General features: G+C 48.7%; 1 protein-coding gene across 1 annotated transcript; it reads left to right on the top strand.

Moving 5' to 3' along the window:
- Window positions 1-19,280: 19,280 nt before the first annotated feature.
- LOC142470089 (chymotrypsinogen A-like) lies at window positions 19,281-48,911 on the top strand. Its single transcript, XM_075577026.1, has 7 exons — window positions 19,281-19,500; window positions 24,950-25,056; window positions 26,427-26,506; window positions 31,340-31,418; window positions 42,113-42,293; window positions 43,660-43,793; window positions 47,255-48,911. Exons 1-7 carry the CDS (start codon window positions 19,449-19,451, stop codon window positions 47,414-47,416), a joined length of 795 nt encoding a protein of 264 aa, XP_075433141.1. The 5' UTR covers window positions 19,281-19,448; the 3' UTR covers window positions 47,417-48,911.
- Window positions 48,912-67,500: the final 18,589 nt, after the last annotated feature.

Raw genomic sequence — 67,500 nt, forward strand, 5'->3', positions numbered from 1 at the left:
CTGACTGGGGTGACTGACTGGGGTGACGGGGTGACTGACTGGGGTGACTGACTGGGGTGACGGGGTGACTGACTGGGGTGACGGGGTGACTGACTGGGGTGACTGGGTGACTGGGTGGGGTGACGGGGTGACTGACTGGGGTGACGGGGTGACTGACTGGGGTGACGGGGTGACTGACTGGGGTGACGGGGTGACTGACTGGGGTGACGGGGTGACTGACTGGGGTGACGGGGTGACTGACTGGGGTGACGGGGTGACTGACTGGGGTGACGGGGTGACTGACTGGGGTGACGGGTGACTGACTGGGGTGACGGGGTGACTGACTGGGGTGACAGGGTGACTGACTGGGGTGACGGGGTGACTGACTGGGGTGACGGGGCACTGACTGGGGTGACGGGGTGACTGACTGACTGGGGTGACGGGGTGACTGACTGACTGGGGTGACGGGGTGACTGACTGGGGTGACGGGGTGACTGACTGGGGTAACGGGGTGACTGACTGGGGTGACGGGGTGACTGACTGGGGTGACGGGGTGACTGACTGGGTTGACTGGGTGACTGGGTGGGGTGACGGGGTGACTGACTGGGGTGACGGGGTGACTGACTGGGGTGACGGGGTGACTGACTGGGGTGACGGGGTGACTGACTGGGGTGACGGGGTGACTGACTGGGTTGACGGGGTGACTGACTGGGGTGACTGACTGGGTGACGGGGTGACTGACTGGGGTGACGGGGTGACTGACTGGGGTGACGGGGTGACTGACTGGGGTGACGGGGTGACTGACTGGGGTGACGGGTGACTGACTGGGGTGACGGGGTGACTGACTGACTGGGGTGACGGGGTGACTGACTGGGGTGACTGACTGGGGTGAAGGGGTGACTGACTGGGTTGACGGGGTGACTGACTGGGGTGACGGGGTGACTGACTGGGGTGACGGGGTGACTGACTGGGGTGACGGGGTGACTGACTGGGGTGACGGGGTGACTGACTGGGGTGACGGGGTGACTGACTGGGGTGACAGGGTGACTGACTGGGGTGACTGACTGGGGTGACGGGGTGACTGACTGGGGTGACTGGGTGACTGGGTGGGGTGACGGGGTGACTGGGTGGGGTGACTGGGTGGTGGGGTGGCGGGGTGATTGGGGGGTGGGGTGGCGGGACACTTCTGGTATCCTACCCACACACACACTCTCCCATGCATGCACACACACTCTCCCATGCATGCACGCACACTCTCCCATGCATGCACGCACTCTCCCATGCATACACACACACACTCTCCCATGCATGCATACACACACACTCTCCCATGTATGCATATATACACACACACACATACACACACTGTCCCATACACACACACACACACACACACACACACACACACACACACACACACACACACACACACACACACACACACACACACACACACACACACACACACACACTCTCCCATGTATGTATGCATACACATACTGTGATGGAACAGGAATACCCCTGTCTGCATTTCTGTCTCACCCCCCCCCCCTTGTCCTTGCAGCCCTGCTTGTCAGCATGCTTAGTGGCAGCTGTATGTATTTGGTTCTACATGCAACTCCAATGCTTGTGTGATAATACAGAGCCATTTCCCCCTTCCCAGCAGTTTGCTGCATTAAGATGCTACATTTTGCTACATGTTGCAGCTTCTCCAGGCACCCCTGTGAGTTGCCATGGCAGCCCCAGCCTTTCTCCCAAATGGGTTAGTCTGCTGTCTCCCCCTCTGTTCTGCCCACAGATGGTCTGTCCCCAGACTATCTTACACCCAGCATACACTGCTTCATCCTTTCCACCATTTCCCCTGGATTTGTGAGTACCTCTCTGTAAACCCTGTAATGGTGCTGAAGGAGAATCTTTTCACCTCCCTTGATCACTGAGCACACACAGAGACACCTACACCTCTACACAAGAGACTGTACCTTATCCTGTTTTCCCTCAATAAAACCAAGAAAAGAAACAGATCTTGTCGTGCTTAGGAAAGAGGGCGAGTTGGCACTATCTGAGCTAAGACATAACCACGTGATCCTCTAGCTTCCAGAATAGTGAAAAGATAATCGTGTGCCTTACAGACACTTACAGGAGCTGCTACTCCAGACTCCATTATACAGAGTGGCCTCTACAGCAGTACAAGCAAGCAGCTTACACAGCTATACAGAGCAACCTCTACACCACACAAAGGAAGCACCAGTAGCTCAAAACTGCAAGCAGCCCGCTGCTTACACAGCTAACACAAAGCAGCCTCTGCAACTGCACAGCAGCCTGCAACCTTACAGATAAGCAAGCAGCTTACACTGCACAAGCAACCCTGCACACAAGGCAGCAGCTTTGCAAACAGACTGTACACACAAACCTAACTGCCTTTTTCTCTGTCTGAGTCCACCCGCTGCTCAGCCCCACAGTGAGGAGCCACCTTCCGACCTACCCCTGCGCACGTTCCCACGGCCAGCGCCATCAAGGGCCACGCCGCCGGACACCCGCCAGGACACGGGTCCGAGCCAACAGACACCTGTGAGTACAGCTACCCCTACGCTGCAGGACACCGCTCAGCATCATCTGAGACAGACGCCCATCGCTGACAAGGTAAAAGATCGCACGCCAGATGCACTGGCAAAAGGCCTACACACACCTACAGTATGGCAGAACTCAGAGCCTCACCAGACATCACGCAGGAAAGCGATCACTCAGACACAGAGACCGCTGCGCAACTGCAACAGGCGCAGGCAGGCGCAAGGCCCAAACGGACATTCACACTGACACAAAAGGCCCGCGAAAAATATGAGACTGACATTGAAGCGCACCGCGCTAAATTAGAGTTGGCCTGGGAAACCATCACACTTGGGACATGCAATGTCGCCGGCACTGGTAACTATGTACAACAGCTCGAGCAGGCAATAACTCAATTGAAGATAGACCACTCGCGCTACCAAGCACTGTCACAGGCATATTTCACCTACCTAACAAGAGCTAACACGGAAGATAGCATACGAGAGCGCGACCTTCAAAAGGCGATTGACCTAGAGCGTAATGGCATTGCGCAAACCGCCATCACGGAAGCCGAGAGTAGGAGAAAAGACCTTTTGCTGGAAACCGCATCGCAGCGCTCAAGCACATCCAGACACTCATCAAGGTAAGCAAGATCAGTGCAATCTCACGCTTCTAGCGCAAGCGCGAGCGCTACCAAGGCGCGAGCCACCGCAGAGGCCGCACGTGCCAGGGCCGAATATGGTCGGAGAGAGGCAGCCGTAAGGGCAGAAAAGGCGCGCATAGAAGAGGAGGAGCAGGTCGCCGCCGCCGCCTCCGCTGCCAATGCCGCCGCCGCGGCTACCGCCGCCGCTGCCAATGCCGCCGCCGCTGCTACCACCGCTGCTGCCAATGTGCGTAGAAAGGCCGAATTAGACGCGGATCTAGAGGCTCTAAGCAAAGAAGAGGACGCCGCTGCCGCCATAGCCCAAGCCGAAGTCCTAGAAGCAGCTGCGAGACAGGACGGCGGGGAGCTACCGTACAGACGGATAGCCTCAGAGGATCCAGCCCAACGCACTGAAGACTACGTAAGGAGCCTCTTCAGTGTAAACACCAGCGCACCATCTCAACACGGAGGGAGTGACACCACGGACAACGAAGACTCGCTAGGACCACGAGGAGAAGACGCTGCTCCGTCAATAGCACACGCTGCCTGGGATAGCCACAGCCGCAACAGTGATCCACACGCCAGAGCGCACACGGATGCACCACAACAGGCTCGTAATCCAGGTACACCCACGCGGGAGAAAACAGCCCCTCACACTGGCCAGCAGCCATCACGCGTCCACGCCAAGGAAGAGGCGACCGCACAGACCCTCCCAGCAACTACCTCAGAATGGGGCAAACGCGCCGATGTCTCAGGTCTGACAGACATAGCCAAGTACATGATCCGGCGCGACTTGGTGCACGCAGGACTCATCAGCTTCGACGACCGCCCTGAGAACTACCGGACGTGGAAGTTCACGTTCAAAGACGCAATCGACAGCTTGGACTTCTCAGCAAGGGAAGAGCTCAACCTGTTAGTCAAGTTCCTGGGGAACGTATCCAGGGAGCAAGCGCAGAGACTTCGGACGGCAAACGCGCATCAACCCCAAGTAGGTCTTGACCTAGTGTGGGAAAGGCTAGAAGAGTCCTATGGCAGCCCCGAAGCAGTCGAAGATTCACTCTTCAAAAGAATCGAGAGCTTCCCCAAGATCACAACTAAAGACTACTCGAAGTTACGAGATCTTGGAGACCTGCTGCAAGAACTGGAGTTCGCAAGGAAAGACCATTCTTTAATAGGTCTCAACGCCCTAGATTCAGCTCGTGGAGTGAGACCCATCCTGAAGAAGCTACCCTTCAACCTCCAAGAAAGGTGGCTTTCACAAGGTTCCAAATACAAAAGGGAGAAGCAGGTTGTCTTCCCCCCATTCTCATTCTTCGTGAGCTTCATCCGCGAAGCGGCAAGGACAAGGTACGATCCCAGTTTCATCTTAGGTGCGCAAACCACATACAGTGCGAGCAGCCTGAAGAACGAGAGACCAGCGACGAGATATGGTAACCCCCAAACACCCGTCTCGGCCCGCAGGACGGACGTGCCTCCCACGACCCAAACTACTCCCGATCAGTCAGTCGCCGGAGACAAGGAACCAAGGGACCCAAACAGGGAATGTCCCATACACAAGAAGCCACACCCACTCAACAAGTGCTTTGGGTTCAGGATGAAGTCCCTAGAGGAACGCAAGAGGTTACTTGGAGAATTCGGAGTTTGCTTCAAGTGCTGCAGTTCCACGACTCACCTAGCCAGGGACTGTAAGGAAGAGATCAAATGCACAGTGTGCGAGAGTGACAAGCACGTGACAGCGTTACACCCAGAGGCGATGACACTCCACCAACTCAAGAACCCATCCTCCATAGCGGAGCATGGCGGGGAGAAAGAAGGAGAGTCAACATCCGTCACATCTCAGCGCACTGAAGTTTGCGGAAAAGAAGGTGACAAAATGTCCTGCTCCAAAATATGCCTTGTCGCAGTGCACCCCCAGGGACAACCTGAGAAGGCTATTCGGATGTACGCAATCCTCGACGACCAGAGCAACCGATCACTGGTCAGGTCAGAGTTCTTCGACATGTTTAACATACAAGATGGTGCTTCTCCTTACACTCTCAGAACGTGCGCAGGGCAAATGGAGACCACAGGGAGAAGAGTGAATGGCTACACCATATGTTCAATAGACGGCAAAGTGAACATGCCCCTTCCCACACTCATCGAGTGCAACCACATGGCCACAAACAGGGACGAGATACCCACACCAGACGTGGCACTCCATTACCCCCACCTCAAAGGAATAGCCAACCACATCCGGCCGGTGGAACAAGACACCAAGATCCTGCTGCTGCTCGGTAGGGACAGTATGAGAGCACATAAAGTCCGTAAACAGCACAACGGACCCCACAACGCGCCATACGCCCAAAGACTCGACCTAGGATGGGTGATAGTGGGCAACTCGTGCACTAACAAAGAGCACGGGCAAGACTACGTCGATGCCCGCAGAACGGAGGTGACAGAATGTGGACACACATCTTTCTCTGAACCATGTCTTGGCCATCTCCAAGTGACCGAAGGGCCAAGTGAAGAGAAAAGACAAGGTCATACCCCTGAGACCAACAAAGACACCCTCACGCCGATGGGATGCGACAATGGCTTAGGATGCTCAGCAGTCCAGACAGCTAAGGATGAGGAGTCGATTCCACCGAAGGAAGAAAGTAACCTCCCAAAGGTGACCGACAAAGGGATCGTCCAAAAAACAATAAACGATCAAACAGTTCTCTCGCGAGCAATGGCACGACAAAAGTGTACAGTTGTTTTTCTCCATAGAGTATCAAGCGACAAAGCAACCAGCCGCCACGGCTGGCATAGCCGCAAAAGATTGCGCCCCACAGGTGAAGCCGCAGTGTCAAAAAGACTGTCCTCTCACACGTCTAAAAAGAGACAGCCACAGAGACATTGCACAAAGGGATTTACTAGGGCAAAAGAGACTGTTTTTCGTTACATCCAGGGAGACAATAACCTCCCGATGGCAGTCGACAAAGAAACACAAAAGCGTTTCACCAAGCCGCGCAGAGATGTTCTCGTGCAAGAGAAATGTACCGATGAACTACGGTGCACAGCGTTCCAGACAACAAGGGACGATGACAAGCAAACACCATCGAGGGAAGATAGAGGATTCCCGAAGTTAACAGTCAAGGAGCTCTCTAAAGACGGACTAAGCAGTTGGGTGACTCCGCTACCAGTCCGTTCACCAAAAATATGCCTCCCGAACAATAGAGGACCTACCAATAGAGGACCTACCATCTCTAGGTTCACTTCGCTCCGCCACAACCCACAAAGGGAGTCGGAGATCAAAAGCAACTTTGTGGCCTTCACCCAAAAGATATTCCTTACCGGCCACGCAAAGCCAGCACTTCTAATGAAGAAAGATGGAGAATGTCGGTACCTCCAATCACCTGGGGCCTACCACCCTCAGGAACCCGATCAAATCCGGGTAGTGTTCAACCCTAGCGCTCAACTCCAGGGAGTCTCCCTGAACGATACCCTCCTCACTGGACAAGACTTGACGATCAGTCTTCCAGGGACATTAATCCGCTTCCGCAAGGAACCTAAAGCCATCTCCTCCCGCCAAACGCCAGGTGATGGGATGACAAACAACCATGACTGGCACATCCACAAGGTGATGCACTCTGTAGAGAAAGCTACAGAGTCAAAGGGACTGTTCTCTCACAAAGTCGAAAGGAAACAGTGCCAGAGACTTTCACAGAAAGACATTGTGGTGAAACCAGCAAACCTGGAGCGGTTCATCTATCCAATATCCTTTGCTAAAAGACTTTGCCAAGGGATTTCAACACCAGTGGTGCCGGCCGGTATCACCTCGTTATGTGGACATGGACTTTGCATTATTATGTTGTTATGTTGTATGCATTGCACATATGTTCCACATAGCCTACCATATAGTGGTATCTACAGATACCAGACGGGGAGTGTGATGGAACAGGAATACCCCTGTCTGCATTTCTGTCTCACCCCCCCCCCCCTTGTCCTTGCAGCCCTGCTTGTCAGCATGCTTAGTGGCAGCTGTATGTATTTGGTTCTACATGCAACTCCAATGCTTGTGTGATAATACAGAGCCATTTCCCCCTTCCCAGCAGTTTGCTGCATTAAGATGCTACATTTTGCTACATGTTGCAGCTTCTCCAGGCACTCCTGTGAGTTGCCATGGCAGCCCCAGCCTTTCTCCCAAATGGGTTAGTCTGCTGTCTCCCCCTCTGTTCTGCCCACAGATGGTCTGTCCCCAGACTATCTTACACCCAGCATACACTGCTTCATCCTTTCCACCATTTTCCCTGGATTTGTGAGTACCTCTCTGTAAACCCTGTAATGGTGCTGAAGGAGAATCTTTTCACCTCCCTTGATCACTGAGCACACACAGAGACACCTACACCATCTACAGAGCCTGAGGAAGTCCAGTACTTGGACGAAACTCGTTGCTCTTTCATCTGGAACACTTTGCAGTATAACACAGAGGAGACAGAGGTGTAGTTGTAGCTCCCCATCTGGACGCGGAAGGGGAGACCCCCTACCACCATACACCACACTGTCCCCCCCCTTGCTTTTACTGTCCCACAGAAACGCTTGGTTTCTGTTTTTTACCTATTTGTTGTTTTATTTTCATTAAAATTAGTTTTACCCTGAAGACCCTAGTGTCCTTTGTATGTGTTAACCCCATCTTTACTACTAGCTATATCAGGAACAGAAGAGAAAAGATACCGCTAGGAGTGTGTACTCACACTGGCCCGTGTGAGTATTGTGTTAAATTTTCACTATTTATACCCTTGTACCCCACCCTTTCATCACTTGCTTCTGATCGGGTAATACCCCTACATGAGCAAGATACCAAGATAAGAACACACTCACATTAGCCCGTGTGAGTGCTAGATTATAACATTGTCCAGTGGTTTATAGCCACGTCACCCTTCCCCCCATTGACGTATATATGCATATGTGTTAATCCTATCCCCCTTCTCTGTTTACACGAGAGGAAATCCCCCTGGAGCGTCACCCTGAACTAATGAAGATAGCGGCATAGACAACAAGAAGAAGTACCCACACCGCAAGGAGAAAAGCATCAACGGAAGAACACGGGATTCCCAAAGAAACCTTGATGTGACTGAGCTTACAAAAGGCCGTGTAAGTTATATATACTTTTATCTTACTAACTCATTAATACATACAAACCTATGTGTGTTTCCCCTTCCAATTAGACATTAGCCACCTGAGCTACCAAATTTGCTCAGGATACAACTGCTTCACCTTAAGAGCATTCATTAGACCCATACCATTGCCTGTTTCCAACTATTGTGCTCCCCCATCCCCCCTTTTTGTATTCATCACCTCTACACAAGAGACTGTACCTTATCCTGTTTTCCCTCAATAAAACCAAGAAAAGAAACAGATCTTGTCGTGCTTAGGAAAGAGGGCGAGTTGGCACTATCTGAGCTAAGACATAACCACGTGATCCTCTAGCTTCCAGAATACATACACACACACACACACGACAGGGGGAAAAAGAGGAAAGGCCGCGCGACCGAGCACCACCACCACTACCCCGCTCGCCCCCCCGCGACCATCTCCAGCCCCGCGTGGGGATCAGGAAGTGGCGCGGGAAGCCGGGGTAAGCGGGGAACACTCCCAACCAGCCCCGCGTGGGTATCGCGAGAAGGGGGGGACACCTCCGTCCCGCGCGGGAAGCCGGGGGGGGGGGAGAGGAGGGGGGGGGCACCTCCGTCCCGCGCGGGAAGCCGGGGAGGGAGAAGGGGGCGGGACACCTCCGTCCCGTGCGGGAAGCCGGGGTAAGCGGGGAACACCCCCAGTACCATCACCATTGGAACGGGGGAAGCGGGAAGTGGCGCGGGAAGCCGGGGGGGGTGAGAAGGGGGGGACACCTCCGTCCCGCGCGGGAAGCTGGGGGGGGGGGGAGAAGAGGGGGTCACCTCCGTCCCGTGCGGGAAGCCGGGGTAAGCGGGGAACACCCCCAGTACCATCACCAGGGGAACGGGGAAGCAGGAAGTGGCGCGGGAAGCCGGGGGGGGGGGGGGGAGAAGGGGGGGACACCTCCGTCCCGCGCGGGAAGCCGGGGGGGGAGAAGAGGGGGACACCTCTGTCCCGTGCGGGAAGCCGGGGTAAGCGGGTGCCGGGGAGAGAAGGGGGAACACCCACGCTACCATCTCCGGGGAGAAGCAGGGAGTAAGGGGGAACTGGAGGCAGGAAAGGAGCAGAGGGGATGGAGGATTGGAGAGTACTTACTCTCGTACTCTCCAACAGATCTCTGGCCAGAAAAAATGGCCGTTCGTTGGGGGCTGGCTCATATAGAGCCTGGCCGCGCGCCCACAAAGCCTGGGAGCGCGCGCCAATCAACTGGCAGGTAGGGGGAGTTTTTTTTTTGTTTGTTTCAGCGCGAGCGCGGGAAAAACAGCAGCGCGAGCGGGGGAAATTTAAAAAAACAAACACGTGTTCTGCATGGGCCAATATTTACTCGCCCGGGGATTAAATCCACCCGCCCCGGGCGTGTAAATGTATAGGATTGTCGAACACTGTATATATATATATATATATATATATATATATATATGTGTATATATGTGTATATATATATATATATATATGCAGCGTTCGACAAACCTATACATTTGCTCGCCCCGGGCGAGTGGATTTAACCCCCGGGCGAGTAAATATTGGCCCAAGCAGCACACATTTGGTACTAGGTGGCGAGTAGATTTTTTTGTGTGGCGAGTAGATTTTTTGGTGATTTGTCAACCACTGTATATATGTATATGTATATATATATATATATATATATATATATATATATATATATATATATATATATATATATATATATATATATATATATATATATATATATATATATATATATATATATACAGGCATACCCCGCATTAACGTACGCAATGGGACCGGAGCATGTATGTAAAGCGAAAATGTACTTAAAGTGAAGCACTACCTTTTCCCCACTTATCGATGCATGTACTGTACTGCAATCATCCTATATGTGCATAACTGATGTAAATAACACATGTGTAACAGGCTCTATAGTCTCCCCGCTTGCGCACAGCTTGGGTACAGGTAGGGAGCTGGTGTTGCTGTTCAGGACGTGATGACAGGCGCATGCGCGAGCTGCCGTTTGCCTATTGAGCGATATGTACTTACTTGCGAGTGTACTTAAAGTGAGTGTACTTAAAGCGGGGTATGCCTGTATATATATATATATATATATATATATATATATATATATATATATATATATATATATAGTAGGAGAGGGGAAAAGCCCCAAACAAAAGCACTCTAGTATACCAGTTCAAAGTACAAAATACATAATATCTTTATTAAACAACTGTGACAGAACAAGGATAAAAGAAAGCAAAGAGTGATTAAAACAAGGCATGGATCCCCTGTGTGTACAGAACTAAGCATGTATCCTCCAACAATAATATCCCAATCAGACAAAGTATCACTCTAGTGTACCTGACAAGGTGAGTAATAAATGCAGACAGGAGTAGAAGCAGAAATGGTGGTGACCAAGGTCTAATCACACAGAGTCAAAGCATGTATTCCCAATAACATCTCTGGGAAGGTCTCAAGTGACACAATGCAAGGTAATATGATAAGACCAAGGATAAACAGCCTGAAAGGCACAACACATTGCCAAAAGCTAATAGTCATACATCACCGGTATAGGCACACAGCAGGATCATGCAAGGAGCATAGAGCAAAAGTTCAGATCATGTGTACGTGTCCCTAGAGGGGGACAAACCAGGGGGTCCTGCCTACTGCACCTGCTCCTACGCGTTTCGGCCAAGAGCCTTCTACTGGGAGTGGTGAGGTAGGCAGGGTAACAAGCATGCTAAAAAAGGGAGTGTAATTATGCCCGTGAATGTAAACACCTGATTACAATGAGCCAAATATATTTTGCACAGGTGATGCACCAGGGTGTGTATGGTAAGTGTACTCACTGCGTAGATCTATGACATATCCTAGTGAGGGATCCAATAGTGTGGTGTTATCCCAGGGGCGCCCTCCCTCTCAAGAGAGGGCAGTACTGGCGACTTATCCTCACTCTGTAAAGTGCGCATGCGCGTGACGTCATTGCCAATTGCCCTCCAAATGGCGATTGGCTCTATGGTGAGTCTATATGGTGGGCGTGCCTAACAGTAGGGCACAGGAGGGAACTACTGGCAATTTACACCTCTCAGGCGTCACTGCGCATGACAAAAGCGCGATCGGGAATGATCCCGCATCTCACCGAGACTCTGCTCCTAGTCAAATCTAGGCATATGCGCGAGTCACAGAGTGCGTTACATTGCGCACGCGTGCCATGACGAGAGGGGATTCCATACAGCAAACTGCCGTCCGTGCGCGACGCGCATGCGCAGCAAACAGGCAGCGATCCTGTCTAAGGCAGTAGTGGTGCACATGAAATGCGTATAGCAGCATATATAGCCAATACAAATATGGACATAACAAATGCTAGTTGCTCAGCTGTTGACCGCTCCCTCTATGGAGGGTCCCAACTTTACCAACAAAGAGACGAGCATTGTTACCAGCCTAGTGGAAAGAGAGTGCAGTGCAACAAGGCACATCAAATATGTAATAGAAAGTGAAAAGTATATACAGATATCACATCAAAGAACACAAGTATGAGGGATACATATACAGTTCTCCTCTTATTAAATGGGGTCTCAATCGTCATCACAATAAATTGTCTCATAAAGCACATCTATTATATACTTGTAGGAATTCATATGTAAGGACAGCAGAAAAATAAACATGTCATCATAGTAATATGGTAGGAATGTGGCAAAATTAATATCACAGATATATATGAACATAGTTATTGATCAAATTTTGGTCTCAGCTATTATGCTTGGAAAGACTAGTGTCTTAAAAGTCATTCAGGGTAATTCCAGCTGTAAGAGAGATCCATTAGGAATGTCCTAGTTGTGTCAAGGTTAGGTATAGTGTTTTCATGAAGTAGTCAACATCAGCACAGGAATAAATGATGACGAGTCCCTCCGGGATAACATCACACAAACGGAGTAGATAGGTCCAGTAGGTTGAAGACCTAGGGTTGTACGTAGGTGTATTCCTGTCTTCTGACGGAATGGTTATGGACAAACCCAGGACCCTGTGGGTGAACAAGGGAAGGGGAGAAGGGGAGAGAGAAGGTGTATGAGATTCTCATCATACTACACAAGTTACTTATCTCTATCTGTCCCAAACGAACCACAAAAATGTAAAAGGTACATCTAGGTGTATTGCTGGGTGTAGATGAGGAGGGACCTACAAAAACATAGAGAAGCCCAGGTAGTCATTAAGACCGTGTGGGATCATGGAGTCCATCTGGACAATCCACCTGGACTCTCTACGCAGGAGCGCCTTCTCCAAATCGCCACCCCTCATCCCCAAACTCACTCTTTCTATCGCAAACGCTTGTAAAAGATTTAAATCAGACTCATGCACCAGACGGAAATGCCTAGCCACCAAAGTAATTTTCTTAAAGTTTTGAAGGTCTCTCAAAGCATTTTTGATATTCCTCACATGCTCGAGGACTCTGAACCTGAATTCTCGTGTGGTCATGCCTATCTAAGGGAGACCACAGGGACAGGTAATGCAATAGATAACACCCTTGGATTTGCACCCAAGGTGATCTTTAATTTTAAAGGTGTGTTTATTAGAAAGGTCGCCAAACACATCCGTCTGGCGCATGTATCTGCAAGCGGAGCAGTTTTTGCATTTAAAAAACCCCTCCTTCCTAGCAGTCGAAAGGAAAGTATCATGAGTGGTAGGGACAAAGTGGCTAGTCACTAGTTTGTCCCTAAGATTAGGGGATTTGCGACTAGTCATAGTGACCCTGTCGCCCAGTACCCTTTTGAGATCAGGGTCTGTCATGAGGATGTTCCAATGATTTTGAAGTGTTTGACGTAATAAGGGCCACTGTTTGTTATGTGTACCTATGAATCTAATTTTGTGATCTGAGGTGGTTTTGGCTTTCGGACATAATAGAGTCTATCTTTGGGTATTTAGTGCATTTTTATAGCCCCTCTCTACACACCGATGGCTATATCCTCTCTGGTGGAATCTCTCTCTCATCTCCCCTGCCCTTTCTATGAAGCCTTTCTCAGTAGACACATTGCGCTTAAGGCGCAGAAATTCACTCTTAGGGATGCCCTTAATTTGATGTTCCGGGTGAAAACTGGTGGCATGTAGTATGGCATTTGTGGCCGTTTATTTACGGAAAATATCCGTATGAAGAATGCCATCGGCTCCAGAATAATGTGTAGATCTAAAAATTCCACTTGTGTATGGCTGCAATTGCAGGTGAGTTTAATGTTCATGTTGCTGTGATTGAGGGCATCGACGAAATCCCTAAACCCCGTGGCAGTGCCCTGCCAACCTCCCTCTCCCACCAACCCAGGAAGAGGTTGGCATAGGAGGGACTTATGCACTTTATCCTGAAACTGTTGAGGTTTATCCTCACACATAACTACTTTATTTTCAGGAATAGGTACTATCTGCAGAGGAGAGGTACTGCGATGGGTGCAACATGTGCACCCTCCTATGCCAACCTCTTCCTGGGTTGGTGGGAGAGGGAGGTTGTGTTTTCTGAGGAGAATATTGGCTTTACCCAGCATGTGTCGCTGTGGCTGAGGTACATCGACAATATCCTTATCCTCTGGCAGGGCACTGCCACGGGGTTGGGGTTTAGGGATTTCGTCGATGCCCTCAATCACAGCAACATGAACATTAAACGCACCTTCAATTGCAGCCATACACAAGTGGAATTTTTAGATCTACACATTATTCTGGGGCCGGATGGCATTCTTCATACGGATATTTTCCGTAAAAAAACAGCCACAACTGCCATACTACAGTACATGCCACCAGTTTTCACCCGGAACATCAAATTAAGGGCATCCCTAAGAGTGAATTTCTGCGCCTTAAGCGCAATGTGTCTACTGAGAAAGGCTTCATAGAAAGGGCAGGGGAGATGAGAGAGAGATTCCACCAGAGAGGATATAGCCATCGGTGTGTAGAGAGGGGCTATAAAAATGCACTAAATACCCCAAGAGAGACTCTATTATGTCCGAAAGCCAAAACCACCTCAGATCACAAAATTAGATTCATAGGTACACATAACAAACAGTGGCCCTTATTACGTCAAACACTTCAAAATCATTGGAACATCCTCATGACAGACCCTGATCTCAAAAGGGTACTGGGCGACAGGGTCACTATGACTAGTCGCAAATCCCCTAATCTTAGGGACAAACTAGTGACTAGCCACTTTGTCCCTACCACTCATGATACTTTCCTTTCGACTGCTAGGAAGGAGGGTTTTTTTAAATGCAAAAACTGCTCCGCTTGCAGATACATGCGCCAGACGGATGTGTTTGGCGACCTTTCTAATAAACACACCTTTAAAATTAAAGATCACCTTGGGTGCAAATCGAAGGCTGTTATCTATTGCATTACCTGTCCCTGTGGTCTCCCTTACATAGGCATGACCACACGAGAATTCAGGTTCAGAGTCCTCGAGCATGTGAGGAATATCAAAAATGCTTCGAGAGACCTTCAAAACTTTAAGAAAATTACACTACCGACACACTTTATTGAAGTGTGGTCGGTACCGCAAGCCGGGAAATCTCCCGGCTTGCTAGTGGCCGCCCCTCGGCGTGCCGCGCGTCATAGACGCGCGGTCACGCGTCATCGGGAGCGTGCGCCCCCTGCACGCGTGTCCAGGGGCTCCCCGAGGGAGCCCTGGTGTCCCGCGATCGCGGGACAGCGGCAGGGGGTTCCGGGGGACCCGGCGGACCCGGCAGCGGTAGGGAGAGCGCCCCGATCGGAGGGCGCTCTTCCGCTGCTTCGGCGCACGCCCGTCACACTCGGGCGCGCGCCAGGCTACTGCTGCGGCACAGAACGGGCAAATGCTCGAATAAACTGTGCCGCAGCAGTACTTCGGTGGCTAGGCATTTCCGTCTGGTGCATGAGTCTGATTTAAATCTTTTACAAGCGTTTGCGATAGAAAGAGTGAGTTTGGGGATGAGGGGTGTTGATTTGGAGAAGGCGCTCCTGCGTAGAGTCCAGGTGGATTGTCAAGATGGACTCCATGATCCCACACGGTCTTAATGACTACCTGGGCTTCTCAATGTTTTTGTAGGTCCCTCCTCATCTACACCCAGCAATACACCTAGATGTACCTTTTACATTTTTGTGGTTAGTTTGGGACAGATAGAGATAAGTAACTTGTGTAGTATGATGAGAATCTCATACACCTTCTCTCTCCCCTTCTCCCCTTCCCTTCTTCACCCACAGGGTCCTGGGCTTGTCCATAACCATTCCATCAGAAGACAGGAATACACCTACGTACAACCCTAGGTCTTCAAACTACTGGACCTATCTACTCCGTTTGTGTGATGTTATCCCGGAGGGACTCATCATCATTTATTCCTGTGCTGATGTTGAATACTTCATGAAAACAGTATACCTAACCTTGACACAACTAGGACATTCCTAATGGATCTCTCTTACAGTTGGAATTACCCTGAATGACTTTTAAGACACTAGTCTTTCCAAGCATAATAGCTGAGACCAACATTTGGATCAATAACTATATTCATATATATCTGTGATATTAATTTTGCCACATTGCTACGGTATTACTATGATGACATGTTTATTTTTCTGCTGTCCTTACATATGAATTCCTACAAGTATATAATAGATGTGCTTTATGAGACAATTTATTGTGATGACGATTGAGACCCCATTTAATAAGAGGAGAACTGTATATGTATCCCTCATACTTGTGTTCTTTGATGTGATATCTGTATATACTTTTCACGTTCTATTACATATTTGATGTGCCTTGTTGCACTGCACTCTCTTTCCACTAGGCTGGTAACAATGCTCGTCTCTTTGTTGGTAAAGTTGGGACCCTCCATAGAGGGAGCGGTCAACAGCTGAGCAACTAGCATTTGTTATGTCCATATTTGTATCTTTACTATATATTTGTGAAAGCGTCGTATGTGGCTATGTCTGTATGTGTCTCCCTGTGTCCCTCCCTGTGTCCCTAGCGGCAATCCCATTGGACCTTGGGCCAGGCCAATGAGATTGCTTCCTTGGCCCACCCACCCCCGCACACCTCTCATTGGCCTGAGGCGGAGTGACGGGCCAAAGGTCACACACACCCCCCCCGCTTTCCCCCCCGCTCACCCCCCCCCCTGTTTACCCCCCGCCCCGCTTATCCCCCCCCACCCACACACACAGAGCACGCACTGTGCGGCTCTCCCCTCACACAGGCCGCTCCCCCCCTCCCCCCCCACCCACACACACAGAGCGCGCACTGTGCGGCTCTCCCCTCACACAAGCCGCTCCCCCCCTCCCCCCCACCCACACACACACAGCACGCACTGTGCGGCTCTCCCCTCACACAGGCCGCTCCACCCCCCCACTCCTCCCTGCCCTTTGCCCCTCCCTGCTCTTTGCTCCTCCCTGCCCTTTGCCCCTCCCTTCCCTTTGCCCCACCCTGCCCTTTGCCCCACCCCTCCCTGCCCTTTGCCCCTCCCCTCCCTGCCCTTTGCCCCTCCCTGCCCTTTGCCCCTCCCCTCCCTGCCCTTTGCCCCTCCCTTCCCTGCCCCTCCCTGCCCTTTGCCCCGCCCCTCCCTGCCCTTTGCCCCTCCCTGCGCTTTGCCCCACCCCTCCCTGCCCTTTGCCCCTCCCTGCCCTTTGCCCCTCCCTGCCCTTTGCTCCTCCCTGCCCTTTGCCCCTCCCTTCCCTTTGCCCTGCCCCTCCCCTCCCTGCCCTTTGCCCCTCCCTACCCTTTGCCCCACCCCTCCCTGCCCTTTGCCCCACCCTGCCCTTTGCCCCTCCCTGCCCTTTGCCCCGCCCCTCCCTGCCCCTTCCTCCTGTCCCTGCCCCTCCCTACCCCTCCCTGCCCCTCCCTACCCTTCCCTGCCCTTTGCCCCTCCCTGCCCTTTGCCCCTCCCTGCCCTTTGCCCCTCCCTGCCCTTTGCCCTGCCCCTCCCTGCTCTTTGCCCCACCCCTCCCTGCCCTTTGCCCCACCCCTCCCTGCCCTTTGCCCCACCCCTCCTTGCCCTTTGCCCCGCCCCTCCCTGACCTTTGCCCCTCCCTGCCCTTTGCCCCGCTCCTCCCTGACCTTTGCCACTCCCTGCCCTTTGCCTTGCCCCTCCCTGCCACACCTCCCTGCCCCCGCCCCTCCCTGCCCCTCCCTGCCCTTTGCCCCTCCCTGCCCTTTGCCCCCCCCCACCCCTTTGCCCCCCCGCCCCTCCCTGGCCTTTGCGCTCCCTGCCCTTTGCCCCCCCGCCCCTCCATCCCTTTGCCCCCATCGCCCCTCCCTGCCCTTTGCCCCCCCGCCCCTCCCTGCCCTTTGCCCCTCTGCTCTTTGCCCTCCCACCCTTCTACACCCCTTGGGCCCCCCCGCCCTTTGACGCCCCTCCCCCCCCGCCCTTCCACTTCATGCCCCCTGCCCTTCCACGCACGGGCAACACCGGGTATATCAGCTAGTACATAATAAAAGAAACCCTATACTGAGAGCCCTCAAAACGGCTGGTTAACTGATACAGGGGCCTGGTAATAAAGGTAAGTATATTAAACTAATTGTAATGATGAATACATTCAAATAAACTTTATCAGGAGGAATCCTCAATTAAAATATTGGTGTGGATTGACCTCTAAGTGAGGTGTACCTGAACAATGGGGCGAAATGATAAAAATTAGGCTGTGTATCAGTATGTGTGTGTGTGTGTGTGTGTGTGTTTGTCTGAGTCAGTCTGCTCTGTGTGTATCAGTATGTGTGTGTATCTGAGTCAGTCTGCTCTGTGTGTATCAGTATGTGTGTGTATCTGAGTCAGTCTGCGCGGTATGTATTAGTATGTGTGTGTATCTGAGTCAGTCTGCTCTGTGTGTATCAGTATGTGTGTGTGTGTATCTGAGTCAGTCTGCTCAGTGTGTATCAGTATGTGTGTGTGTATCTGAATCAGCCTGCTCTGTGTGTATCAGTATGTGTGTGTATCTGAGTCAGTCTGCTCTGAGTGTATCAGTATGTGTGTGTGTATCTGAGTCAGTCAGTCTGTGTGTATCAGTATGTGTGTGTATATGAGTCAGTCTGCTCTGTGTGTATCAGTATGTGTGTGTATATGAGTCAGCCTGCTCTGTGTGTATCAGAATGTGTGTGTACCTGAGTCAGTGTGCTCTGTAAGTATCAGTATGTGTGTGTGTATCTGAGTCAGTCTGCTCTGTGTGTATCAGTATGTGTGTGTATATGAGTCAGTCTGCTCTGTGTGTATCAGTATGTGTGTGTATATGAGTCAGCCTGCTCTGTGTGTATCAGAATGTGTGTGTACCTGAGTCAGTCTGCTCTGTAAGTATCAGTATGTGTGTGTGTATCTGAGTCAGTCTGCTCTGTGTGTATCAGTATGTCTGTGTATCTGAGTCAGTCTGCTTTGTGTGTATCAGTATGTGTGTGTATCTGAGTCAGTCTGCTCTGTGTGTATCAGTATGTGTGTGTGTATCTGAGTCAGTCTGCTCAGTGTGTATCAGTATGTGTGTGTGTATCTGAGTCAGTCTGCTCTGTGTTTATCAGTATGTGTGTGTGTATCTGAGTCAGTCTGCTCTGTGTGCATCAGTATGTGTGTGTGTGTATCCGAGTCAGTCTGCTCTGTGTGTATCAGTATGTGGGTGTATCTGAGTCAGCCTGCTCTGAGTGTATCAGTATGTGTGTGTGTGTATCTGAGTCAGTCTGCTCTGTGTGTATCAGTATGTGTGTTTGTATCTGAATCAGTCTGCTCTGTGTGTATCAGTATGTGTTTGTGTATCTGCGTCAGTCTGCTCTGTGTGTATCAGTATGTGTGTGTGTGTACATATATATATATATATATATATATATATATATATATATATATATATATATATATATATATATATATATATATATATATATAAAAGATTGCATGGATTGCTGCTTCAGTAGCCACTAGACATTCTTCCTTGTACTTCGTTAAAAGCAAGGAAGTAAAAACAGGCTACAGGAGCTTCGTGCTTGAAACAGTTTTGGACAATTATGTGGTGTCTGTCTGTCTAGGGTTTCAGCCAAAACAATGGTATATTTCGGGGAAAAACCTTATGGGAAGATGAGGTATGTGCCTCACTCATAGGGGCTCTAAATATAGAGCTGAGCACTGATTGGTCACCAGAAAGTATAAGAAGCCTCCCAGCGTCCCCTGGTATAAGTGAGACACAGAGGTGAGGAAGGAACATGACTCTCTTTTGGCTCCTGACTTGCGTTGCCGTCACTAGGGCTGCCTATGGTAAGTGCAAAGAAACCATTAGTATTTCATACGTTTACTCTAGATGTGTTGATACGTCCTAGGGCACTGGGTTTTTTTGTGTTAGCCGTAACCCCTACATTTAAATGTCCACTACACAAGCCCCCCCCCCCCCACCACCCCCCGAGGCCCCCCTGAAAAAATTAGAGGAGTAATGCTACAGGGTCCCTACTTCAGAATGGGACCCCAGCAGTGTTAATCTTCTGACTGAAACTTGTCTCCCTCCCTTTGTGTCTCCGTGTCTCCCTCCCTCCGTGTCTCCGTGTTTCCCTCCCTGTCTCTGTGTCTCCCTCCCTCCGTGTCTCTGTGTCTCCCTCCCTCCGTGTCTCCGTGTTTCCCTCCCTCCATGTCTCTGTGTCTCCCTCCCTCCGTGTCTCTGTGTCTCCCTCCCTCCCTGTCTCTGTGTCTCCCTCCCTCCCTGTCTCTGTGTCTCCCTCCCTCCCTGTCTCTGTGTCTCCCTCCCTCCTTGTCTCCGTGTCTCCCTCCGTCTCTGTGTCTCCCTCCCTCCGTGTCTCCGTGTCTCCCTCCGTGTCTCTGTGTCTCCCTCCCTCCCTGTCTCTGTGTCTCCCTCCCTCCCTGTCTCTGTGTCTCCCTCCCTCCCTGTCTCTGTGTCTCCCTCCCTCCGTGTCTCCGTGTCTCCCTCCCATTCTCTGTGTCTCCCTCCCTCCGTGTCTCCCTCCCTCCGTGTCTCTGTGTCTCCCTCCCTCCGTGTATCTGTGTCTCCCTCCCTCCGTGTCTCTGTGTCTCCCTCCCTCCCTGTCTCTGTGTTTCCCTCCCTCCCTGTCTCTGTGTCTCCCTCCCTCCGTGTCTCCCTCCCTCCCTGTCTCTTTGTTTCCCTCCCTCCGTGTCTCTGTGTCTCCCTCCCTCCCTGTCTCTGTGTCTCCCTCCCTCCGTGTCTCTGTGTCTCCCTCCCTCCCTCCGTGTCTCTGTGTCTCCCTCCCTCCGTGTCTCCCTCTGTGTCTCCCCAGCAGTCTCTTCAGCTCCTTCAGTCAGCCTAGATGATACATTAGATGCACAAATATGTATGTCAGAATATGTATGTCAGGATATGGATATGTTAGGATATGGATATGTCAGGATATGGATATGTCAGGATATGGATATGTCAGGATATGGATATGTCAGGATATGGATATGTCAGAAGATGGATATGTCAGGATATGGATATGTCAGGATATGGATGTCAGGGTATGGATATGTTAGGATATGGATATGTCAGAAGATGGATATGTCAGGATATGGATATGTCAGGATATGGATATGTCAGGATATGGATATGTCAGGATATGGATATGTCAGAAGATGGATATGTCAGGATATGGATATGTCAGGATATGGATGTCAGGGTATGGATATGTTAGGATATGGATATGTCAGAAGATGGATATGTCAGAAGATGGATATGTCAGGATATGGATATGTCAGGATATGGATATGCCCATATTTGGGTATCCACGACATCATCCAGGCTGACTGAACGGAGCCACAGAGACTGCTGCTTCTGCTGGGGACACGGAGAGAGGCACGGAGGGAGGGAGACATCGGGAGAGACATGGTGGGAGAGAGACACGGAGGGAGGGAGACACGGAGGGAGGGAGACAGAGGGAGAGACATGGTGGGAGAGAGACACGGAGGGAGGGAGACACGGAGCGAGGGAGACACGGAGCGAGGGAGACACGGAGCGAGGGAGACACGGAGCGAGGGAGACACGGAGCGAGGGAGACACGGAGCGAGGGAGACACGGAGCGAGGGAGACACGGAGCGAGGGAGACACGGAGCGAGGGAGACATGGAGCGAGGGAGACACTGAGCGAGGGAGACACTGAGCGAGGGAGACATGGGAGAGACACGGAGGGAGGGAGACACGGAGGGAGGGAGACATCGGGAGAGACAAGGAGGGAGGGAGACATGGAGGGAGGGAGACAGAGGGAGAGACATGGTGGGAGAGAGACACAGAGGGAGACGGAGCGAGGGAGACACGGAGCGAGGGAGACACGGAGCGAGGGAGACATGGAGCGAGGGAGACACGGAGCGAGGGAGACATCGGGAGAGACACGGAGGGAGGGAGACACGGAGGGAGGGAGACATCGGGAGAGACACGGAGGGAGGGAGACACGGAGGGAGGGAGACACGGAGGGAGGGAGACACGGAGCGAGGGAGACATCGGGAGAGACACGGAGGGAGGGAGACACGGAGGGAGAGAGACACGGAGGGAGGGAGACACGGAGCGAGGGAGACATCGGGAGAGACATGGTGGGAGAGAGACATGGTGGGAGGGAGACACGGAGGGAGGGAGACATCGGGAGAGACATGGTGGGAGAGAGACACGGAGGGAGGGAGACACGGAGCAAGGGAGACATCAGGAGAGACATGGTGGGAGAGAGACACAGAGGGAGACACGGAGCGAGAGAGACACGGAGGGAGGGAGACACGGAGCGAGGGAGACACTGAGCGAGGGAGACATCGGGAGAGACATGGAGCAAGAGAGACACGGAGGGAGACAAAGAGCGAGGGAGACAGAGTATGGCCCCGTTCACACTGCGCACTTCTAGACATGCGCGCGCGTTTGTCACCGACCCCTGGCGGCCAATGGTAGTGTTCACTCTTGAAACTACCATTGGCTGCAAAGCACGGCGTCCGCGCTGCTGCAGTCGCAGGAGTCTTTTAAAGGTGTGATTCCCGGCTGCAGCAGCGCAACGTCAGTTTCAGCATCAAATCAATGCATTGGCTGCTCAAAGTGAACAGGGACTCGGCAGCTCCCTGCTCCAGCCACACACACACACACACACACACACACACACACACACACACACACACACACACACACACACACACACACACACACACACACACACACACAGATACACACACACACACACACTTTTGTTTTATGTTCTTCGTTACACAGCCCCCCTCCCCGGCCCCCACTCTCTGGTCCCCGCTGTCCGCAGTATAATAATAATAAAAAAAAAGCGGGGGACGGGGGACACCGGGGGGACGGCACCCGCAACTTTCTGCCACGAAAACTCATCCTCCCCCCGCCCGCGGATCATTCCGTCTGCCGGGGATGATCACACATCGCCCAGCAGACGGAGGCGCGCACGAGCGGACTTGTGCACACAGCGTCGCAAAGTGCACTGTGTGAATGGGGCGTACGGGAGACACGGAGGAGAGAGACGCTGCTGCTGTAGTGCGTTAGTTTCTGTAATTTCAATCAGAAGATTAACACCTTGGGGGGGGGGGGGATCCTTTGGTGACCCCCAGAAATTTGCCCACACACCAAACCGATCACACACCCCTGTGCCCCGGGACTGGTATAATAGTTGCTCATACATACAATTCTAACGTACAGAGCTTTCCATTCTTCACACGTCTCTCCTTCCCGTGTGCAACATATTCACACTTCTCCAGGATCCAAAGAACCAGCAGAACTTGGACCCATAACACCCGTTTGCAGCGGGGGAGACTTAAGTAATAATCCCCGAAGAACAGGTCATTACTGGCCAATAATGCCCTGGCTGGAAGAGTTGAAGGCCCGAGGCGAAGTCGAGGGACTTTAACCCAGCAAGGGCATTATTGGCCAGTAATGCCCTGTTCTTCGGGGATTATTACTATTATAGGCTAAATGTAGGCTTATTTCGTTAATAATAGACACTTTTGTATAGTTAAATAGATTTTTTTATTAAAATAAAATGGTAAATACATGAATCCACCTCTATATACTCTTACACTGCAGATATCTATATCCACACACTGCAGCCCCCTCTGTGTACACACACACACAACACAGCACCTCTAGACACACAAACACACACACACAGCAGCTCAACACACAACACAGCAGATCTACACACACAAAAACTGCTGCCACACACGCACACACTACACAGCACCTCTACACACACAAGCACACCACACACTGGAGCTCTACACACACAACACAGCACCTCTACATACACAACACAGCAGCTCTACACACACACACACACACACACAACACAGTAGCCCTACACACACACACAACACAGCAGCTCTACACACACACACACCGCATCAGCTCTACACACACACACACACACACACACCACAGCAGCGCTACACTCACACACACACACACAAACACACACACCAACCACAGCAGCTCTACACACACAAACAAACACACACACCACAGCAGCTCTACACACACACACACACACACACACACACACACACACACACACACACACACACACACACACACACACACACAACACAGCAGCGCTACACACACACACACACAACACAGCAGCCCTACATACACACAACACAGCAGCTCTACACATACACACACACACACCGCAGCAGCTCTACACACACACACACACCACAGCAGTGCTACACACACACCAACCACAGCAGCTCTACACACACACACACACACCCCACACAGCCCAGCAGATCTACACACACACACACACACACACACAACGCAGCACAGCAGCTCTAAACACACACAACACAGCAGCTTTACACACACACACACACACACACACACACACACACACACACACACACACACACACACACACCAGCTCCACACACACACACACACACACACACACACACACACACACACACACACACACACACACACACACACACACACACACACACAGCAGCTCTACTCACACACACACAAAGCAGCTCTACACACACACACACAGCAGCTCCACACACAAACTCTGCTGCTACACACACATGCAACAGCACAACACAACACACACACCTGCTGCTATACCATAAACACTGCTACTCACGCACAAACACACAACACAGCAGCTCTACACACACACACACACACCACAGCAGCTCTACACACACCACAGCAGCTCTACACACACACACACACACAACACACACACAACACACACACAAACTGCTGCTACACACACACGTACAACACAACACAAACAGCTGCTGCTATACCCATAAACACTGCTACTGACACACACACCAGCCACAATAAAAAATGCAGCCACTTCTTTTCAGACTCCTGCCCCCCCAATTCAACTTAAACTGCTCAGAAAATCTCAGTCAGCGTGGGACGGGGAGGGGTCAACCCGTGGCTGATACTTCCTGACCAATCCCCTGTCTTAGAGCTGTTACTTCATTCTGACCAATCCCCTGTCCTTTCCCAGCTGTTGTGAAAGCTGATTCGCTGGAAATAAACAGATTGAAAATTACACTTTGCAAGCTGCTAAAATTCCGGGCATTACTGATTGGATAAAGCCCGGAATTTTAACCAATCAGAGAGCAGGGTTTTCAATAATGCCATGAATTTGACTGCTTTAGCCTATAATTGTCTATATAGTGGGTCACACAAAAGAAAATGCATCTGAGAAGGCGACGATATATTTTGCAATAATGCGATTTGTTTTCTCCTTTCTCAGGCTGCGGTGTCCCAGCCATTACACCGGTTATTTCTGGGTACGCCCCCAGGATTGTGAATGGTCAGAACGCCGTGTCGGGGTCGTGGCCGTGGCAGGTGTCCCTACAGGTAGGAACCCTAGATATTCTTCTAAACGTGGCATGTAACACCCACGGAAACCGATACACTAGATACCTTTATGGACGGGCGAGACATCGTTTTACAAGGGAAAGGTATACAGGGATATGCCAAATATTATTATTATTTATAAAGTGACATGGTACAATGTGGGAACAGCAGTTATATAAGCAGAGTAAAAACAAATAGGGAGTGTGGGGGCATAAGAAGAATATTGATCCTGGGAGATATCCGATTGCCAATACTGGAGTCAGGAAGGAATCCCGTCCTTATGGGACATAGGGCCATATTTACTAAGCAGCGCTACTATACAAGATGCCTCCCAGCACTGCGTAGTTAATGTCCATTGAAATGATTGGGCTGTGATCTGACACGGAAGGTGTTGATGGAGTAACAATGCATAGTAAATATAGCGCAGACAGTAAGTGGGGTTTGTGTTCGTTCCTCTGGATCAATATATTATATGCTACGTACTAAAAAGAGATTATTTCAGTGGGGTCAAAAATAAGCAGAACAAAATTGTTCAAGTTGCCGAAAACCCTAAAAAGTCTGTTTAGCGCAGAATGAAATTGCTATGGACCAACCATAAAACTTATTTGACGCAGCGCGGGCGTTTAGTTATATAGGGGAACAAAAGGAATTATTTTCCCAGTATGGGTAATAGAAATAATATTACAGTAACGCTTTACATTTACTAGCTCTGATGATAAATAAATAAAATACACATAATTCTGAATGGATTTAAATTGCACCAATCAGGTATTCAACGCGACGCGACCAAAGTGATTTACATTTGGTTATTTTTTGCCGCTGATGGCGCAGATTGAGAAATGTTAGGTTAGTCAGCGCTGGGATCCCAACTCCCATCCGCACGGACACGTACAAACCAAATATAGCCACGAGCTACAAATGCGGTCAGCGGGGGGTCAAGTACTGACCCCGGACACCATATTGCAAACCCATGATTGACGGCTGGACACTTATCGGTAACAGGCTCACCGCTGTTAATCCAGGGAGGGTGAGGGGGGTGAGAGGGGTATTATCAGGGAATGTTTCTTTAACTGTAGTATTAGTAAATTACTCCAGCCGCTCCTCTTATAGATCCCGATCCAATATGGCAGGGCCAACTCCAGTCGTCAACGGATACCAACACCTTGTTTTTCAGGATATCCCTGCTTCAGCACAGGTGGTGCAGTTGTTGACTGAGCCACTGATTGAGCCATCTGTGCTGAAGCAGGGATATCCTTAACACCTGACCTGTTGGTGGCCCTTGAGGACTGGAGTGGCCCACCCCTGCAATAGGGTGAGAATGCAGGTAAGAAATACACCAGCTTCCATTCATTTTGATGTTTGATTAACAGGACCACTCAGGAATCCATTACTGTGGGGGATCTCTCCTCAACCCTTACTGGATCATCACGGCCGCTCACTGCAATGTCCTGTGAGTATCTCAAACCTTACAGGACCCCTATAAGCTCATATTGAACCCCCAAAATAACCACAACATATATATATATATGCGCATAAGTGTCAAAGAGGAGTGCTACTGAGCATGGCAATATATATTTAAAACCAGAGACAGAACATAAAACACAGACAGAGCTCAGTGCTACATCCAAAGACACAAATACACAGTACAGTGCCTAAATATATATATATATAGATCTTTTGAATAAGATATCTATATATATATATATATATATATATATATATATATATATATATATATATATATATATATATATACAGTGTTCGACAAACCTATACATTTGCTCGCCCCAGGCGAGTGGATTTAACATCGTGGCGAGCTCCTATTGGCCCAAGCAGCACACGTTTGGTACTAGGTGGCGAGTAGATTTTTTGGTGATTTGTCAACCACTGTATATATATATATATATATAGATATATAGATATATATATAGATATATATATATAGATATATATATAGATATATATCTATATATATATTTAGGCACTGTACTGTGTATTTGTGTCTTTGGATGCACTGCACCGACACAGTTTATTCTAACATTTGTCCGTTATGGCCGGGGCTTTTTTTGGCTGGCGCCCGGCTGGCGCCAAAACGGAGCCGCGAGCGAGCCGCATCTTCCCCTTCCTGTTTAATTAAAAGGCTTCCCCTCCCCCTCCCCGAACCCCTGGCTGCTCCCCCTGACTGCTCCAGCTTTGCGCAGCTTCCCCCTTACCCCTGCTGCCTCTGCAGCCTTCGGGGATGCCGGGGAACCCTGGAACGTGTGACCGGCGCCAGAGTGACGCGCGGCACGCGCCAGGGAAAACCCCAAACGAGCTGCCGGGTTATCGAAAATTTCCCCACACCGCGGTGGCGGCCGCATAAAGCGTGCCGCCACTGTAGCACTGGGCCCTGTCTGTGTTTCATGTTCTGTCTCTGGTTTTAAGTATCTCAAACCTGCCCGGGGATGTGCGAGATTAGAACTTTACGTGTCAAGGAAATTGGGGAGTGAAATTGCCCCGAACAGCTGTATTTTCTTCTTCTTATATCTGGGTATTTTGCAGTCGCCTCCTTGGGATTTGGGGAGTCCCCCGAAGGATTTACATGCCTCACACATTATAATCAGCTATTCAATTCTGCAACTAAGTGCATCATTTTTCGGACTCTCTTTTGCTGCTGTAAATCCCTTTCCCTAGAAATCTGCATGAACCACAGTTCCATATGCACCAAAGGGGGCTAATCTTTAGCACGCCTTTACTTCCATTCATATAAATGCTAAAGCTTAGCACCGTTTTGTAGATATGGGCCCCAGAGCCTGTCTGCAGAAAAACTGTAAGAGAATTTGAATGAAACAGAAAGAATCCCATACAGCAGCATTGAATCAGGGCTGTTTCTTTGTTACAAAGCTGCAGGTGCTGGTGTTAGTGTTGCACAGTAACAGAGGGGAGACTTTGCTCTTCCTGGGTAGCCTTTTATTAATATGGTACCCTTTAAATGACTCTTTATATCAGGGAGCTGCCTAGGGAATCATAGTGATGAGCAGTACTTGGATTTAGAGACAGAGAAAACCATCCCTTTTAGAGTTGGAACTCGCCTACTAAAGTCAGGCACAATGGGTTATTGCTGGAGCCACAAACTAAACAATATTCGTGGACATATTAATGTCACAGGAAAACATTTAGAACATAACTTTTAATAAGTCAATACATAACATTAAATATTGTTCAATATACAAACAAATAGATATATTAAATATAAAAACAAAACATGGAAGAGGAACCTATGTGATTATAGGAGCCATGGATAGGGAATCACTCTGAATATTGGATAACCGATGGATAGATCTGTTTCCTTAGATTGTATTTAATAGTGTGTTTTACCCAGTAAACATCAGAGTCCATATATATATATACAGTGTTCGACAAATCACCCCAAAATCTACTCGCCGACCCAAAAAATCTACTCGCCCCCTAGCCCCGCCCCATTGCAAATGTAATAAATTTTGCGAATATAAGTGATTGTTAACAATCCCAAGACAAAATTAAAGCATAACTGTCAGCAAATACACACGAGTGCAGACGTTCCCTACCTGTCTTCTGGGTTAGGGGGATTCAGAGGTATTCAGAGGGGGGATTCAGAGGTTTGAAGCTTTCTAGTCAGATCTGGAACAAAGCTAGTTACAAATTATTTCAAAACCTCAATACATTATTATGTGTAGACCGCTGACTACTTGTTTGACTGATTGACTGGGTGACTGACTGGGTGGGTGACTGACTGGGTGGGTGACTGACTGACTGGGTGACTGGGTGGGTGAGGGACTGACTGGGTGACTGACTGACTGGGTGGGTGACTGACGGTGTGGGTTGGTGAGTGACTGACTGGGTGGGTGAGTGAGTGACTGACTGGGTGGGTGGGTGAGTGACTGACTGGGTGGGTAAGGGACTGACTGGGTGACTGACTGGCTGGGTGGGCGGGTGAGTGACTGACTGACTGAGTGAGTGGGTGACTGACTGGGTGATTGACTGGGTGGGTGACTGACTGACTGGGTGGGTGACTGACTGACTGACTGGGTGGGTGACTGACTGGGTGGGTGACTGACTGGGTGACTGGGTGGGTGGGTGAGTGACTGACTGACTGGGTGGGTGACTGGGTGACTGACTGACTGGGTGGGTGAGTGACTGACTGACTGGGTGGGTGACTGACTGGCTGACTGGGTGACTGACTGACTGGGTGTAGAATGGGACAAATACATTAGGAATAACTGTAGACAACATAAAAGACTTGTTACAATCAACCAAACAATGTTTTATTTAACAGATTATCCGTCCGGGAGCACCCTACCTCCGTCGCTGGTCCCCCCCCCTGCCACTCACCCCCATAACAGATCTGTACCATGCAACCTTGAGCCCCACCCCCTGCGAGAGGCAGAAAGAGAGGGCGAGAGGCAGAAAGAGAGGGAGAGAGGCAGAGAGGGCGAGAGGCAGAAAGAGAGGGCGAGAGGAAGAGAGAGAGGGCGAGAGGCAGAGAGAGAGGGCGAGAGGCAGAGAGAGAGGGCGAGAGGCAGAGAGAGAGGGCGAGAGGCAGAGAGAGAGGGCGAGAGGCAGAGAGAGAGGGCGAGAGGCAGAGAGAGATGGGGCGAGAGACAGGGTGCGAGAGACGGGGTGAGACAGGGGGGGGGTGATTGGGTGGGTGGGGTGATTGGGTGGGTGACGTGGAGATTGGGTGGGGTGACGGGGAGATTGGGTGATTGGGTGGGGTGACGGGGTGATTGGTTGGGGTGACGGGGTGGGGGGGTGATGGGGTGGGGTGGACACGCCTGGTATCCTACACACACACACACACACACACACACATTCTACCATGCACACACACATTCTCCCATGCACACACACATTCTCCCATGCACACACACATTCTCCCATGCACACACACACATTCTCCCATGCACACACACACACGGGACAGGGGGAAGAAGAGAGGAAAGGACGCGCGACCGAGCACCACCACCACTGCCCGCTCGCCCCCCCGAGACCATCTCCCGCCCTGTGCGGGCAGCCAAGGGACCGTGGGGAAGCGGAGACCAAGGGGGTAAGGGGGGAACACCCCCGCTACCATCTCCCACCCCGTGCAGAGATCGTGGGGATTGGGAAGTGGGAACACCTCCGCGCTGGAAGCCAGGGTAAGCGTGGACCGGGGAGAGAAGGGGGAACACCCCCGCTACCATCTCCCGCCATGCACGGGAAGCCGGGACCAGGGAGAGAAGGGGGGAACACCCCCACTATCATCTCCCGCCCCGCACGGGTATCGGGGGGATGCGGGGAGTAAGGGGGAACACCTTGGCTTGCAGGGAAGGAACAGAGGGGCTGCAGGATGGAGGATTAGAGAGAACTTACTCTCCAACAGATCTCCGGCCAGAAAGAATGGCAGCTCGTTGGGGGCGGGCTCATATAGAGCCTGGCCGCGCGCCCACAGAGCCTGGGAGCGCGCGCCAATCAGCTGTCAGGTAGGGGGAGGTTTATTTTTTTCAACACGAGCAGGGAAAATTTCAGCACGAGCAGGGAAAATTTCAGCGCGAGCAGGGAAAATTTAAAAAAACAAACACGTGTGCTGCTTGGGCCAATAGGAGCTCGCCCAGATGTTAAATCCACTCGCCCCAGGCGTGCAAATGTATAGGATTGTCGAACACGGTCTATATATATATATACACACACACACACATACTATAACAAAGTTATTTCTTAGATGTGGAAAGCTTTAATGATGGAGAATTACCAAACCTGTAATAGACCGGTGTGCTATTATAGGTAATTAGTAACTGTGGCACAGAAGATATTTGTTAGATATTTTTGTAGCCTGATTCCCAATATAAGGAAACACGAGTCCTTTGCTAGCACATAGTTTGACATCCCACATATCATCTTTTGGCCCTAGTAATTTGGTCTAAGGTTGTCATAAATTAACCCCTATCCTCCTAAATGACAGACATGCTGGATGAACACATACATGTTAGAGAGTACTTAGAGGCTAACCAATTAGATCCGACCCAAAATACTTTGTGCTACTGTGTGACAGTCACAGTTAAGTCTAAATAATCTAGTTAAAAAATGAATATTTATCCGGTATCTCAGGTGAGCTCCTTTATGAGCACGTGTCTCTTCCTATGTTATTTGGAGGAGGATGTGGTACTCGAGGGTTGAAAACAGAAAAACCTATTGATACTCCTGTGCCACTGATACTCTCTAATACCCTCATGCTGTGACCACTGGTATTAACGATGGTATTTCCACGTCTTTCTCCCTTGCACAGAACTTCCCATGTTGCTGTTCTGGGTATGTACAATCGGGCTTCCAAATCCGAAGCCAGGCAGGTCAAAGGCATCTCCAAGGTAAGGTACTGACAGATGAAGATTGTATGGAAGGCAAACAAGGGGGGGGGGCACCGATTGGGCCACTTGTGCTGAAGCAACTTCATTCTGCGCTAAACAGACTTTCCATGGTTTCCGGCAAGGGATATCCTTAAAACCTGACCTGTTGGTGGCCCTTGAGGACTGGAGTTAGCCTCCCATTGTCTAGAGGGAATATGGGGCAGTATTGATGCAAAAGGTAAAATGGCTCCTTGTTGTGGGATGGAGTATACATCGGGTGGAGTATGGTCTGCTGCACACCTACAGGTGCGCCGACGAGTATTCTAAAACTTGCCTTGGAAAATCTGGGGCAATCACCAACAAGACTCAGGTACATGCTGGGTACATGCTGCAACATTTCAGTGACATTTCTGCAGACAGACTAATGGCCCATCGGATTAACACAGCAGAGGTCCCTGGCAGACCCATTCAGTTTGAAAAGTTCATTTATTACCCTGTGCATCAGGCATGTCAAACTTACGGCCCAGAACGAATATCTTTGCGGCCCGCGGCCCACGGCCCAGCCCAGCGTTTCCCAAAGTGTGCGTGCGCCGCGGCTGGGCTAGAGGGGCGCCGCGATCAGGGCCGCCAGCAGCGGTAAACAAGGGCTGCTAGTTAATTAAAAAAAAAAAAAAAAACCTCTGAAGCCGGCGCCGGGTCTCCGTGGCAACGCCTGACCCTCCGCATGCGCGCTGATGCGTGCGGAGGAGAGACTTCCCCGAGAAATTTGCCACTCGGGGAAGCGGAGGAGCGGTCACGTGACCGCTCCCATCCAATGGGGCTGCAGCCTGCCTGGCATTGCAGCTACAGAGCCACCAGAGTGTGTGTGTGTGTGTGTGTGTGTGTGTGTGTGTGTGTGTGTGTGTGTGTGTGTGTGTGTGTGTGTGTGTGTGTGTGTGTGTGTGTGTGTGTAAAACGGGCTGCAGGGTGTGTGTGTGTGTGTGTGTGTGTGTGTGTGTGTGTGTGTGTGTGTGTGTGTGTGTGTGTGTATGTGTGTGTGTGAAAAACAGGCTGCAGGTGGGTGGGTGAAAAACGGGCTGCAGGTGGGTGGATGTGTAAAACGGGCTGCAGGGGGTGTGTGTGAAAAACGGCCTGCAGGTGGGTGGGTGGGTTCGGTTGTGAAAAGCGGGCTGTGGATGGGTGTGAAAAACGGGCTGTGGGTGGGTGTGAAAAATGGGCTGTGGGTGGGTGTGAAAAACGGGCTGTGGGTGGGTGTGAAAAACGGGCTGTGGGTGGGTGTGAAAAACGGGCTGTGGGTGGGTGTGAAAAACAGGCTGTGGGTGGGTGTGAAAAACGGGCTGTGGGTGGGTGTGAAAAACGGGCTGTGGGTGGGTGTGAAAAACGGGCTGTGGGTGGGTGTGAAAAACGGGCTGCAGGTGGGTGGTTGTGAAAAATGGGCTGCAGGTGGGTGGGTGTGAAAAACGGGCTGCAGGTGGGTGGGTGTGAAAAACAGGCTGTGGGTGGGTGTGAAAAATGGGCTGCTGTGAAAAACGGGCTGTGTTGTGAAAAACGGGCTGTGGGTGGGTGTGAAAAACGGGCTGCGGGTGGGTGGGTGTGAAAAACGGGCTGTGGGTGGGTGTGAAAAACGGGCTGTGGGTGGGTGGGTAGGTGTGAAAAACGGGCTGCTTTTGTGAAAAACGGGCTGCAGGTGGGTGTGAAAAACGGACTGCGGGTGGGTGGGTGTGAAAAACGGGCTGTTGTGAAAAACGGGCTGCAGGTGGCTGGGTGGGTGTGAAATCGGGCGGCTCTTTAGAAATCCGGCTGCAGGTGGGTGGGTGGTTGTGAAAAACGGGCTGCAGGTGGGTGGGTATGGAAAACGGGCTGCAGGTGGGTGGGTGGGTGTGATAAACGTGTGTCTGACAGAGAGAGAGTGAGGTCAGAGAGAGTGAGAGAGAGGTCTGAGAGAGAGAGAGGTCTGAGAGAGAGAGAGAGAGGTCTGAGAGAGAGAGAGAGAGAGAGAGAGAGAGAGAGAGAGAGAGAGAGAGAGAGAGAGAGAGAGAGAGAGGTCTGGGAGAGAGAGGTCTGAGAGAGAGGTCTGAGAGAGAGAGAGTGAGGTCTGAGAGAGAGAGTGAGGTCTGAGAGAGTGAGGTCTGAGAGAGAGAGAGAGAGAGAGAGAGTTTTGAGAGAGAGAGGTTTCTGAGAGAGAGGTCTGAGAGAGAGAGAGTGAGGTCTAAGAGAGAGAGTGAGGTCTGAGAGAGAGAGTGAGGCCTGAGAGAGAGAGTGAGGTCTGAGAGAGTGAGGTCTGAAAGAGAGAGTGAGGTCAGAGAGAGAGAGTGAGGTCAGAGAGAGAGAGAGAGAGAGAGAGAGAGAGTGAGGTCTGAGAGAGAGAGGTCTGAGAGAGAGGTCTGAGAGAGAGAGAGTGAGGTCTGAGAGAGAGAGTGAGGTCTGAGAGAGTGAGGTCTGAGAGAGAGAGAGTGAGGTCTGAGAGAGAGAGAGTGAGGTCTGAGAGAGAGGTTTGAGAGAGAGGTCCGAGAGAGAGAGTGAGATCAGAGAGAGAGAGAGTGAGAGTGTGTGAGAGAGACACCAACTGCGCACTGCAACTGTTAGGTATGTATATACACCTTTGTTTTTACTTTGGGCGCCGTGGAAAAATTCTGATCGCCTTGGGGAGCCTTGAACCGAAAAAGTTTGGGAACCACTGGTCCTGCCAATTTAACGGTGCAGAGGGCGTGTGCGTTGGCGAGCGCGTGGGCGGCGGTAGCAAGCGTGTGACCGGGAGTTGCGAGCGCGGTGGCAATGTGGCAAGCACGGCTGAAGGACGAGCTGGCCTGCGGGGGCTGTACGGTGGCCGGGCGCAGTCATCCTGCACTCGTGCCGTGTGTGGGATGTGGAGAGCACAGCAGGGGCGGAGCCAACACCCCGGCGGAGAAAGCTTCAGAGACGTCTGTGGGACTGCCTCCTGCCTGGGAGCCTGGGAATAAGGTATGGACAATATTTTTTTTTTGGGGGGGGGGGAGGCGAGATGATCATGGGGTGGGGAAAATGATGGGGCACGGAGGCCAGCCTGGGCAGCTAATAATGATGGGGGGCAGGGGGTGGGGGATAAGATGATGATGAAGTGTGTGTGGGGGGGGGGAGAGTGTGTGTGTGTTGGGTGGGGAGAGTATGTGTGTGTGGTGGGTGGGGAGAGGTGTGTGTGTGGTGGGGGGGAGAGTGTGTGTGGTGGGGGGGGGAGAGTGTGTGTGGTGGGGGGGGAGAGTGTATGTGTGTGGTGGGGGGGAGAGTGTGTGTGTGGTGGGGGGGAGAGTGTGTGTGTGGTGGGGGGAGAGTGTGTGTGTGTGGGGGGGGAGAGTGTGTGTGTGTGTGTGTGTGTGTGTGTGTGTGTGTGTGTGTGTGTGTGTGTGTGTCTGTGCAGGCCAGCAGTGACTGTGTGGGTGTCTGTGCGTGGTCAGTGTCTTTGTTGGTCTGTCTGTGTGTGTCTGTAGGTCAGTGGCTGTGTGCGTCTGTGTGCGTCTGTGCAGGTCAGAGAGAGAATGGGTGGGGGGAGAGAATGGAGGGGGGGAGAGAATGGAGGAGGGGGAGAGAATGGAGGAGGGGGAGAGAATGGAGGGGGGAGAGGGTGATGGGTGGGGAGAGAGAAGAGGGGATTGTGAGAATGGGGGTGGGGAGGGAAGGGAGAGAAAATGGGGGGGGGAAGTAGAGAGAGAATGAGGGACAAGGCCGCCAACAGGGGGGTCTGCCGGGGATGACGTCCCGGGCCCGGTAAGTCAGTCAACCACCCTCTCTCTCTCTCTCTCCCACCCTCTCTCACTTTCCCACCCTCTCTCACTCTCCCACCCGCTCTCACTCTCCCACCCTCTCTCTCTCACTCTCCCACCCTCTCTCACTCTCCCACCCTCTCACTCTCCCACCCTCATTCACTCTCCCACCCTCTCTCACTCTCCCACCCTCTCACTCTCCCACCCTCTCACTCTCCCACCCCCTCTCTGTCTGCCTCCCTCTCTGTCTGTCACCCTCTCTGTCTGTCACCCTCTGTCTGTCACCCTCTCTCTGTCACCCTCTCTCTGTCACCTTCTCTCTCTCTGTGTCACCCTCTCTCTGTCTGTCACCCTCACCCCCTCTCTTCGTTTTTATCTAAACTACCCTATACTACACCGAAATAACCTATTCTGCTTTCTTCCAGATCTGACTCTCAAGTTTCACACGGGGGACATTAGAAGACAGGTAAGGAACACCTCCCCTCCAGTATACTACCTTGAGAGACTGCGGATCAGGTAAGATCCCAGGTGGGATTGCTGCTTTGGAAATTGTTAAGAGGGGGCATCCTGACACTGGTTAATGAGTTCAGAATCATTCACATCTTTATTTCTTTTTTTTTAGGTCATCCCACACACACACACACACACACACACACACACACACACTGTACTTTTCTAAATAAACCTACGTTTCTATGAAAATGTAAGTTGTTTTTTTTTTGCGGCCCACCTAGACTTAAACCTTGTTTATTTGGCCCTTGTTAGCATTTGAGTTTGACATGCTTGCTGTACATGACGGGGTCCCCTAGAGAAACATGTTTAATACGTGCAGGGTACATCTTGGGACACTATCAATCCCTAAGTGACCTAATGGTAGTGCTGGTCTCATTAGGTTAAATGTAGCTTTTAAACAAATCAGACAGATACAGTATTTTTAAGACCGGCATGTTCACTCGTCTCTGGGTTTCGGTTCTTAAACCGGTTTTTGGTTTTGTAGAAAAATGATGGGGGGGGGGGGGGAAACTTAACGTTTCCAAATACAAAGATGTTTTATTATATTTGGGATAATAAGACTGTTTGGATCAGTTGTATATACAGTCAGATTGTTCATCCATTGTCTTTCCCATTTGATTGAGTTTGACTAATGATGGCAGAATAATTAATTTAAAGAGATAATGAGGAACCAGGTAATCAGATAAAGCAGACCTGAATACAATTTAAACTGACTCATGTTTACACAAGAGACCAGTAAGTAACATTGTTCATTAAGAGTGACCTGAATCTTTCCAAGGGAGCTGATTACATTGATTTGTGGTACTGCCCGTGTAAAAGGTCAGCCCCTTCCAGGACAGCAGTGAAATAAGGACAGGGGTGTGTTTAATAGGATAAATGCAACGGATTCAAACATTATTAAAAACATTATACCAGGTCTGTTTTCTTAAGGTGTCAAACCTTGAAAATGTCCATGGTTACAAAATAATTTGTAGGGTTTCTTACACTCTTTGGGGTCCTTGGAGCTCCGTTAAATCCGAGCTCCTAATGTGAATTTAACCTAAATAGGTAACGTCCGTTAGCTTCCCGGAGTTTTATGGGAATCCACAAAGCTAAATATCTGCAAAACCAATGGCTGTTAGTGATCTCATTAGCACGGGGGTAACGCTATGTGAAGTTATTTATTTATAAAATATTTTACCAGGAAGTAATACATTGAGAGTTACCTCTCGGTTTCAAGTATGTCCTGGGCACAGAGTTAAGACAAATAATACATGCTTACAAATACAGTTACATAAATGAACAGGGTATATACATTATATGCAAGACATTGCATGCACAGTTAAAGAAAATATATATTATGGGCGTATGAAACAGTTACAGACCAGATTAAAGTGTGAGACAGCCTTAGATTTGAAAGAACTTAAACTGGTGGTGGATGTGAGAGTCTCCGGTAGGTTGTTGCAGTTTTGGGGAGCACAGTAAGAGAAGGAGGAACGGCCGGATACTTTGTTGAGCCTTGGGACCATGAACAGTCTTTTGGAGTCAGATCTCAGATGATAAGTGCTGCGTGTGGAAGGGGTGAGGAGCTTGTTCAGATAGCTGGGTAGCTTGTCCTTAAATAATTTATAGGCAAGACAGGAAAGGGGAGCTTTGCGCCTAGACTCTAGTGATGACCAATCTAGTTCTTTGAGCATTTAGCAGTGATGTGTGTTGTAGTTGCATTGGAGAACAAAATGACAAATTGAGTTGTAGAGGGTGTCAAGTTTGCTAAGGTGGGTTTGAGGTGCCGAACCATATACTATGTCTCCATAGTCAATAATTGGCATTAGCATCTGCTGTGCGATACGCTTTCTGACCAGGAGACTTAGGGAGGATTTGTTCCTGTAAAGTACCCCTAGTTTGGCATAGGTCTTGGTTGTCAGGGTATCAATGTGCATCCCCAATGTTAAGTGGGAGTCAAACCATATGCCCAGGTATTTAAAACTAGTGACAGGGGTTAGGGTGGTGTTAGTGTTGGTTCTAATCTGGAGCTTAGTCGCTGGAAGCTTTAAAAATGTAGTCTTGGTCCCAAATACCATTGTTACAGTCTTGTCAGTGTTTAAAAACAGTTTGTTGTAGGAAATCCAGTTTTTCGAGTCTCAAAAAGTCAGACTGAAGTATGTGTTGAAGGTCAGAGAGGCTATGGCTGTGTGCATATAGGATTGTGTCATCTGCATACATGTGTATTGAGGCTTCCTTACAAGCTGTGGGAAGATCATTGATGAACACTGAGAAGTGTAGGGGCCCCAGAACAGAGCCTTGCGGGACACCACAAGTGATATCCAGGGGGTTGGAGTTACAGCCTGAGATGGACACATGTTGGAATCTGAAGAAGTCCGAATACTCGGATGAAACGTGTAGGGTTAATTTCAATTGCGCAGTGACCCGTGAGCTGTGTGGAACCGTGTGGAGCCTCTTGCAGCTTTCTGCAAACCAGCTGTTCTCCCGCTGTAAAGATCTCAACGCTGACGCTGACTCTGTATCCTGCTACTCCCCCGTTACCATTGGAGGAAAGCTGAGGAAGTCCTGTGATGTCAGACGCTGTTTGGATGCGGAGGAGGCTGTCCCTACCCAGAGGATTCGTGTGAGCTGTGTTTGCTGTATTGCGGGCGTCGCTCCTAACCCTGAGTTGGTTAAACTGCTTTTAATGATCGTGGAGCATGTGAGTGTTCTGCAGCTCACTGCTCAAAGGATTTTTTTGTTAATTAAACTGTATTGTACCATGATCTTTTCTCTTTTCTTTTAATACATGTTGAAATGATTCCTGTGAACTTCCATTTACCCACGAGAGGAGTTCTTGCGCTCTGTGTACTCCTCCTGTTGACTATTGAGGGATTGTGAAATTCCTCACACCAGCAGCATCTCCTCTTGGTGATATCATTTTTTGTGATTTATTTGTTGATATATTATAGGGTTTGCGCTTACCTTTTCTTGCAACATGTTGGAATCTACCTGATAGGTAGGACTGAAACCAGTTTAAAGCATGCGTCCCTATTCCAGAGCTCTGGAGTTTGTTAAGCAGGATAGCATGATTAAGAGTATCAAAAATCTTTGCAAAATCTAGGAATACTGCACCAGTGAGTTGCCCCGTTCCATTCCACACTGGGTTTCATTGCAAACTTTTAGCAGGGTAGTTACGGTGGAGTGTTTGGGGCGAAAGCGAGACTGGAATTGGCTAGGGAAATTTGACTTGGTATAGTAATCGCTTAATTGGGACTGGACACATTGTTCCATGACTTTGGATAGAATTGGGAGAAGTGAGATTGGCCTGTAGTTTGAGACAGTGTTTTTGTCCCCACTTTTGAAGATTGGGACAACTCTCGCAGTTTTCCAGGTCTGAGGGATATGGCCTGCAGACAGGATAGAGTGGACTATGGAAGCAATTGGTTTGGCAATGGCTGGGGCACCAAGTCTTAGGAACCTAGATTGTAGTAAGTCGGGTCCGCATTGGCTGCTTAGTTTTAGTTTGAGGAGCGCTTGTGTAATCTCCTCTTCGGATACTGGGCCAAATTGAAAATTGTGGGGAGTGTTGGGAGGGGGTGGGGCTATAGTGGTACTCCCAGGATGAGATTCAGGTTTGTGGTTTGGGTTGCGTTTCGCTAATAAGTTAGTAGCACACCCCACAAAGTAATCATTGAATGCATTTGCAATGTCAGTGGGGTTTGTCAGAGTAATATCCCTCTTAGTGATATTACTTGGTTGTTGATGGTTAGAAGGCTGGAATATGTTGTTGATAACCTTCCAGAAGTTAGCTGGGTTTGATGTATTCTGGTGGAGATTGTCAGAGTAATATTGTGCTTTTGCATGCCTTGTTTGCCTTGTGCACATGTTCCGCAGGCATCTGTAGTGATTGAGATCCTTGGTAGTGCCAGTTATTTTGTAGCTTTTCCACAAGGTATCGCTGAACTGGTAGAGTGCTATAAGGTCAGTTGTAACCCATGGAAGGTGGGCACCCTGTACCCTTATTCTGCGAAGTGGAGCATGGGTATCGCAGAGTTTTACGAACTCGGATTGGAAAATAGTCGAGCGCAGAATCCGGGTCGGGAATTAAATCGATTCTGTGCCATGGGCAATTGGTAAGGTCATCCAGAAACTGTTGTGAGTTAAAGTTTATAAATGTTCTAGTGAGGAGAACTTTAGGGCTTGAATGGGGCGGTTTAATTTTCCTTACACAGTACACTATTGCATGGTCACTGAAAATATCAGGAAGGATGCCAGAGGATTGGATTCTGCTGGGGTTTGAGGAGAGAATCCAGTCTAGCAAGGAATGGTTATGCGATTTCAGGTTTGTCCGTGTGGGTTGAGAAATGAGTTGTGATAGGTTAAGTGACTTGAGTTGTATCTGGATTTTGTGGTTTTTAGGGTCAAGCCAATTGAAGTTGAAATCCCCAAGAACTAGCAGCTCACTCTTCTCATTCAGAGAGGAAATGGAGCCAAGAAACTGGGTGATATCAGTCAGAGACTGTAGAGGGGCTTTAGGGGGTGGATTCTGCCAACAAGAATTTCAAAAGAGGGTGGGCTTGGGGGGCAATTTAACAGTGTAAATTGTAAGGTGTCTGCAATATAAAATAACACCCCTCCTTTTGGAATTTAAAGGTGGAATTCTCAGGGGTATGGGACGGAGCTGAAATGGGAGGACCTGGGTTAGGTTCAATATCACCTGCTAAAGAGAGTAATAGTATGAGTAGAAATTTGGGTAGTTGTTTGCAAGTTGTAAATTTGTGGTGTTTGCCATTTGAGTGAGAGGTGGTTGGTGTGATGGTTTTTAGAGTACTCCACCAACATTCAGTAGATAGTGCAAGGCTTTTGAGTAGTCCAGGGTGTATGGTGATGTTGGGTGTGGGCCAGGAGGGAGGAGTTTGTAGTGGATAGAGGGAGTAACCTCTCCATGAGGCCAGGAGAAAGAAAAAAGTTAAGATACATAGCAGGTTCATTATGCCAGAGGTAGGCAGTGCTGCATGGAGCTGTTGTGAGCAAAGTGAGCGTGTGCAGACTAAACAGAAGGGGTGTGCCTGTTCCTTGTCAAATGTTATGCTGCATTGTAATGCTAGAGTCAATTCAGGGTTTCAGTGGCCTGAGTGGCAGTGGGAGGTAGTTTTGTGCAGTCAGTTTTGGGAGAGGCTGCAGTGAAATAAGTTGTAAAAAGGGTGGGGGATTAAAATATGCAGGCTAACAAGCATGGGATCACAGGGTAGTCATATAAGCTCACCGTTTGTTGCCTTGAGTAAAAGAGTTTGCAGAAAGATGAAGTCCCCAGTCACCTCTAGTCAAACTATATTCTAATTATATATTGTCACTTAAAATGAACTATAGTCTAACTATATATTGTCACTTAAAATGAACTATAGTCTAACTATATATTGTCACTTTAAATGAACTATAGTCTGACTATATATTGTCACTTAAAATGATCACTTTAAATGCATCACTCTTAAGATGCCAATGCAATTCCTGCCAATGCAGGGGGGTTGTTAGTTTTATACATCTAAAGCAGTCACATGACCCTCCCCTCGCCCCAATAAATCAGCTTGTTCCAGTTGGTCAATTAGCAGCACACAGTTAAGAGGGGGGGGGGTAAATCCACCTTTTGATATTCAAACATACCAATAGATCAATAGTACAAGCCGGGTGGGTCATTCTTTTAAAACAGGACTTGCAGATCAGGGACATACCTGTGGAGAGAATGCAATTAGATCCATGTCATATCAGCTGAGGTTATAGGTCTTGCATGAAGAAAAGTACATATATAAACTATAGTCTAACTATATATTGTGAATTAAAATTATCACTTTAAATGCATCCCACTTAAGATGCCAATGCAATCCCTGCCAATGCAATCCCTGCCAATGCACGGGGGTTGTTAGTTTTATAAATCCAAAGTTAGCACGAACTTGTGTTATAAACCTGTCCTACTCACCCAAAGGCGGCGTAACTCCTATGGAGCCCCTGAAAAGGTGTTTAATTAAAGTTAAATGAAAGAGAAGAGAGGTAAAGGACTCTGTAAATAACAATAAGATAATTAAATCAGACCTAACTGTGATCTCACACTTATCCTGACCCTGTAACAGACCTGTATCAGGGTGTGGAGGTGAGTTACGCCACCTTTAGCTCTGACCTAACTCAGGGTTCTCAACTCCAGACCTCAAGCCCCTCCCAACAGGTCAGGCTTTCAGGATATCCCATCTTCAGCACAGTTGATTCAGAGGCTCAGTCGAAAGCTGAACCTCGGATTGAGCCACCTGTGCTGAATCAGGGACAATGAGCCACCTTGTCCTGAAGCAGGGACTAATTAAGCCACCTGTTCTGAATTTGGGGGGCTTAAGGACTGGAGTTGAGACCCCCTGCTTTATTAGACTGACATTGATGGACTGCAGTTTCAGAATCCCAGGGATCTCTTCTTCAGAAGATCTCTACACCAGTAACATAATCTTCCATTTACTCCAGGTTATCAGACATCCTTTGTACAACAGAGTCACCAATGTGAACGATGTCCTCCTGGTGAAGCTCTCCAGCCCTGCTATATATACCGCCCGTGTGTCCCCTGTGTGCCTCGCAGCTTCAAGTGATGGCTTATCAGCTGGCATAAAATGTGTCACCAGTGGATGGGGCCACACCAACGGAATCAGTAAGATAGACCTTCAGTTGGATAACTTGCAATATTCTCCTCTACACTCTGATTCAATGTCCCAAGCTGGAGAAGAGTTGAATGGAACCAACATCTTCTCCAGCACATGGAAACGACTTCACAGCATTGTGCTGTACATGTCATGGGGCCTGGCACCTAGAGACCGTTATAATGTTCTAGGTATGTCATGGGTACTTGCTCGTTTTGTAGCAGGTGATCGGCTTGACCGCTTTAACCATTAGAGTGCCGAATATCCAGCGAGCACCAGAGTGCAACTGGAGCTCTGGCACTTCCGGGCAATGTGTTCGCACTGGGAGGAAAATCCCATGGCACAGCTCAGCCCGGATTGCCGGAAGTGGACAGGGCGCCTATCTGTCCGATCACCTCCTAGAAAGTGACCAAGTGCCTAGTACAGGAGAAGAGACTCTAGCGTGGCAGGACCCACAGCATGTGTGCCTCTGGCAGGTCGGGTACGTTATTAGGACACTGGGTGCTTCCTTGGTGTGTGATATACTCAAATGTCCTGGTTACAAAACTGGGGCAAAAACAGCACCAGATTTACCAAGGAAAACTAATTCAATTGGAAACAATTCAAGTTTTTCCTTTGATAAATCGGGTACAATTCTTTGCCCCAGTTTTGCCGCTGAGACACTTTAGTAAATAACTCGACTGGAGTCTATTTAAGGAAGAATCAATATTCCGGGCTGTGTTTACTAAGCAGCGCTACCCCATAAGACTCCTTCCCGCACGGCTTAGTAAATTGAGCCCTTTATAAGTCATACAAATGAATATCCTGCGCCTGTAAGGTGTCTTCTGGAGATACGCCACATGGTTAATTGTGTCCTCTTGTGGTCCATTAATTTAAATGGGGCTGTAAGTTGCCTTTTAGCATTGAAGGCATCTTATGAAGCAAGCTTAGTAAATATGGCCCTACCTGGTGTCAGATTAATGGCCATTAATGATTAATGGAGCCAATGTTGGAACTTGTGTGATACCCAGTATCTGGACTCGATTAATGGGCCCCAATGTTGGTGATGACACTTTGTTTATTCACTAAAGATGATTGAAATACAGATTATACAGATAATTCTGTCTTTTATGTGTTAGTTCACGAGGGAGGTGATAGCTATTTAATCCTTTAAATGTTGACCTAATATTTGTACTCCCCATCTGTAACCCATTTAAACCATGTAAATCCAAGATTGAGGGCATTAGATATCATTACAAGTGGGCAACTGGAGTCAGTAACTGTAATTACTATTAGAAGCTAATAAGTGTCTGTGTTCTCAAAACTAAAGATAATTGGAAATAGGTAGTGATACTTAGTATTGCTTTATGTTGCAGCATGTTGATTTTTTTTCTCCAGCTAAAGCACGCCCAAGCAAACTGCAGCAGGTTTCCCTCCCATTGATGTCCTACCTTCAATGTCAGAATATTTGGGGTGTAAAATTCTTAAATTCCATGATGTGTGCTGGAGCGGCGGGATCTTCCACTTGCATGGTACGATGTTTGGTTTTCTTCCATTGGACCATATTACAATGTACATTAGCCTCTGATCTCTCCCTATGCAACTACTCACCTTATGCGCTCAGCTCAAGGCTGTCTCCTTTCTATCCCATTTGTCTCTCCTGCATTCTCATGCCTAATATCTCCTTCTCACACACTGTGAAATACTCTGACAGTATCTGACAAGCCTCTTAGCTCTAGCTAGACCAATCCTAGATGGAAGAATTCCAAAAGCTTGAACTCATTACCACTACACTACGTGCCCCAAATCCCATAACACATAACATACATACAGATATGTTCCTCCTTCCGTGGAAAGTTTAACACAGATTTATAGCATTTCAGCAAATAGGTGAAAGGTGAAAAAAACCAGCCAACCATTCTTTCAAATCAGAATATTTTGTCCATTGGTATTGTAGACATTTGCACACTTACATTGGGGAAAATACTGCACAATTGAGACGGTAAAGGGTCACAAAATGGCAAAATATTAGGTGCCTTGATGGGTACGCTCGGGATGTTAAAGCGGAGCCTCAAATCTGCCACGGCTCCAATGTTCCCAAACTGCGACTGAACTGCTCCTCCCTGAATCCAAGTGGAATGACCAGCGCTGTTGTGGAACCACCACTAGAACAAGTGTTCTTGCTGTGTTTTCTACATGTCTAAAGCCTGAGGGTGCCCAGGGGCAGGGAGGGTGGTATGGTGAGAGGGGTACAGAGATAATAACTAAGCAGAGATCTGAAAGGAGAGAGCCGCCAGGGAGATACAGTAACAAATAACCAAGAAAAGAACATACGTTTAAAATGAAATAAATATTGTCGCGGGAGACAAGTGCTTATCACACCGAGATCTCTATCACCAGGCAGGACAAAGGAGTTGAATAAACAGAGTTTATTCTGGCAAACCAGTAAACATACGAAATACTCAGTTACGGCATACACTCACCAACTGGGGGCCTGGGGGGAAGACGCTAGCCTCGACTACGTGCAGGGGCGTGCTTCAGGTAGGCTTACCCTGTCTCCTTTACGTCCCAGTTCCTCAAAGTGCTATTCTCGCAATAGCAACTTTGAAACTCCCGCCAGTCGAGTCTCCGTCAAACTCCAAAGTTGCTCTGGTACTCTGATCGGCAGCGCTCCTTACATAGGCTTCAGTGCCTATCTTTTCTATCGAGAAGGAGCCGCCGACCAATCAGAGCACGGATCGGGATGGTGCAGCCAATCCCAAGCCGGTGGCTCATCGTGCTACACCAATCAGAGGAGGGGGTTGGTTTAGGCACTCAGGACCGCCCCGAGATGACGGAGCTGCTGACAAGCGGGAAATTCAAACTGTCCAATGGAAATCACGCCTACCGGGCTATGACCTGGCAACGGCTTCCCCTGGCCAGCTCTATAACCCCCGCAGGGTAGGCGCCTCGGTGTCTGCAGGGGAACAAAGGCTCTACCTCGCTGAGAGCCCATCCCCGGACCTTATCCTCCATCCTTCCCCGCTCACTATTTGTCCCGACACCAAGCCGCTCCCAGCCTTTGTCTTGATCCGGCATTTCTATGTAAGCAGTTCGGCTAAGTGAATTACCGAGTCTGCCTGCATAGAAATGATTACACAAAAATCACATTACTGCCTCACAGTTTACCGGGAATAAAAAGCTATTAAATATAATAAATTTTACGTTTCCTATTCCCCCAAAATATGCACAGATTTCCATCTTCCAGATCACACAGTGATTATGCTCGTTCCTGGCAGGGGTTACACCACACAGAATATACCGGCATTCTAGACATGGTTTAGGGACAGCCTGCCGTGCATCACATTTATTATGTGAGGCCGGCTGCCCCTACTGTCACAAATATAATTAAAAAAAATGTATTGCTATTATTTTTCTACTAAATTAACCACATTATTTATTATTAATATTATTATCATGACTATTATTAATATTCTTTGTTAAATATAATTACAGTATTTAAATTAGAAAATAAACAGCTCCAGATGACATAATTTCATTATTATTATTTATTTACAATCAAATTCTGATTGTCAAAATCAAAACATTTAAGAAAGAAAACTAAAATCACAACGCTGGGTCCCATCTCTACATGAAAGGAAAGGGTCCCATGGCATGTAATACCCCTTGGGCACGTATAAATTAAGGACGGGAGATCAGTCAAAATATGAAAACAGCGCAAGATTCATCATGAAAAATAATCCAAATGAAAGTATAGGGATAAATCGGGGGAGGGTGTTTTTGTACTATTAGTCCCCACATTTTGCACAGGGGAGATGCTGGGGAGGGGGAAGGGTTATAAATAGATTTGGCACAGGGCAGGCGCCATGGGTGTTTTTATAAATAGCTTCTTATATAAACAATTACAAATATGTGCACCACAAGCCAGAGATATCTGACAAACATTTATAACCCATCAAATGCTGTGCTTAGTAATATAGGACAAAAGGTTATTTGCAACCAGTCCAAGCATAGGGTCTACTGAGTGTATGTAGACCAGACCCCACAGACAAGTAATTATTGAGTGTACGTAGACCAGACCCCACAGACAGGTAATTACTGAGTGTACGTAGACCAGAACCCTACAGACAGGTAATTACTGAGTGTACGTAGACAAGACTCCACAGACAGGTAATTACTGAGTGTACGTAGACCAGACCCGAGAGACCGGTAATTACTGAGTGTACGTAGACCAGACCCCACAGACAGGTAATTACTGAGTGTATGTAGACCAGACCACACAGACAGGTAATTACTGAGTGTACGTAGACCAGACCCCACAGACAGGTAATTACTGAGTGTATGTAGACCAGACCCCACAGACCGGTAATTACTGAGTGTATGTAGACCAGACCCCACAGACCGGTAATTACTGAGTGTACGTAGACCAGACCCCACAGACAGGTAATTACTGAGTGTACATAGAACAGACCCCACAGACAGGTAATTACTGAGTGAATGTAGACCAGACTCCACAGAGAGGCAATTACTGAGTGTACGTAGACCAGACCCCACAGACCGGTAATTACTGAGTGTACGTAGACCAGACCCCACAGACAGGTAATTACTGAGTGTACGTAGAACAGACCCCACAGACAGGTAATTACTGAGTGTACGTAGACCAGACCCCACAGACAGGTAATTACTGAGTGTACGTAGAACAGACCCCACAGACAGGAAATTACTGATTGTACGTAGACCAGACCCCACAGACCGGCAATTACTGAGTGTACGTAGACCAGACCCCACAGACAAGTAATTACTGAGTGAATGTAGACCAGACCCCAGAGACAGGTAATTACTGAGTGTACGTAGACCAGACCCACAGACAGGTAATTACTGAGTGTACGTAGACCAGACCCCCCCCAGACCGGTAATTACTGTGTGTACATAGACCAGACCCCACAGACAGGTAAAGGGCAATCGTTACTAAGTTTCTCGTTTCCACTTTCAGGGTGACTCTGGAGGACCCCTTGTTTGCCAGAAGAATGGAATCTGGACCTTGATTGGTGTTGTCTCTTGGGGACAATCCACCTGTTCCACCTCATACCCAGGAGTGTACACTTTTGTCCCCCAGTTCCACCCTTGGGTTAACCAAATGATCGCCTCAAATTAGTTTCCAACTCCCCGGAAAGAGGAGTTCCTCTTTTTGAATCCTGTATCAGTCTGATATCTCTTTCCATTTGTTACGAGTGAAAGGACCTTATTCTATCCAACCCGAAGCGCACGGGGACATTTGGTGGCGGACGTTTTGCTGCAACTAAGGCCGAGTCCATAGAAGGACAGGCCGTGCTGAGGCGTGCGGACGCTCCGCGCTGAGCCCCTGCATCCTCAATGAGGATGCCTTGAGAGGGGGCTCACGCGAGCGTCCGCAGGCGTGCTGACGAGATGGAGGTTTCAGCCGAGCGCAAAAGCTGTTTTTCAGCGCGCTGTCGGCTGAAAACCTCCAATCACAGCACAGCAGTGTCGACGTCACGGCGCCGCGACGTCGGCGCCGTGACGTCAGTGCGTCGCGGGCGATTGGCCCAGCGACGTCACTGCCCCGCCTCCAACCACCTCCCCCCGGCTCCGATTGCGCCCGCTGGCTCGCCTGTATGGGCATGAAATCGCCCAGATTTCAGCAGGCGAGCCTCAGCGTCAGCGCGGTTCGGATCGCCTCACCCCTCTATGGCCCGCGCCTAAGTCTCCGCCGGCGTTTATCCACCACCCACCTCGCCACCGGGACATCTCTCTGCTGGCTGCTTGGCCGCTAAAGTAAGCCCCAAACCTTACCCTAAAGCCCCCTAATGTTAACCCCTAATACTAACGCTACCACCTACCCTAAAAACCTTAACCCCTTATCCTAACCCCCTTCCCTAAAAACATTAACCCCCTACCGTAACCGCTAAAACCCCGTATAGACGAGATAGCCGCAACCAAATGTCCAATTGCGGTCAGAAGTGGCCATTGGGGCCGTCTTCAGCCAAAAATCACATTGCTGTCAATGAGGATATTCGGCTGACAATGCTTGAAACAGCCACGTGTGGTACCCCCGTCTGCCCCCAGAGGGGGCTGTGTAACAAAGCAATGTTTTACATTTATATCTGCAACGTGTGACATAGCGCAGGAGTATACAACCACCAAATGATCCTCATTGTTACAATATTTGATAGACATGCGTGTTTTTATTATGCGCCGGGACACACGATACCCAGGTTTGTTTGTACACCAGGGGAAAGTTGGAGTATAAAATTGACGCATTTATGTATCAGGAACGATACAGCTGTTATTCCGCCTGTTAGCGCTGACAAGATATGTGTATTACACGCGCCTTCATAGTATCCAATGTAACGGCTGCGATCTATATCGCGTTATTTCTTGATTTCCAACGTACTAACACGGGCAATAACGGCTGCCAAGTCTGCTATATTTAATCACGTGCCACGTGCGCAGAAATGTTACAGGTGCCACGTGGCGCTTCACGCGCACGGCAACAATCTGAGTTGCTACATAGAAGGAATTCCAGATTTAAAATGTCTGCCTAAAATCAGGGCCAAATATTTGTTACCCGTGATACATAGATCCCAAGGAGGGTCCGTATTGATTGTATTTGTAAAATGGAAATAAAAGACTTAAACTACAAAATGTTACACGTCTTTCTCTACTTATTTCTTAGTCTCTTTTTTAAGCTATTATGCCATAGTTATTAACATTACATCATACAATAGAACCACACATGCACTGTGCACATGCTCTTTTAGACCTTTATTCTGTTTGTATATTATGATTCATTACATATATATATTTCCCAGAATCCCTTGCTGCAGTAGAAGCACGGTATGTTAAGAGATAATGGGGAAGGGCAGGGTTCCAGACCTGTCTCAGACATGTGAATGTGCTCACACGTGATATTTTCATTTGCTGTATGCTATACGTGGAGGGTTTCTGCCACTTTTATACCCACCATAACTTATTTAAGGTGTGGTTGATTACATTTTGTCACTAGGGACCAGTACTTTTACACCGAAACCACCGGGATTAAAAGCACCAGGAGAGACAAAGTTGTTGAATAAAATGAGGTTTATTCTGGCAAGCCAGCAGACAAGACAAAATACACAATAAAAAGATACAATACCAACTGGGGACCTGGGGAGCAGACTCCAGCCTCACTGGGTGCAGGGGCCGGCTTCAGGTAGGCTTACCCTGTGCTTCTCGTCCAGGATATCAGAGTGCTGAACACACAGCAGCCACTATGATATATATCTCCTGCTGATCACCATCAGAATCCAAACTCGCTCTGGTACTTTGATCGGCAGTGCTCCTTACCATAGCCCTCGGCGGCAATCCTTTACATTGGAAGGAGCTGCCGGCCATCCAGAGCACGGATTGAGGTCGTGCAACCAATGCCAGGAGGAGGCGGCAGAGGCACTCGAGACCTACATGTCCCAATACTATATCCCCCCCAATATCCACACAAAGCTTCCCTCAGACATACCACTGTTTTGAGGCTTTTTCCCTTAAGTGGTCAAAACCAGCAAAATGTATCTGCCTTGCAAGCGTGCAAACGGGGACAAAAACACACAGCCAGTGTTAGCTGAACAGGCACATAACACTTTACATGTAGCCGCCTTGCAAGTGGCTACCTTTATTATGTGAGGCCAGCTACCCCTACCGTCACATCTACCCCTTCAAGAAAAAGGCTCTGGGGTAGTCAGCCCATCAGGTGACTCTACAGACCTGGAAGTCCTTGAGGTCCATTGGTCACTGGGTATGTTTGGTCGGGAGAGACCGTCCACGTTGTCGTGCTCACTGCCCTTCTTGTGCTGGATCGTGAAATCTAATTCTTGAAGGGTAAGGCTCCAGCGTAGCAATTAACCATTCTCCCCTCGACACCTGCTGTAACTAACTTAAGGGATTGTGATCAGTGATCACGGTAAAAGCCCGCCCGTTAACATAGGTCTGGAGCTTCTTCAGTGCCAAGACAATGGCCAAGCACTCCTTCTCTTTTGTGGCATAGGCCACCTCCCGAGGTAGCAGCTCGTGGCTCAGGTAGATGACTGGGTGTTCTCCCCTGTCCTCGCCTTCCTGGCTCAGCACAGCCCCGATGCCATAGGCCGAAGCATCGGTCTGCACTAAGAACCGCTTGCTGTAATCGGGAGCGGCCAGGATAGGAGCGCTTGCCAGAGCGGACTTGAGAGCCTGAAATGCCCCCTCACACGCAGGAGACCAGGCTATCAGAACTGAGAGCTGTTTCTTTGTCAAATTGTAGAAAAGGAGGGATCCAATGCGCACTCACATCCAGGTTGGGATATGCAGAGGAAAGAGAACACAATAGTATAATACTGTATGGATTCAATACGAATAAAAGGTGGTAATGCACTCACATTTTATAAGATCAAACAGGCATTTCGGTTAATAAGTTTAACCAAACTGGTGTTGTAGGCTCTCCGATGTCAGCATACTTCTGATGGAATATGGGCTCTCTGACGACAGGATACTCCCGATACCTTGCAGGCTCACAGATGGCAGGATATCCCCAATATATAAAGCAGAGAAAACACAAATAGTGTAATACTGTATATATCAATACTGATTTTAGTCTGTACAGTGAATACACTCACATTGTGTAATGTTGTTATTCGCTTTTTGGTTGTTCAAGTAACAAACTTAGGAGGACTTCTGGAGTCACAGGATACACCCAGCAGGAAAAGGTATAATCTTTATAAGGCCTGCAAAGTATCGGGAGTATCCTGTCGTCAGAGAGCCCATATACCATCAGAAGTATGCTGACATCGGAGAGCCTACAACACCAGTTTGGTTAAACTTATTAACCGAAATGCCTGTTTGATCTTATAAAATGTGAGTGCATTACCACCTTTTATTCGTATTGAATCCATACAGTATTATACTATTGTGTTCTGTTTCCTTTGCATATCCCTACCTGGATGTGAGTGCGCATTGGATCCCTCCTTTTCTACAAAACTTTTAGTGGTTTAAGAACGAACTCACCTATAACCCTTTGCGGCACCCATCAAGGACATCTACACCCAATTTCGGGACTATTAGGATCCTTTGTTTCCTGTATCCACAGTATTTTTTGCGCTCGTTTCTTCTATTCGCTATCTTTGTCAAATCGGTCAGGGGCTTGGCCAGGGCGCTATACTGTGACACAAATTTCCTATATTAGCCAGCGGTACCAAGGAAGGCTAAGACTTGCTTCTTAGTGCAGGGATCGGCCAGTTAATTATCGCCTCCACCCTGGTGGGCTCGGGCTTCAGGTGCCCTCTGCTACCCAATGACTGAGGTATAAGACCACTGCCATTCCGACCTGACACTTGGTGGGTTTCAACGTGAGACTGGCTTCCCTTGATCCTATCCAGTGTCTCCCAGGAGATACTGAACATGGCTATGTTATCCAGGTATGCCAGTGCATAGCCCTGCATCCCCTCTAACAATCTGTAGACCAGGCACTGGAAGGTAGCCAGCACGTTCTTCAACCCGAATGGCATGACCGAGAACTCATACATGCCACTCGGGCTGATGAAAGCCGACTTCTCCTGCACCTCCTATGTCAACGGAATTTGCCAATAACTCCGGGACACATCCATAGTGGTCAGATACCTTGCCCCAGCAAGCTCATCTAAGAGCTCATCCATGCAGGGCATGGGATAAGCATCTGCCACGGTCTGAGCATTGAGTTGCCAGTAGTTCACGCAGAACTGGGTGGTTCCATCGTTCTTAGGCACCAGGACTACTGGCAAATCCCTAGGGTTCTGGGACAGGGCTATTACCCCTAGGGCCAGCATCTCCTCAACTTCCCTTTCAATGCTCTGCTTTACCTCAGCAGAAACCCTATATGCATTTTTGTGGAAGGGTCTGTGATCCCCGGTGTTGAACGGTGTTCGGTTAGATGGGTCCTGCCCTACTCATTCATAGTGAAAGTGAATCAAGTTTTCTAAGTGGCGCTAACTGTTTTAGTATAAAAAGCTCATTCGTGGAATTTCAAAATGATAATAAATGTGAATACATAAAAATAAATCAAATATTGTGCATAATATAAACGTGCATATAAAAAAATGTATATATATATATATATATATATATATATATATACAGTGTTCGACAAATCACCCAAAAATCTACTCGCCCAACCAAAAAATCTACTTGCCACCTAGTCGCGCCCCCAACTCCGCCCCTAGTCCCGCCCCCAACCCCGCTTTAAAATAAAATATATAAATAAAATACATTTAATAAATTCCCAGTCAGAACAACATTCGTTTTTGACATAAATGTATTTATTGGTTTACATTATACTACAATTAGTCGTGTGTGTGTCTGTCTGTCTCTTTCTCTGTGTGTGTGTGGGTGTGCCGCTCTCTGTGTGTGTGTGTGTGTCTGTCTGTCTCTCTCTGTGTGTGTGGGTGTGCCGCTGTCTGTGTGTGTGTGTTTCTGTCTGTCTCTCTCTCTGTGTGTGTGGGTGTGCCGCTCTCTCTGTGTGTGTGTGTGTGTGTGTCTCAATGTCGGATCTAGAAATAAAAGCCAGATGTGAATGACTACATTCCTGAACCCCTTAACCAGTGTCTGGACGTTGGCGCTTCACAGAGAGAGAGACAGACAGACACACACACCCACACACACAGAGAGCGGCACACCCACACACACAGAGAGAGAGACAGACACACACACACACAGAGAGAGCGGCACACCCACACACACAGAGAGAGAGAGAGACAGACACACACACACACACACACAGAGAGCGGCACACCCACACACAGAGAGAGAGAGACAGACAGACACACACACACACACACAGAGCGGCACACCCACACACACAGAGAGAGAAATAGACAGACACACACACACACAGAGCGGCACACCCACACACACAGAGAGAGAAATAGACAGACACACACACACACAGAGCGGCACACCCACACACACAGAGAGAAAGAGACACACACACAGAGAGAGAGAAAGAGAGACACACAGAGAAAGAGAGAGAATGAGAGACACACACACAGAGAATGAGAGACAAAGAGAGAGTGCGACAGAGAGCGCGAAGAAGAGAGCGCGAAGAAGAGAGTGCAAAGAAGAGAGTGCGACAGAGAGAGCGAAGAAGAGAGTGCGACAGAGAGAGCGAAGAAGAGAGTGCGACAGAGAGAGCGAAGAAGAGAGTGCGACAGAGAGAGCGAAGAAGAGAGTGCGACAGAGAGAGCGAAGAAGAGAGTGCGACAGAGAGCGCGAAGAACAGAGTGCGACAGAGAGAGGGAAGAAGAGAGTGTGACAGAGAGAGGGAGAGGGTGACAGAGAGAGGGAGAGGGCGACAGAGAGAGGGAGAGGGTGACACAGGGAGAGGGTGACACGGAGAGGGTGACACAGGGAGAGGGTGACACAGGGAGAGTGACACAGGGAGAGGGTGACACAGGGAGAGGGTGACACAGGGAGAGGGTGACACAGGGAGGTTGACGGGGAGAGGGAGGGTGACAGGGAGCGGGAGAGGGTGACACAGGGAGAGGGAGAGGGTGACACAGGGAGAGGGTGACACAGGGAGAGGGTGACACAGGGAGTGGGTGACACAGGGAGAGGGAGGGTGACACAGGGAGAGGGGGAGGGTGACACAGGGAGAGGGGGAGGGTGACACAGGGAGAGGGGGAGGGTGATACAGGGAGAGGGAGAGGGTGACACAGGGAGAGGGTGACACAGGGAGAGGGAGACACAGGAAGAGGGAGAGGGTGACACAGGGAGAGGGTGACACAGGGAGAGGGTGACACAGGGAGAGGGAGAGGGTGACACGGAGAGGGAGAGGGTGACACAGGGAGAGGGTGATACAGGGAGAGGGTGACACAGGGAGAGGGGGAGGGTGACACAGGGAGAGGGGGAGGGTGATACAGGGAGAGGGAGAGGGTGATACAGGGAGAGGGAGAGGATGACACAGGGAGAGGGGGAGGGTGACAGGGAGATGGAGGGGTGACAGGGAGAGGGAGAAGGTGGGTGACACAGAGAGAGGGAGAAGGTGGGTGACACAGAGAGAGGGAGGGTGTCACAGGGAGAGGGAGAGGGTGACACAGGGAGAGGGAGAGGGTGACAGGAAGAGGGAGGGTGACACAGGGAGAGGGAGGGTGACACAGGGAGAGGGTGACAGAGGGAGATGATGGGTGACACAGGGAGAGGGTGACACAGGGAGAGGGTGACACAGGGAGAGGGTGAGGGTGACACTGGGAGAGGGAGAGAGGGTGACACACTCAGAGACAGACACTCACTCTCACTCAGACACTCACTCAGACAAACTCACACTCACACACACACACACTTCCCTGAAGAAATAGTTAGCTCTACGAAACGCGTTGGATGTTATTATTCTATGCCATATATTTGCTATTATTCATATGCTGGATTCGCTCTGCTATTTACATCACATTTTATGCTAGTTTGGTGTTATTTGGACTAATAAGAGACTCTAAGGGACTTGTTTCCTCCTTCCCGCCGATCCCATCACCGCTGCGGAGACTGTGACGTCATCACGCAGTACCACGTGACGGAGCGGCATCGTGGCACGCTGAGAGTGCCCCTGCAAGTTGCGGTTTGGCGTCCGCCTAGCGGGACTGTGTGCCGAGCCACTCCAACGGCCCCAGACTGCTTGTAAGTCTGAGTGGCCTTATCGAGCAGTGATCAGCTGCAGGAGAGACGGGTCACTCAAGGGGAAATTCCCCTGGAGGCGGCATATCATCGGGTGAGGAGCGGTCCCACTGAGTATCTGAATCTGCAGCGAAGCTTGGCTGTTTAAAGGAAACCCCCCCTGGGAGTGACGCCCTGCTAGCTGAGGAGTGCAGGAAACAATTCAGCCCCAGAACCATTGCAGAGGCTCCTGCAGAGAAAAGACAAGCATCAGACCTTCCTGTTAACAGCTACTGAGCGGTAACAAGTGTGTTATACACTAAATGCACCAATTTTATCAATTTGATGTACGCAGATATATTACCTATTAATTATTAATTACATATTAATACTTGCTTCACTATTTGGCGTTGTGCGCTGTTTTCTTTTTGTTTCCATTTCCTAGAGTGTGTGGGGTGCTGAGCCACCCCCAGTGTTTATAGCAGCAGACGCCTTTATCAGCCACACGGTTATGTGATTTATATTTTTATTATTCAAACACATATTGTCACTGTGGTTATTGTGGATTATTTCACTATTTATATGGTTTAGTCACTGCAATGTTCCCATATTTAAGTACTAGTTAGATAGTAGCGCACGGTTATTTTTTGTTTTTTCACTCACACACAGTCTGTCACTCACACACACAAACTTACCCGTAAGGCAGGGGGTCGCACATGGCAGCGGGGGCCTCCGCACGGCAGGAGGGCCTCTGCAAGGGGCCGCGCCCCCTCCAGAGGGGGACGCCGACGCCGCAGTATCTTATACTATATTAGTGAAAGCACTGTATGCCTGCATGCATGCATGCCTGCCTGGATGTCCGGTGTCCCTAGGGGCAATCTCATTGGTCCCTTGGCCCGCCCGCCCCCGCACACCTCTCATTGGCCTCACACACACACACCACCCCCTTGGCCCGCCCCCCACACCTCTCATTGGCCTGAGGCGGAGTGACGGGCCAAAGGTACACACACACACACACACACACACACACACACACACACACACACACACACACACACACACACACACACACACACACACACACACACACACACACACACACACACACACACACCTCTCCCCCTCCCCGCTCCAAATCACCTCTCCCCCCTCCAAATCACCTCTCCCCCTCCCCGCTCCAAATCACCTCTCCCCCCTCCCCGCTCCAAATCACCTCTCCCCCCTCCCCGCTCCAAATCACCTCTCCCCCTCCCCGGCGGCATCACCTCTCCCCCTCCCCAGCGGCATCACCTCTCCCCCTCCCCGCTCCAAATCACCTCTCCCCCTCCCCGCTCCAAATCACCTCTCCCCGCTCCAAATCACCTCTCCCCCTCCCCAGCGGCATCATCTCTCCCCCTCCCCAGCGGCGCTCAAACTGAACTCTCCCCCTCCCCAGCGGCATCACCTCTCCCCGCTCCAAATCACCTCTCCCGTACCCCCGGCGGGGGAACAGGCAGCTGCCACGCGGCGCGTAAGATGGCGGACCCCCTTCCTCCCTCGCGGCGCCGAGTCAGACGGTGGCGGCGCCCGGAAGTACAGGTAGGTGTCGCTCCCCACCTCCGGCGCCAAACGGAACTGAGAAAGGGCGCATCAACAGAGACGTGTGTGTGTGTGTGTGTGTGTGTGTCACTGTCCACTGCCCCCCCTCCTGTCCACTGCCCCCCCTCCAGAGGGGGACGCCGACGCCGCAGTATTCACTAATATTATGTAGAAGGGCCGGTTAGGGGATTTCCCCTGCTTAGAGCAGGGAGAGGCTCCGGTGAGGGGATTTCCCCTGCTTAGAGCAGGGAGAGGCTCCGGTGAGGGGATTTCCCCTGCTTAGAGCAGGGAGAGGCTCCGGTGAGGGGATTTCCCCTGCTTAGAGCAGTGAGAGGCTCCGGTGAGGGGATTTCCCCTGCTGGCCATCAGAGCAGGAGAAGAGACTGTCCGTAGAGGCGGCACACCGATGGTGAGGGGGGTGGGGTCAGGAGGCCGGGAGAGATTGGGGTGAGGGGGGGGTCACGGAGGCCGGGAGAGATTGGGGTGAGGGGGGAGGGGTGGCGGATGGCCCGATGCGAGGGGGGGGCGGATGGCCCGATGCAAGGGGTGGGCGAGGGGGGGCCAGATGGCCCGATGCGAGGGGGGGGCGGATGGCCCGATGCAAGGGGTGGGCGAGGGGGGGCCAGATGGCCCGATGCGAGGGGGGGGCGGATGGCCCGATGCGAGGGGGTGACAGATGGCCCTGCAGGGGCCTGTGGCAGACAGAGGCGCGGAAGGGGCTGGCTGTCGGAAGGGGGAGGAGTAGAAGCGCTGAGGAGGGAAAGCATTGCTGAGAGGCGGGGATGGGGAGCGCATATATAAAAGAAAAAACATATAGCCAATAGTGCCATATGTTTTGGTCTGTAAAGGGTTGAATCTTCCCAATCCCACTAGGAATTTTACTCACAAATTTCAATTTCTCACAATATACGTAAAGGTACCTGTATCTTTCTCAGCAACGCTTCAGGATATTGTGATCAGGGAACGTGTGTAGCCGGAACCTCCATAAGGTAAGTAGAAACCAGACATAGCACAGGCTGATATGGCACTTTTATATATAAAAGAATAATGGAAATACACTCACATGGTGCTAGAGTCGTATAAGCATTTCGATCTAATGATCTATGCCAAACAACCGGAACCTGGAGCATCTCTCTCCCTTCCGCGCCTGGGCTCCGCCGGCGCTTCTCATCTCCGTACTTCCGGAGGTTTGAACAGAAGAGAGCCGTCTGCTACCCGGAAGTACGGTGTTACCATTCATTTCCACACACATTCATACTTACATTTCAATACAACCTAACCAGCGATGCAATGTCCATCTTCAGTCCTTTTTGGGAGGTAACCCTTTTCTGTTCTTCTTAATCCAAGGCACCCGGGGGGTTCACTCTGCCTTTGTAGTTCACTTTTGTGGCTGTTCCCGGTCCGTCTGGCACACTCAGCACTGTCCCTATTATAACGGCCGGTCAGTCACATACCCGCAGTGACATTTGTAAACAACCTTAGTTGCAACATTCTTGATTGAATCCATAAATCATTAAAATCTTTATTCTTCAATTACCTCACAACTCCTCTTCTGGTGACCAGATTTAATCAAAATATTACGTATCATTCATACACAACACTCGATCAATAACCTTTTGTTTTTGAGGACAGGAGGGCAACGTATGTATGGATGTATGGATGTATGGATGTATGGATGTCTTTATTTATATAGCGCTTCACAGTAGTAATACACACGACAATCATATAAATAACAAATAATATAAATAACACATTATGGGAAGAAGCGCTTAAGACATAAAAGTAACATTTATGAAAAGGAGTCCCTGCTCTGAAGAGCTTACAATCTAACTGGTTGGTAGGAAGAACGTACAGAAACAGTAGGAGGATGTTCTGGTAAGTGCGTCTGCAGGGGGCCCAAGCTTTATGCATCAGGTGTATAGTATTAGCCACGGAGCTACTCATATGCTTCGTTAAGCAGATGTGTTTTAAGGTGGGTCTTAAAGGTGGATAGAGAGTGTGCTAGTCGGGTATTGAGGGGAAGGGCATTCCAGAGGTGTGGGGCAGTCAGTGAGAAAGGTTTAAAGTGGGAGAGGGCTTTAGATACAAAGGGGATAGCGAGAAAACATCCTTGAGAGGAACGCAAAAGTCGGGATGGTGCATAGCGAGAAATTAGGGCTGAGATGTAAGGAGGAGCAGAAGAATGTGAAGCTTTAAAAGTGAGGAGGAGAATTGAGTGCGAGATGCGGGATTTGACAGGAAGCCAGGAGAGTGATTTCAGCAGGGGAGACGCTGAGACAGATTTATCAGAGTAGAGTGATTCTGGCAGCAGCGTTTAGGATAGATTGTAGGGGAGACAGGTGAGAGGCAGGAAGGCCGGACAGCAGGAGGTTACAGTAATCGAGACAGGAGAGAATGAGGGTCTGTGTCAGAGTTTTCGCAGTCGAGCAACCGAGGAAAGGGCGTATCTTTGTAATATTGCTAAGGAAAAAGCGACAGGTTTTAGATACGTTTTGAATGTGACCCCTAGGCAGTGTGCTTGGGCTACTGGGTGTATGACAGAACTTCCAACAGTAATGTGGAAGGCGGTAGTGTGGCCAGGTGTGGGATGAAACATGAGGAGCTCTGTTTTTGACATATCAGTTACATTTTTATTTTTTTACACAATACACAATGTTATACATATATAGATCAAAATAATACAATCACAATAATCAAAATAATAGGATGAATAAGAAAATAAGAAATATTAGGACTCGAATAGACCTTTATACCATGTCATTAGTGAATTTCTCTGTAACAAATGGTTGATATTAGGGATTTTTGTACTGCCCCTCAACATCTTAATTTTAACTTTCATCTAAACTTGGAATCAAATAACCACGATTTTAAATGTAATAAAACAATCAAACCAATAATAAAGTAATTTGTGCGCCATGTGCCTGAATTGAACAAACGCGCACAATCTATGTGAGTGTATTTAGTAGATCCCAAATTCCATTCCCATTAAGACAGAATACAAATATTGTTACTTTAATATTATCTTGAACCCTGGATCATTTGTGATCCTATTTTTTCACCTACAGTAAGTGTAATTCAATACATATTGATACATTTACATATGTGTATATATCCATATATTCACACACACTGATACATTTACATATGTGTATATATCCATATACACACACACACACACACACACACACACACACACACACACACACACACACACACACACACACACACACTATATATAATATTATATATATATTTTTATATATATATATATATATATATATACATTTCTTCTGTCAAAAATAAAAAATAACTTGTTAATGATCCTATATTCTTTAGCTCATGAAATTGCTAGTGCAGTCAGATGCAAGTTCTTTGCACACAACCCTCAGTATAATCTTGCACTGCACATTTTATCATAATATACGCACATTATAGATCATGTTTTGTGTAGTCCATTCAGTAATCCTAAACCCATGTTCCCATACATATAACTTCCCAAATAGTAGGCAATAAATTGTTACCCTTTTGTTTACAAAAAAATGTGTATCACAAAATAAATCTGTCCCCTTAAAATAAATGTTATCAACACAGATGTATGTGTAACATGTGTAAATACATATATTATAACCGCCCAACTAATTTAAGTGACATTCCCGGTAATCTATATAATATATTACACTGTATTTACTATAATTAATTAACATTTAGATTTCTAAAACAAATGGCACATTTTCTCACTACGTGTCCTACCAAAATACATGTATGTATATTATGTGTACATGTTTCCTGTACAGTATTTTTGTTTGTCTATGGCAACTCTTATTTTGCAGTTGGAACAAGAGTATTTTTGTTTTTATAAACATGCAAATTCATATCATAGCTCAAAAAAGCAACGATCAGCTTTATTGGTAAACAGAAAATCCAAAAATAAAAATGAAGAATTCAATAACAAAAATTCAAAGTCCAGAATTTGGACAAACATCCCAGGAGAAGACAATGTCTGGGAATTCATTGGAGATTTAAATGTCCAAGAGGAATATAATACTGCATGCTTCTCTGTGCTCTGCAACAAAACCTGCAGAATATAATACTGCATGCTTCTCTATGCTCTGCAACAAGACCTGCAGAATATAAGAACAAGTGCAGCAACAGACTTCCCAATATCATATAGTTAGTTACCAGTACTGTATGCGGACATGCTTAACTATATCATTTAAAGACATTTAAAGTGAGGTTTTTAAGTGATAAAAACAGTTAGACTACAGTTTGACTAGAGGTGACTGGGGACTGGATCTACTGCATACTCTTTTACTCAAGACAACAAACGGTAAGCTATTCAGATCACACTATGATCCCATGCTTGTTAGCCTGCATAGTTTAACCCCCCACCCCTTTACAACTTATTCACTGCAGCCTCTCCCAAAACTGACTGCACAAAACACTGAAACTCTGAATTGACCCTAGCATTGCAATGCAGCAAAACACTTGACAAGGTACAGGCTCACCCCTGCTGTTTAGTCTGCACACTCTCACTCTGCTCACAACAGCTCCTTGCAGCACTGCCTACCTCTGGCATCATGAACCTGCTATGTCTTCTAACTTTTTTCTTTCTCCTGGCCTCATGGAGATGTTACTCCCTCTATCCACTACAAACTCCTCCATCCTGGCCCACACCCAACATCACCATACACCCTGGACTACTCAAAAGCCTTGCACTATCTACTGAATGTTGGTGGAGAACTCTAAAAACCAGCACACCAACCACCGCACACTCAAATAGAAAACACCACAAATTTACAACTTGCAAACAACTACCCAAATTTCTACTCATACTATTACTCTCTCTAGCAGGTGATGTTGAAACTAACCCAGGTCCTCCAATTTCAGCTCTGTCCCATGCCCCTGATAATTCCACCTTTAAATTCCAAAAAGGGCTATCTGTCGCCCATATAAACATCCGGAGCCTGCTGCCCAACCTGGATGAACTAAGGGCATGGTGCCTTATGCATAAACCCAAAGCCATCGTTCTTACAGAAACATGGCTATCCTCTAAAACCCCTGATGCAAATATCGCCATTCAGGGATACTCCATTTTTAGGAGAGATAGGTCAAAGAGAGGAGGAGGGGTGTTATTTTATATTGCAGACACCTTACAATTTACACTGTTACATTGCCCACCAAGTCCACCCTCTTTTGAAACTCTAGTTGGCAAAATCTGCCTCCCCTTTTCTAAGCCCATCTTGCTTGCTGGCATCTACTGCCCCCTAAAGCCCCTCTACAATCCTTGACTGATATCACCCAATTTCTTGCCTCCATTTCCTCTCTGAATGAGAAGAGTGAGCTGCTAGTTCTAGGGGATTTCAACTTCAATTGGCTTGACCCTAAAAACCACAAAATCCAGATACAACTCAAGTCACTTAACCTATCGCAACTCATTTCCCAACCCACACGAATAAACCTGAAGTCGCATAACCATTCCTTGCTAGACTGGATTCTCTCCTCAAACCCCAGCAGAATCCAATCCTCTGGCATCCTTCCTGATATTTTCAGTGACCATGCAATAGTGTACTGTGTAAGGAAAATTAAACCGCCCCATTCAAGCCCTAAAGTTCTCCTCACTAGAACATTTAGAAACTTTAACTCACAACAGTTTCTGGATGACCTTACCAACTGCCCATGGCACAGAATCGATTTAATTCCCGACCCTGATTCTGCGCTCGACTATTTCCAATCCGAGTTCTTAAAACTCTGCGATACCCATGCTCCACTACGCAGAATAAGGGTACGGGGTGCCCACCTTCCATGGGTTACACCTGACCTTATAGCACTCTACCAGTTCAGGGATGCCTTGTGGAAAAGCTACAAAGTAACTGGCACTACCAAGGATCTCAATCACTACAGATGCCTGCGGAACGTGTGCACAAGGCAAACAAGGTATGCAAAAGCACAATATTACTCTGACAATCTCCACCAAAATACATCAAACCCAGGTAACTTCTGGAAGGTTATCAACAATATATTCCAGGCTCCTAACCATCAACAACCAAGTAATATCACTAAGGGGGATATTACTCTGACAAACCCAACTGACATTGCAAATGCATTCAATGATTACTTTGTGGGGTGTGCCACTAACTTATTAGCGAAACGCAGCACAAACCCCAAACATGAATCTCATCCTGGGAGTATCCCTACAGTCCCACCCCCTCCCAACACTGCCCACAATTTTCAATTTAGCCCAGTATCTGAAGAGGAGATTACACAAGTGCTCCTCAAACTAAAACTAAGCAGCCAATGTGGACCCGACTTACTACAATCTAGGTTCCTACGACTTGGTGCCCCAGCCATTGCCAAACCAATTGCGTCCATAGTCAACTCTATCCTGTCTGCAGGCCATATCCCTAAGACCTGGAAAACTGCCAGAGTTGTCCCAATCTTCAAAAGTGGGGACAAAAACACTGTCTCAAACTACAGGCCAATCTCACTTCTCCCAATTCTATCCAAAGTTATGGAAAAATGTGTCCACTCCCAATTAAGCGATTTCTACACCAAGACAAATTTCCCTAGCCAATTCCAGTCTGGGTTTCGTCCCAAACACTCCACCGTAACTACCCTGCTAAAAGTTTGCAATGAAATCCAGTGTGGAATGGAACGGGGACAACTCACTGGTGCAGTATTCCTAGATTTTGCAAAGGCTTTTGACACAGTTGATCATGTTATCCTGCTTAACAAACTCCAGAGCTCTGGAATAGGGAAACATGCTTTAAACTGGTTTCAGTCCTACCTATCAGGAAGATCCCAACATGTGTCCATCTCAGGCTCTAACTCCAACCCCCTGGATATCACCTGTGGTGTACCGCAAGGCTCTGTTCTGGGGCCCCTACTCTTCTCAGTGTTCATTAATGATCTTCCCACAGCTTGTAAGGAAGCCTCAATACACATGTATGCAGATGACACAATCCTATATGCACACAGCCATAGCCTCTCTGACCTTCAACACATACTTCAGTCTGACTTTTTGAGACTCGAAAACTGGATTTCCCAAAACAAACTGTTTTTAAACACTGACAAGACTGTAACAATGGTATTTGGGATCAAGACTAAATTTGTAAAGCTTCCAGTGACTGAGCTCCTGATTAGAACCAACGCTACCACCACCCTAACACCTGTCACTAGTTTTAAATACCTGGGCTTATGGTTTGACTCCCACTTAACATTCGGGATGCACATTGATACCCTGACAACCAAGACCTATGCCAAACTAGGGGTACTTTACAGGAACAAATCCTCCCTAAGTCTCCTGGTCAGAAAGCGTATTGCACAGCAGATGCTAATGCCAATTATTGACTATGGAGACATAGTATATGGCTCGGCTCCTCAAACCCACCTTAGCAAACTTGACACCCTCTACAGTTCAATTTGTCGTTTTGTTCTCAAATGCAACTACAACACACATCACTGCGAAATGCTCAAAGAACTAGATTGGTCATCACTAGAGTCTAGGCGCAAAGTTCACCTTTCCTGTCTCACCCTCAAATACTTTCTGGGCAAGCTACCCAGCTACCTGAACAAGCTCCTCACCCCTACCACATGCAGCACCTATCACCTGAGATCAGACTCCAAAAGACTATTCATGGTCCCAAGACTCAACAAAGTATCCGGACGTTCCTCCTTCTCCTTCCGTGCACCCCAAAACTGGAACAACCTACCAGAGACTCTCACATCCACCACCAGCTTAAGTTCTTTCAAATCTAAGGCTGTCTCACACTTTAATCTGGTCTGTAACTGTTTCATACGCTCATAATATATATTTTCTTTAACTGTGCATGCAATGTCTTGTATATAATGTATACCCTGCTCATTTATGTAACTGTATTTGTAACCATGTATTATTTTGTTTTACTCTGTGCCCAGGACATACTTGAAAACGAGAGGTAACTCTCAATGTATTACTTCCTGGTAAAATATTTTATAAATAAATAAATATCCAACCACAATCATCTTTCTCCTCACGAATAGGCACTCCGTGCTTCTGCAAATCATTCTCTAATTCCTTAAGGCCTTGCCCCCGCTGCCTACTACAGCGTACGCTGTGGCGGACGCTGCACGGACGAGAGCCCTCCCCTCAATGGCGCCTGGCCCGCTGCGAGGGGGGGCCGCAGCGCTCGGGCGAGAGTTGCTCCTGCTCTCAATAGAATTGAGAGCAGGACTCGCGTCGAGCGATTAGGCACGCCCCCCGGCGGTTCAGCCAATGAGGGCGAACCTGCCGGGTGACGTCATGGCCGCGCCCCCGTCACTCCCCCGCCACGCCCGCCCCCCCTGGTCTCTCTTCCTGCAGTGAGTTGCAGACAGGGGAATCGGCTGAACGCGCCGCCAATCTCGCGGGCGCGCGTTACAGTGGCGTTACCGGGGCCTTAGCCTTACTCTTTCTTCAAGTATTTCATTTTCCCTTTTATTTTGGAAAAATGGAATCCATTCACCATTTCTCCCAGAACCTCTCCTACCTCCGAACTCACTGATACCGGACTTCTTTTCCTCCCCTCTGCAGTGACGGTCCCGGTTGGTAGAATTTCTGCATCATTCTATATTCCTCGCCCTGTCTCACGTAACTCAAACACTGGTTTAATCATTTGTACTTTGTCCCACTCCAACTGCAAAAGTGGTATCCATCTCTCATACTCCTCATTCAATCCTGTCATTATACCCACGTATTCAGCCACGTGCGCTGGAACCAACGACACAATCAGATCCCTGACAATCTTTCTGTCTTCCAAAATGCGTCTCATTTGTTCCCTCTTAGCAGCATCTGTAGCATCTTTATCTGATGCAGCAAAGAAGTTAATCCTTCTTCTTGCACATCTGGTAATGTTTTCATTTGGCATCAATCCCATAGTCCTTTGTGCCTGCACAGAACTGCATCTTAAAACGTTCTCCCTGCACCTCGGTGAAAAGGTTGGGAAATCTCGAGTGAAACTTTCAACATTAGTTCTTTTGTCACCTCAACCTTTTAGGGCAATGTTCATTCAATCCCGTTCAGTACTATTACTTGTTTCCCCCACTGTAAAATGCTATCAATCCATACCATAACTTTGCTAAAACCTGAGATAGGTGCTGGTCCCACATCTGATAACACCATCCTTATGTGTTACTCTGTCAGGGGTGCGCAAACTGGGGGGCGCAAGATTTTCTAGGTGGGGAGCGCGGCGGTTACAGAGGCCCCGCGCCCTTCCCTAAGGCACTTAAATTAAATGCCGGAGGAGGTGTGAGGCCTTTGTAATATCTCCTACCTGCTGTCAGCCGGCTCTTCGGCGACGTGTCGCCATGGCAACGTGGCGTCAAATGACGCAGCAGGGTCATGGGACGTGACGCATCACCATGCCAATGTGCTCAAATGACGCTGCGGGGTCACGTGACGTCACATGACCCGCATCATCATTTGACGTCGGGTCCTAGCAGAGGGGGGGTGCAAACGCTGGGGCTGCCAGGCAGGGGGGCACAGCTCTCAAACTTTACACACCCCTGCTCTATGTGATGGTATTTGGGGCTGTATTATAACTTCCACAAGCTCTGTCATTTTAACATCTTTGGTACAACTAGCGCAATCTGTTCCTGTTTAATCTTGTCATATCCCATGCGCCAATCATCCCTCTCTGTCACTGCCTCACTATATTCTTTTTTGGTATTGTATTGTATGTCTTTATTTATATAGCACCATTAATGTACATAGCGCTTCACAGTAGTAATACATGTGGTAATCAAATAAATAACAGATAATTTAAATAACCGATCATGGGAATAAGTGCTTTAGACATAAATCTGTCTATGCCATCTATGTATTGCTTTACATCTTGGGCCATAGCCTCTGTTTTAGAGTGTTTTTCAGGGGGTACTTGCATTAGACACACCGGAGTTACACTGCAATTAACATGCGTGCGAGGTGCACAACTGTATGGTTATAACTCAGAAGGGGGTGTAGGACTTTTGTTCTTTATCTGACTCTGGACGCTCTCTACTGCTTGTTCTGACTGCTGAATCTTTTTATCACATCTAGTTTATCGTGTAAACAAGAGGCTGTATGTATGGCAGTTTGCATTAGCAACCTACTATAGTATCGTATCAAGTTTATTTTCTGTTTTACTTAATTCATCTGTTAATTCTTTTATTGTCCCTGTCAATACCTCAACCTTTTGGGACAAATCTTTTCCAGCCTGAAATAGCAGCTGAATTACTGTTTCCTTCTTGATTTTCTTATCTTTCACTGAAGGAGTCACAGTCATTGCCGATTTCAGACCTTCAATTGTATCATTATCAACAACTTTCCATGCAAACGGACCTCCATAACTTCCAATCAACTCATGTATTAAATCAGCAAAACAACTAGGACAGCATCCTTTCGCCCTGTCCTGACTAGCAGTGTCTCTATGTTGGCAGACTACCTTAGAAAATATTTTGAAAGCGTTCATTGTCACGATAGCTTATGACAGGTTGTAATTTACACCAAAATAACTGGGTTTGAACTGAACGAGGCTTAGATATAATAAAGTATATTTATTCCTTTGGATAGGTGAACACACAATATAATACAGTAACAGGCAAGAGGTAACACTTACTTGGGGGATGGGGAATGAGAAGTATGTTGCATAGCAATTCTCCAGCAATCAAGATGGTATAGAAGACAATGGATATATGGGTTACCACAGTTTATATATCTGTTGTAACCCTATCCTTAACATTAAGTACAGGTGATTGGGCAGCAATTACCTGTAGCCACTCTCTAACGTGGGAACACATTTTGATACATGCCCCCCAGCTAGTTGGCTCATGCGCATTTGGACTCTGGGGTCTCATTTCTGTAGCCCCACATTTACACTAGGAATGCCAGCCAGCCTACCAAATGGGATTTCTGGAAGAATACTCTTTGTTGTGAGGTGTTAAAGGTGACACTTACAGACTGCTCTGGTTTGAGTCGTCTCCGCCCTCATGTAAACAGTGGAGGTGATAAACTCCTTTGAACAGCACTTAGAT

This window comes from Ascaphus truei, chromosome 19 (genome assembly GCF_040206685.1).
Source record: "Ascaphus truei isolate aAscTru1 chromosome 19, aAscTru1.hap1, whole genome shotgun sequence".
Classification (NCBI taxonomy): domain Eukaryota; kingdom Metazoa; phylum Chordata; class Amphibia; order Anura; family Ascaphidae; genus Ascaphus; species Ascaphus truei.

What these genes read in the sequence shown, in the direction of transcription:
- LOC142470089 (XM_075577026.1), top strand. Translation starts at nt 19,449, where the DNA reads ATGACTCTCTTTTGGCTCCTGACTTGCGTTGCCGTCACTAGGGCTGCC. An exon ending in GCCGCTCACTGCAATGTCCT is followed by an intron (nt 26,507 to 31,339) that starts GTGAGTATCTCA and finishes TCCCTTGCACAG; the next exon opens with AACTTCCCATGTTGCTGTTC. An exon ending in GGGCCACACCAACGGAATCA is followed by an intron (nt 42,294 to 43,659) that starts GTAAGATAGACC and finishes TTTTTTCTCCAG; the next exon opens with CTAAAGCACGCCCAAGCAAA.